General features: G+C 43.8%; 1 protein-coding gene across 1 annotated transcript; it reads left to right on the forward strand.

The window, feature by feature from the left end:
* The first annotated feature begins 4,046 nt into the window (after positions 1-4,046).
* On the forward strand, positions 4,047-44,454 carry LOC138789195 (receptor-type tyrosine-protein phosphatase eta-like). Its single transcript, XM_069967802.1, has 17 exons — positions 4,047-4,203; positions 5,733-5,891; positions 10,581-10,862; positions 13,345-13,524; positions 14,527-14,664; positions 15,898-16,099; positions 16,476-16,615; positions 20,816-20,894; positions 21,157-21,183; positions 23,813-23,900; positions 32,482-32,572; positions 33,905-33,978; positions 36,237-36,371; positions 37,052-37,171; positions 37,266-37,426; positions 38,355-38,490; positions 43,965-44,454. The coding sequence occupies exons 1-17, from the start codon at positions 4,047-4,049 to the stop codon at positions 44,175-44,177; spliced, it is 2,382 nt and encodes a 793-aa protein (XP_069823903.1). The 3' UTR covers positions 44,178-44,454.
* Positions 44,455-71,780: the final 27,326 nt, after the last annotated feature.

The following is a 71,780-nucleotide window of genomic DNA, read 5'->3' on the forward strand; positions in this document are numbered from 1 at the left end:
CCCTGGATGGGCACGCATCACTGCCTCTCCATACCAGACGGGCCACGTTCCTACGGCCAACCTCCTGCCCGGGTGTCGGAAGGGACCAGACCACTTCCCCATTATGCTCTCGGAATGCCCCAAGCCCATGTCTTTCTACATAGAAGGACAGGTCGACCTCCCGGCCCTCTACTTTGAGCGTTCTGTCTCCTCTCCTCAATGCCTCCAGGAGGCGCCGTTGCAAGTTACCTTCTCCTGGATTAAGAGATGAGGATCCCCTAGTTCCCCCAGCAGTGACGTTGGCATAGCTCCTTACTGGAGCGGCCACCACTGGGGGGGCAGCCGGACCATCCCCACTCCCCCCAGCAACCACAGAAGAAACAATAACATCAGCATTAAGTATACCCTGCCTAGCTGGGCTGGACTGGCCTACCTGTAGTCTGGCTGGCTTTATTACATTACTACTGGATATATTAGTAGTAGCTCTGGCATTAGCAGTGGCATCCTTGGCATCCCTGGGCACATTTGACTGGGCAACCGTCTTCCCCTTAACATGGGGAGATACAGCATTGCCACCTGCCCGGCCCTCAGCCTCAGCCAGCACCTCTGCCTCAATCTCCTGCACCGCCTGAAGCATGGCTTCATTAATGTTATGTCCATTGGTGTGTACCTGCGGCACCAGACAGGCACCTGACTTAGTGACAGTCTCTTTACTGCTTGCTCTGTCCCCGGCAGTACGATTATCACTGGCACTTGTGCCTTCTCCTGAAGCTTGGACACTCCTCCCTTTGCCTGCAGAGGAGCATCCTGCAGCTCCAGATATAGCCGAACGATCGCCCACAATTTTAATGCCCGACCGCCCGGGCAATGTGCCAGCCGCTGGCACTGGGACACTCCTCCCTTTACCTGCAGAGGAGCGCCCTGCACACGTCACCTCAGCCACCAAACTGTCCGGCCCCCCGGCCGCTCCTACACCATTACCGACCTCACTACCCTGACCAGCGAGGCCGGCGCTCTCCGCCATCTTGGTTGTACTCTTACTGGCTTTCTGGCCCCGCTCCACAGTAGCAGAAGTGGGGACAGTCAGATTACCAGTATCTGCACCCTGAGACGACTTTCCAGCCGCCCCAGACTGCACAAAGGGAACATACACGAGGTTCACCTGCTCTGCTGGCTTCTTCCTCTTTTTTCTGCCTTTTTTCTTCTTTTTAATTAACCTCTCCTTCCCCAGGTCATCTCCAAAGTTAAAGTTCTCCATGTGCACTGGGGATTCAATTTGTTTTATCTGTGCAAGCAGAGCTCCTCCAGAGTCGTTGTCGTCATCATCATCATCATCACCACCATCATCATCCTCTGTAGAGCCTTCTCCTGAAGATGTTGGTAAGGCAACTTGTCCTGCAGGTAGACTTAGCTGGGACTCATCCACCCCTTGTGCACTGGAAGACTTTGTAGCCAAGTCCTCCAGACTCGCTGTCACAGTGGTCTCTCCAGCTTCCATATCCTCTTCCTCACTACTGCTCTCACCATCTGCAGAACAATCACCCCCATCATCCTCCTCCTCCTTCTTTGGGGATTTCATGCTGGCAAATCTGTCCGCATTGAGGAGCTTCTCTCTGAAGATATCACTGCCCTCCAGGATAACTATTCTCTGCAGCTCCAGGTCTTTAATCTCCTGCTGCAGAGACTTCACCTTAGCTGTAAACCCAGGTTTCTGCTTTTTTGGGGCTGAGCTGGCTCTGTGCTTAGCAAAGCTCAGGTCTTCTCTTAGACCTTTCAGTCTCTTTCCCAGCTGCTCATACTCAGTAAGCTTTGCAGCTATCCTGGTGCCATAGGTGGCTGCAGACTCCCTGGGCCCCCTGAGACCCCACTGCTCCACCACCTGACTCTCCTGGGAGCCCCTCCGTGCAGCTGCACCTGCACCCCTTCTTGCGCTCACCTTGCTTGTAGGCTCTGTATCAGCAACCTTGCGGCTTCCACCCGTCGCTGGAAGGGCTGGGTCCACATTGCTGCGAACCCTACTAGATCTTCTTACCCCTCCAGCCGGAGCGCTGGCCGGTAGCTTACTCTCTACACCCCCCCGCCGGCCTTGACCGGGAGGTAGAGGTCAGGGGATCCATGCTGAAAACTCTCCCAGGAAGCTGCCACCTTCCTGGGGAAGCAGGTGGTGAATCAGCCTCTCTCCTCCTGGAAGTCTGGATGTGTGGAGCTCAGGAGCAAACGCAGGCACACCCAGTAACCACACCCTCCAGAGCTGCACTCACTATTCTGCTGGTGGGGTCACTGTGTACATACATTACATTACTGATCCTAGTTACAGCCTGTATTACACAAGTTCTTTGTAGACACCAAACAAGCATGTAATGATGGGAGATATAAAATGCAGAATTATGAGTGCAGCTCTGACATTAGAACAGGTTGGTAACATTGAGGTTGGTTAATGGATTTGTTGAGGGTGATATAGTTGGGGTTCAAGCATAGTCATAGTCCCAGCTAGTCCTTATACAGCAGTAGGCAGTGGAACAGCATTCTCTGCACAACTGCAACTGTCAGTATACCTCCTTGTGCAAGTTATGCTGGCAATTATAGTGCACAACAAGGTATGCTGGGAGTTGCAGTTGTGCAGAAGCAGCTTTCCAATATAACAACTCCCAGCATGCCTTCTTGTGCACAAGGGGGTATGCTGGGAGTTCTAGTGCACAAGAAGGTATGATGGGAGCTGCAGATGTGCAGCAGCAGCTTTCCGATATAACAACTCCCAGCATACATTTTTGTGTACAAGGAGGTAAGCTAAGAGTTGTAGTGCCAAAAAGGTATGCTGGGAGTTGTAATGCACAAGGAGGTATGCTAGGAGTTGTAGTTCTGTCGCAGTAGCCTCCCAACACAACTCCCAGTATACCTCCTTGTGTACTACAACTCCTAACATACCTTCTTTTACACAACTCCCAGCATAACTTCTCTTTTGCACTGCAACTCCCAGCATACCTCCTTGTGCACTACAACTCCCAGAATACCTCATTTTGCACTACAACTCCCATCATACCTCCTTGTGTACTACAACTTTTAACATACCTTCTTTTGGACTACAACTCCCAGCATACCTTCTCTTTTGCACTACAACTCCCAGCATACCTCCTTGTGCACTACAACTCCCAGCATACCTCGTTGTGCACTACAACTCCCAGCATACCTCCTTGTGCACTACAACCCCCCAGAATACCTCATTGTGCACTACAACTCCCAGCATACCTACTTGTGTAGTACATCTCCTAACATACCTTCTTTTGCACTACAACTCCCAGCATACCTCCTTGTGTAGGGAGTTGTAGTGCACAAGGAGGTATGCTGGGAGTTGTGCAAAAGAGAAGGCATGATGGAAGTTGTAGTACACAAGGAAGGATGTTAGGAGTTGTAGTACACAAGGAAGGATGTTAGGAGTTGCAGTACACAAGGAGGTATGATGGGAGTTGGATTTCTACAGCAGCAACCTCCCAACACAACTCCCTTCATACCCCCTTGGTCATAACAACTCCCAGCCTCATAGCCGCAGTCTGGGCAGGGGACATCATATTTATATTTTTGAGCATTTTTATCAAACTTTAAAAGGTATCAAATTGGTATCGAGTATTGAAATAAAAAAGCTGGTATTGCTATCGAACTCAAAATTCTGGTATCGTGACATCACTATAAGGGACAGCACGTTTGACAAGAAGAGGATGGTCTCTTTCATATCTCAGTAGCACATTGGTCGCTGTGGGTTTACGGAAGCCACTCAACTGTAGTTCATCCCCTTTCCCCTTTCTTTCCAGAGGGGTTTAAGCTTGGTGCAAAACCACATGTGCAGTTGTGTGGCTACTTGATCACAACCTTTCCAGCAGAGGGGTGAGTAGTTAGGAGACATGTTATAGACGGGCCAGTGTTTTATGTGTTGTGTCTATTTTCTGATTCCCATAGATCCAACACCACCATACAGACTAAGCATCGATTCAATACAAGCTCAAAGCCTGACATTATATTGGTGGGAGCCAGTAAATATGTATGGTGTAATGAAGTCTTATGAAATAACGATCATGAATTCTTCAGGCACTCCTTTAGGGACTCTAACAAGTAACACAACAGACATCACCCTCCAGAACCTGACATCTGGGACCTACCACTTAATATCTGTGGTCACAGTTGGAGTCCGGGGGTATCGAAGCTCATGGGCCGCCACATCTGTCTATACAAGTAGGTTTATAACAACACAGTAGGGAAATTATACATTGTATTACCACCAGGAGAAAGCAAACTATGTATATAGACTAGTTATAGACATACTGAAGAGAAAGCCCTACAAAGTTGGGGGATATTTTGCACTCTCTTATTCTCTCTCAGATTAATAAATACCACTATACAAAGACCAATGTTGTCTCCCTACAATGCCCATATAGCAGAAGGTACCAGCTGTACAAAAGCTCTTTAGACTATATAAGTGATTACAGTACTGCCACATCCAGTGAATACAGGTGACTTTCTACAATCTAAAGTAGAGCTCCTCCTGTCAAGATGAAGCCACATCCCTAGATTGTTAGACTTTGGGCAGTAGTTAAAGGGAATCCGTCAGCTCCCGAGCACTACCTAAGGTGCTGACAGTGTGCTGTAGCTGGCGGTCCCCCAGTGAGCATGGTGCCTTTTTGGTAATTTTCCGTGCAGCGGATTATGCACAATCCTATGTCTCCTACTGTCACAGAGCTGTTGTTCGTGCCACACTTTGCATGCATCCTGCTCCCTCTTCATGAATAATTAATGCTGCCCGGCCTTCTGCTCTCTCAGCTGTCAGATTGCAGATCAGTCCTCTGTAGGCAGTTTATCTCTGAAAGAATCTCTCCTCCCTAATGTGATAGAGCTGTGGTCTAGGGGTAACTCATCTGTCTAGAGACCAGCCAGCAGTTCATTCTCTGGTTCAAATCCCTTGATGGAAATTAGGTAGATGTCTGCTTTTTTTCTCATTATTGTATCATTTTTAAGGCTATGTTCACACACAGTATTTTTGCTCAGTATTTTGCAACCAAAACCAGGAGTGGATTGAGAACACAGAAAGGCTATGTTCTCACACTGTTGAAATTGAGCAGATGGCTGTCATTTAATGGCAAATATCAGACGTTGTTTTAAAAAAACAGTAATAATGTGCCATTAAATGACAGCCATCCACTCAATTTCAACAGTGTGTGAACATAGCCTTTCAGTGTTTTCAATCCACTTCTGGTTTTGGTTGCAAAATACTGACCAAAATAACCTTAAAAATTATACAATAATGAGGAAAAAAAAGACATGTTATTTAATTTCCATCAGGGTATTCAAACCAGAGAATGAACTGCTGGCTAGTCTCTAGACAGGTGAGTTACCCCTAGACCACAGCTCCAGCACATTAGGGAGGAGAGATTCTTTCAGAGATAAACTGCCTACAGAGGACTGATCTGCAATCTGACAGCTGAGCGAGCAGGAGACCGGGCAGCATTGATTATTCATGAAGAGGGAGGAGGATGCATGCAAAGTGTGGCCCGAACAACTGCTCTGTGACAGTAGGAGACATAAGATTGTACATAATCCGCTGCACGGAAAATTACCAAAAAGGCACGCATGCTACAGCACACTGTCAGCACCTTAGGTAGAGACCAGGAGCTGACAGATTCCCTTTAAATAATTATTAGATTAGATAATACAGCACTGCACCCCTATTCTCTGCTGAATCTGTATTTGTATTTATTCTATTTCAGAACCAATGCCTATAAAATCCCTCAATTACACTAATGTGACCCCATCTTCTGTGTCTCTGACGTGGAGTAAACCTGATGAGTATCAGACGTCTTACAGCTACAGAGTCCAGACCACTAACCCCTCATCATCCTCACTGATCAATAATACAATAGTGACAAGTGAATCAGCGACAATAATGAATCTGAGGGGAGGAGAGACATATACATTCATGGTATATACAAGAGCTGCCGATGGCCTCACTGAGTCAGACCCAGTGTCACTATCTACCTGTACAGTCAAAGGTTCTGTCTATCTTTTTATTCCGATATATATGAAAGTTACAGAGTTTTTCAATGCGGATGTCACACTTACCTATCTTTTTTAAAGATTTTAAAAACTTGCATCATTTTGTTATAATAACCAGAGTGGTGAAAAGGTGATTTACTCCATTTTAGAGGACAAAACCTGGACTGTTTGTAAGCAGTCCATAAATCGCAATGGAGTCACGTCAACTGAAATAGCATACTTTTTTAGAAATAGACAGACAAGATAGGACAAACCAAGACAGAATGAAGGAGAAAGGGAGACACAGACATGAGAACAAAAGGGAAGGGAACCTAAAGCTCTCAGCCATTACCAGCACCTGGATCACAGTAGGAGTCCCACGGAGACCATACAGACTCGGACAGGTCCATTTTATTATTTAGGGAGGCTGTCAACCTCTGCAAGGCCCTTATTTCTTTCAGTCGGCCCTTCAAGCAATTTTGCTTCCGACTCCTGGCTATCAAGTTGTTAGCCACTGTTAACGCCGCTAGCAGCCACTTCCCAGGTTTCTTTCTGCAATTCCTTGTAAGTACTGCATATCTAAGAAGAGACTGCCCTATCCCAAACTATCGCCCACCATTCTGGTGATATCTGCGTGCCCAATATTGCAGCCATATAGCGTGTCGCATCTGGCTTCCCTCTGATGGGGAATTATAACTGATATCAGCAGGACCATATTAACAACTGCTGCTGCCCTAGGCACTAAACCTGATGACGCCCCATCTTGGAGAGCATAGGGGAGAGTGGCTTCGGCCACATGCATTTCTCTACATGTAGAAACATTGGCTGAATCACGTTTTTAATGGTTTTTAACTGCTTAAAACATACACAAATTTATCATCACATTTAACACCGCCACACCAAACCTGAATACCTCCATACTGTAACTGGATAACACTGCCATACCAGACCTGACCAAATGCTTTTTCAGCATCTAGACTCAATATCAGGGCAGAGTCCGACTGTTGGTTTAGAGTCTGCTGCTGCATTGATTCTAATGTATTCTAATTTGCTTTAATGTAATATTAATCACCTGTCATTTTATTCTCTTATAGCTAATGGAATAATCTCACCCATCTCAGTGTACAAGTACTATTCACCTTATTCACTTGGCATTGAATGGAAAACCACTGAATTAACAGTGGATTATTACACAGTCATTATATCAGCAGACAAAGGTGTGCTAACAAGGCTTAAGTCTTATATTGTATACATGACTGTCCAAGGATTACTACCAGGCAGAGAATTTAACTTCACTTTAGAGACACACAGTGGGAACTGCAGCCAGATATATGCTCCAGTGACAGAGGCCACATGTGAGTATCAATAACTCTCTTGAAGTGTCTGGGAAGCTTCAAGAAATCTAGAAGGATGGGGTACACAAACTATTTCCATATTACCTGTGGGGTGCCATTTTATATTTTTCTTCTTAGTTGTAATGAGTGTAAATTTCTGAAAAATGTCTGTGCCACTTTGTCACTAAAGTGCTGTGGAGATTCAGAGTTATCCGGCTCCAGACATGATATTGATAGGGAAATATTCCATGACAGAGCTTCCCCGTCCGTAGGGCCTGTAATTTACGGAACGTGTGAATGTAGCCTTAGGCTATGTTCTCACAGTGTCACGGGTCACGGAACGGCCGGTGTCAGAGAAGATCAAACATGACAGCTGTATTGAAGTGCTTTATACACAATCTCCCTGGTGTCCAGTGGGTCGGATCTCGCCCCCGCGATGCGATTGCGGAGGGGAGATCCGTTCTTCTGCCTGTCGCAATGACGCTGATCCCTTCTCGGCAATAGATTGTTATGGCCTGCAGCAGGCCATAGCAATCTATCACCGATGTGACTGATCTTTGCTGTGTATATACACAGCATTGATCTCTATGAGAGATTAGTGCTGTGTATATACAAGTCCCCCAGGGGGACTTCTAGTTAATGTGAAAAAAAGTGTTTTTAATAATAAAAAATCCCCTCCTTTATTAAAATCACCCCCCTTTTCCCATTTTATAAATAAATAAACAAAAAAACAAACATATTTGGTATCGCCGCGTGCATAATCACCCAAACTATTAATTTATCACATTCCTAAACTCGCACGGTAAACGGCATAAGCGGAAACAAATTCCAAAGTGCAAAATAGCGCATTTTTGGTCGCATCAAATCCAGAAAAAATGTAATAAACATCGATCAAAAAGTCGTATATGCGCAATCAAGATACCGATAGAAAGTACAGATCATGCCGCAAAAAATAACACCTCACACAGCCCCATAGACCAAAGGATAAAAGCGCTATAAGCCTGGGAAAGAAGCGATTTTAAGGAACATATATTTGTTAACAATGGTTTGAATTTTTTACAGGCCATCAGATCATATAAAAGTTATACATGTTACATATCGTTGTAATCATAACGACTTGAGGAACATGTATAACAAGTCAGTTTTACCCCCGGGGCGAACGGCGTAAACACGAAACTCCCTAAAATTAAAACAAATTCCTTTTATTTTCAATTTGACAGCGCAAATGATTTTTCTCCGGTTTCGCAGCATATTTTATAGGAAAATAAAGTCTGTCATTGCAAAGTTCAATTGGTGTCGCAAAAAATAAGGGCTCATGTGGGTCTCTTGGTGAAAAAATGCAAGCGCTATGGACTTTTAAACATAAAGTGGAAAAAGCAAAAGTGCAAAAACGAAAATTGGCTTTGACCTTAAAGGGTTAAATAATAATGACAACCAAAAACATCCAAATGACCCTGATGAAAAGTTTACATACCCCAGTTCTTAATACTGTGTATTACCCCATCTAACATTAATGACAGCTTAAAGTCTTTTGTGGTAGTTGAGGATGAAGCTCAGTTCCTGTAAATTCCTGGGCTGTGTTGCATGAACTGCACACTTGAGATCTCCCCAGAGTGGCTCGATGATAATGAGATCAGAAGACTCAGATGGCCACTACAGAACCTTCACTTTGTTCTGCTGTAGCCAATGACAGTTCAATCATGACAACCAAAAACATCCAAATGGCCCTGATCAAAAGTTCACATACCCTGGTGATTTGGGCCTGATAACATACACAGAAGTTGACACAAATTGATAAAAATTTTGTCCAAAACTGCCAGGAAAATTGTGTGAGCTAAAAAGGCACAGGAAACTTGGTCAAAGTTGAAGAAAAGATGAATTCAGCACGTTATCAGCAAATACTGGAGGCAAACTTGCACTCATCGGCCCGAAGGCTGTTGGTTGTTTCAACATGACAATCTATAACACAAGGCAAATCAACCTGTCATTGGCTACAGCAGAACAAAGTGAAGGTTCTGGAGTGGCAGAGTCTCCTAACCTCAATATCATTGAGCCACTCTGGGGAGATCCCAAGAACGCAGTTCATGCAACACAGCTCAGGAATTTACAGGAAAAGGAAGCTTTTTGCCAAGAAGAATGGGCAGATTTATCATCTGAGAAAATCAGGGGCCTCATCCACAACTACCACAAAAGACTTCAAGCTGTCATTGATGTCAAAGGGGGCAATGCACAATATTAAGAATTGGGGTGTGTAACTTTTTGATCAGGGTCATTTGGAAGTTTTTGGTTGTCCTTATGATTTAAAAAGAGAAAACACAGTAGTTTGACAATAAATGGCTTCACCGAGCAAAAAAAGCTTTTGTGTTATTTATATTTTCTGAAAAAAGGACAAAAAATCCTACCAGGGTATGTAAACTTTTGTGTACAACTGTACTTCTTGCTAACAGCATTTGTAAACCGGAATATTGTGCAGTTACCAGTAAGTGTTTCATCCCCTATACTACTCTACCTATGATTGTGGTGCCCAAACCCACAAAGTACATAGTCTATCGTACTGCATGTGTGCTACTGATTGCGATTGCGAATCTGCTGGAAGTTATCTGCACGAATTCCGTAGTGTGCACATACCCAAAGTCAGGATGCCAATTACTGTACATGAATTGTTTTAAACTGAAGTCAACATTGAGCCGCTTTAGACATATGTCACAATACCATTTCACAGTCTCCGCTTCACCTATCCTACAGGATAGTCTCATAAAAAAAAAAAAAATTACATAAATTTTTATTTTGTTTTCAATAAACTTTTACAAACACGCTCCTGAGGACATAACAATTGAACAATCAATTCCTAATAACAATTAAGGTAATCATTTAGTTAAGTCAACAGCTTAAGTGATAAAGACCACAAGAAATGGTCAGAATTCACCCAACGAATAGTTCAGAAATAGAAAGGGGAGTAGGTAGTTTCCACGACTGCACTAAGGAGGTTCTAGCAGCAAAATAGGAGGTGTTGGAGGAAATATCCAAAACAGCTAGTGTAGAGTCGGGGAGAATAGGCTTTTGAGAAATTTCTGATAATAATTGAAAGATTTCTTTCCAGAAAGGGTTGAGTTTGGTGCAAGACCACCACATGTGCAGTTGTGTGGCTATTGACAACAACCTTTAAAAAAAAGGGGTGAGTAGGTAGGAGACATATGTTTTAGATGGGCCAGTGTTTTATGTGTTGTGTCTATTTTCTGATTCCCACAGGTCCAACACCACCAGAAGGACTAATCTTCAATGTAATACAAGCACAAAACCTGACGTTATCTTGGATGGAGCCAGTGAATATGACCGGTGTAAATAAGTCATATAATATAAACTACTGGATATTCTCCTCATCTTATGAAACTGTGATAACAAAGACAAGTACCACAAAAAATTACATTACCCTCAAGAACCTTAATTCTGGGACTAACTACTCCATATCTGTGGTCACAGTCGGAGTTCGGGGATATCAGAGCTCACCGCTCACCACATCTGTCTATACAAGTAGGTTCATATCCCCCCTGCATGCAGCATTATCAGAATCAGTGCTCCACACACAGTTTAATGCCCTGAAAGTTCCCCCACAGAGTATCAAGAGCCGGAACACATACATGCTGTATTTCTTTTAAAAAAAAAAAAAAAAAAAGGGTCTAATATTATTTTTGTCTCCAAAAAAGGGGCAAGGGAAGGTCTTATGAGTAAATTTTTCTTTTTAAACTATTGTTTTAATCTGTTGTTTGTGGGTAAAAATGTACCATTACCTATACAATACACTAGTTAGAGATGAACAAATCTATATGCATTAGGCCCTTAAGCCTGAATCTCTTGACGTGGGACTTTGGAGCGGGACTCGAAAGCAGGTGAGCAAATTTTTCCTGCCATGGGGGGAGGTAGTGGGGCATTTTTGCAGGGCTATTGGGAGCTACAGAATGCCCTTTCTCCTTTACATCGGTGACGTCACGTGACATAACTTTGCGCTGGAGATGCTAAGTTAACCTACTCCAAAAACCTTACAAAATGAAGCTAGGGCTTATTTTCAGGGTAGGGTTTATTTTTGAAGAGACATGGTAGTTATAACACTGTTGCCACCATACAGTGATTACAAATTGCCTCCAAACTGCTCTGAACAAAACAAAAATATATTACCAATGATACTACTACATAATACCTAAATAATACAGCCACACCATGACCACTATCACTACAATTGCCCTATAACAGAGTGCAGTTACATCCAGTTACTTACAGAGGACATCTTCTCTGATCAGAGTCTTTCACTTTTCTTTTTTCTCTCCATCCAGCCCAGGCCATCTTGAAGTCTTCTCCTGGCCATGAATCTTCTCTCCAGAATCTGCCAGAGAGATAGTTTAGGCTCCAGCACATATAGTAGTTAGGTCCTCTGTACCCCTATATAGTAGTTATGTCCCTCTCTGCATCCATATAGTTTTCTATGCCCCCACATAATAATTGGGTATACTCTGTGCCACAATATAATAGTAAGGTCCCTAAATAATATAGGCCTCTATTTGCAGTCCCCATATAAAATAAGGCCCCTCTGTGGAGTCTCCATATAGCATCAGGGCCTTGTGTGCAACCCCAATGTAGTAAGGACTACTGTGTGCTTCCCCAGTAGTATAGACCGTTGTGTGCTTCCCTAATTGTACAGATCCCTTGTGTGCTGCCCCAGTAGTATAGACCCCTTGTGTGCTGCCCCAGCAGCATACACCCCTTGTGTGTTGACCCCCCTTCCCAGCCCCTTATTTTCTTGGTAGGCATCCTCAGTAATAAAAGGAGCTGTCGTTGGCCATCGCACTCAGCTCCTGACACTAATGCTGGAGGAGCTAGCAGTCGGCCTGAGCGACGTGACAACGGCATTCCCGGCCAGTTGCTAGGGGTGCGCCTGCAGTGTCCATAGTTACTATTACCGCAAGTGAGACTTCTCGGCCTAGAGAGTATTGTGTTTGTTTGTCCTGTTCTCGTTTTTTGTGTTTCACCAACTCAGGTCAGGATCTGTTGCCCAGTTACCCGTCCTGACCCGTCCAGAGTCCCGTCCTGACACCCAGCTTGTCTCCTCTTCTCTGCAAGCAGCACTCAAGTGATGTCACTCGAGAGCTGGAACAGCAAGGAGAGAGCGGTCTCTTGTGACCACAGGCAACACACTGCCTGCAGCCTTTAATTCGAATTTTACACACAAAAAAAAGAACACAAAACAACCCCACAAACGGACTGTGACCAGAATCCAAACTACATAAATACACAGAGAGTCCATGAGTCAAAGACTACAGCTACTACAAGCAAAATGAGAATCAAATTCTCACCAGATCCTAATGTTCTTGTTGTAGTCATAGATAGACAGTTACAATGATCTTGCAGAGGTAGATATACTGTTAGTCCAAGGTGCGGGACTACTGACCCTGAGCCCTAGCTTGTGATGAGTAAGTTCAGACTACCCCTGCTCGCACAGGGTGGATCGGGGCTCTCCCCCTAAGAAGTTCAACCCTTACCCTGGTCTACCCCTTTGTGAGTTACCCTAAAGAATCCCTATACAAGGGTCCCTTACCCTCCAGCGCTTTTCTTCCGGACTGCCAGGGTTCTCAGGGAGGCAGGGTTAACAGAGGGAAAAAATTTGGGCTTCACAAAAAGAACAAAGATGCAGAAACTTTGGACAATGGTAATGTAGCCATGTCCTCCGGGGTATAATAGGTAATATTGCAGAGGCAAAAAGCGCCTCTGCCGATGAATAGCTGAGTGGGCTGGAAACGTCACATCTCAAGCCGCGCCACAGACCAGGAAACGCTTATGTTTTTCAGCACTGTGGAGAGGTATACACAGGCGGTAATAAACTTAGGTTGCATAGTGGGCCCTAACTCTTTACTATATACCATGGCTAACAGAATAATATAAGAAACATTATCAATGAATGGACCTATTGTTAACCCCTTGCAAACCACTTTTCTCACACTTTCATGTTTTTACTATATTACAGAGCCAATGTCGGTGAAATCTCTGCAGATCAGTAATGTGACTCCATCTTCTGTGTCCCTGATGTGGAGTAAACCTGATGAGTATCAGACGTCTTACAGCTACAGAGTCCAGACCAATGTCTCCTCATCATCCTCACTGATCAATGATACAATAGTGACAGATAATTCAACTACAATATCGGGTCTAACCCCAGGAGACACATATACATTCATGGTATATACAAGAGCTGCCGATGGCCTCACTGAGTCAGACCCCGTGTCACTATCTACCTGCACACGTAAGGACGGGGTCAATTATTTTCTCTCTTTATCAATCCGGATGCAGTGCTCTCAGCAAGAAGGCATATAGTGACTCTCTACTTTCCAGATTACTTACATATTAAATACAATCTCACTTAAATCATCCCAGCAGACGACCCTCCAATCTTTGATGTCAGGGAAAACAAGAGCGCAGCACTAACCATGTACAATGTATCAGTCTGGAGTCCAGGCTGTAGAGCTCACAGAGCATTGTCTACACTGAATACAGCTGAGAGCAGGACAAGCCATGTACAATGTATCAGTCTGGAGCTCACAGAGCATTGTGTACACTGGATACAGCTAAGAGCAGGACAAGCCATGTACAATGTATCAGTCTGTAGATCAGGCTGTTGAGCTCACAGAGCATTGTCTACACTGGATACACTTGTATTACTTCTCAGCTGAGAGCTGAGCACCTCAGAGAGCTAAGCGCCTCGGCTCAAAGAATTGACATGTCAATTCTTTGGGGCGAGGTGGGGGATAGGCGATGTATATTTTTTGCGTTTTCACTTTCTCCTACTCGCCTTCTATTTTTGCAACACAATCTATAGTTTTTATTGGTACTATATTCATGCAGATGGGACGTTCTGATCGCTCTTTATTATTTTTTCTTTCTGATATAATGTTACGAAAAAATCTTCAATTCTGGCGCTTTTTTCATTTACAACATTCACCATACAGTAACATTATTGTTATCTTTTATTAGATCGGACAGTTGCAGTCAGTCCCCTTGCTCTATGAAGCAAGTTCAGCTCCTGAGCTTGCTTTCTAGAGCCTCCAGACCTACTGGCATACCGGTACATCATGGGTCCTTAAGGGGTTAAATATGAAAGATAAGTGATTCTCAGATCAGTGAGCTTGTTACATCTATTATCTTTCCGCAGGTCTGCCAGATCAACCTAATGACATTCAGCCCAGGATATCTGTATCCAAAGGTTCAGTGGACATCACTTTCTCAAAATTTAATAGTTCAGATGTACCCATGAAGGCTTACGCTGTCGTAATAACAAGAGAGATAAATGGTACGAGTTATATTCTCTATTTTAAGGGTTCACTTTGAGCTTCTCTGTTACTAAACTCAAGGACAACTCCGGCGATTAAAAAAAAAAAATCCACTCACAAACATACTTTTTATACTTACCATCCCTTCTAATGCTGTCTCTGTTTGAATTCCCGGCTGTTCGCGGGTTCCCGGAGCTCCCATTGGCAACAGATGACGGAATCCGCCCTTGCATAGAATTAAGTCTATGGCACAGGCGCATATGCACGGGAACTTCTCTGTGCGGATTCCTCAGTCTGAATATTCTTAGAGACCAAGCTGATTTTGACCTCACTGCCCAAGGCCCATATTTCAAATCTCACCTGTCTCACTTTATGTGCGAACAATGTTGTAAGGGTTTAATCGGTCCAAGTGATTCTGAAAACACCAACATTTTCCAAAAAGTTGGACAAAATGTAATTTTTAGAATTTTGACATTGTCGGTTTTTCAGAAAGATAGTGATGGCACATAAATTAGATAATAATTCACATTTACAATATGTCTGTTAGCTCGGTAAGTGACAACCAGTGGTAAAGACAAGGAAACGGACAGTGAGCCCTGCTCTGTTACCGCCCACTGTCCCTGCCTACTTGACACTGACAGCTCTAGGCAACTGTTGACAACCACGAGGATTGTCCCTGCACTGATTTGGTGTTACACGAAACAAAGACAGACAAACACACACAATAATTCTTATTGGACAATCCAGGTCAGCAACAGCGGGCAACAAAAATACAAAATCGGAGGCAGTCAATAGGTCAGGCAGAAAGGTCTAGGCAGGCGGCAGACAGGGAAGAACAAAGCCAAAGCTCAAAGATTCACAGACAGATGGCAGAGGTACTGTACGAGCATGAATATCTTTACTAGCTACCCAAGTACACTCTTCTGGACCGAACCCCTTCCAATGGGTAAGGTATTGTATGGAATTCTGCACACGGCGAGAATTCAAAACCCTCTCCAGGGGAGCAGATGGCAAAACACGAGTAACATATTTTTTCAATAAAGCCTCATGAAAAACATTGTGAATGCGCAAAGTTTTAGCTAATTGTAACTTGAAAGAAACTGGGTTAATGACATCAGAAATGAATAAATAACGTCTTTAAGGTTGGCAAGGTCTTTATGTAGACATGTACGATAAGTGTATGCTACTTTACATGTCTTCCCCTTATGTGTAATTCTCTTATCTCTTAAAAATCTCTGAATGTTTCTTTGTAGGTGACCATCCACCTTGGGGGATATTATCTAAAACACACAACGACTTTAAGAACAGGCTGACTAACACTTGTGTCACCTATATTATCGAGTCAAGTGCGGCAATGAGATCAGAGCCTGCCAGTGGTATAAATGTCCATGTGGGTAATGGAAAAAAGACTCATTCTTATATCAATGGAGCGCTGGACCCCGAGTATCAGTACAGGTAACCTAAATGCAGGACCATATTAACAGCTGCTGCTGCCCTAGGCACAAGGCCTTGGGGGGCGTGGGGGTGAGTGGTTTCGGCCACATGCATTTCTCTACATGTAGAAACATTGTCTGAATTGAGTTTTTCATGTTTTTTAACTGCTTAAAACAAATAAATTTCCATATTGAGTAAATGATTACCTACCTGTCTCTAGCTGCACCTTGCCCGCCACCGCTAGCAAGCCAAGTCCATTCTGCCTTGCAGAGGGGACTGGTGAAGACCAGTGGCCCCTTATTCTCCGCTCCTTGATAGTACCGTGGATCCACGGCTTCTGTTGTGACAATGACTCTTTTTCTTTTTGAGAATAACACCATAACCTTCTTATTTTCAGGGTTGGCATTGCTGGCTTTATTAGTATCAAATATGACACAAAGACCGACACCATCATTGAAGAACAGTCTCTAGTATCCTACACAAGCTACAGCGGACCATTCAGACCAGTCCCCGATGAGACACTAGGACCTAATATAGGTATAACATAAATGTACACAACTTATATTGCTTTTAAAGTGACTCTGTACCCACAATCTGCCCCCCCCCCCCCCCCCCCAAACCGCTTTTACCTTCGGATAGCTGCTTTTAATCCAAGATCTGTCCTGGGGTCCGTTCGGCAGGTGACGCAGTTATTGTCCTAAAAAGACAACTTTTAAACTTGCAGCCATGTGTCAAATTGGCGTTGCCCAGAGTACCCATGCCTTAGGATTGTGACACCCCTTCATCCCACCTCCCCGCCCTCCTCATCATTATGAATGCCCCTGGGTAGGATTTTTCCTATTCCTCACCTGTCAGAACACAGATGCCTCAACAATCCAGCTCATGTGCAGTGTTCACACAGGTGAAGAACCTGCCGCTTTAAGGCCCGAATAGGCTTGGTCACTAAGGGGTTAAAGTGTCACTGTCATTATAACTTTCAAAGTCTAAAACAGTAAATGTGAAATGAAGCAAGTTTGCAATATACATTCATTATTTTTTTGGGTATTATCATGCTGTAAAACAAAACTGAACTTACCAGAAATCCCGGTCCAGTTTCCAGAAAAAAAACAGACAAAACAAAGGAATTCCAGCCAGTACAAAGTCATGGCTCACTGTGTCCATATCAAATCTACTGTTGATTTAGATTTTGAAAGTTATAACGACAGTGACACTAGTTACTTTCCGGATCAATGGTGAGATTCTCTACTAATCCAGAAGGGCAGGTATCCATGGATATGGAGTCTCTCTCAGACAGAAATGCATTATTGTCTGACTGCATCTCCATATCCATGGAGACCCGACCTTCCGGAGCAGCAGAGGTCCTGCCGCTGATCTGGAAGGTCTTATTGCAACGGGTACAAGGAGGTTTATACTGACCATCAACCATCAAATATCTTCTTGCTTTACCAGACCCCGCACACTGAGCTTGATGTGTGCCGGGCTCTGGCTCCTGAAATGTCTAGAGCACTTTCATCAGTGTCCTGCCTCAGCCTTTGGTTTGGCTGAGCAGACATTTCAGGGGACAAAGCCCGGCACAAGCTCAGTGTGCCAGGTCTGGTGAAGCAAGAAGACATCTTATGGTGAGTATGAAACCCTTCCTTATTGGCACAGGTGCAGCGCGAAATCAGTCTGGCCACCAGGGGGTTAAGTAGGCATACAATGCATCCTCACTTAACCCCATGGGTGCCAGACTAATCAGCTGTACAGATGCTGCACAGTGTAAGGTGCAGAACACCTGTCTTGTGTGACTTTCCTTTTTGTTTTTCAGATATTGATACCCTGGGGATAACATCGGATTCCGTGGATGATATCTATGACCAGCAGATTTTTTTGGTTAATAAAATGGTCAATAAATGGGGTGGGGGTGTTTTCATCTGTGTTTTCTTTGTTGTTGTTTACTTTACAGACTTAATAGTGGGAGCTGTCTTATAGATGCCATCCATTACTAAGTCGGGGCTAACACTAACCCCCCAGCACTGGGAAGAGCTGGTTGCCAATAGCCCTGAAGCAGCATCAAAAAATAACACTCTTGGGTTGGGCGGTGGCAGGATGGTATTGTTAGGCTGAGGAAGGCCAAAATAAATGGTACCCTGGTACTACTAGGCTGCTGCTGTTTTTTTTTTTATCTGGCTGGTTATAGAAATGGGGGGAAACCTGCACACTTTTTTTTAATTATTTATTTATTATAACGTTCCCCCCATTTCCATAACCAGACGAAATAAAAAACAAAAACAAACAGCAGTAGTCTAGTAATACCAGGGTGGGAAAAACCATTTAGTTTGCCCATCCCCAGCCTAATAATACCAGCCTGCCACCGTTCAGTCCAGGAGTGTCATTTTTGATGCTCCAGGACTACAGGTACCCAGCTTTTCCAGTGTGGCGGTGGGTACTGGGGTAATAATTGGGGGTGGGGGTTTAGTGTTACACATTTAACTGGCTTCCACTAGTAAACCTGTTATGAAAAAACAAGACCCCCCCCCCTTGTTGACCATTTTAATATAAAAAAAAAATAAAAATCAGCTGGCCTTCGACGTAGTCCAAGGAATCCAACATTATCCTCAGAAAACCAATATCTGAAAGACAAAAAGGAGAGACACACAAAAAAAGGCAGGAGCAGACCACCTCCTTGCAGTATGCAGTATCTGGGTTAAAATCCCACCAAGGGCAACTTCATATGTATGTTCTCTCTAAAACCGGAGTACCCAGAGGAAACCCACACAAACACAGATAGGTGAATTTACATTGCGAGCCCTAAAGGGCAAATCTATGTAAAATCAGTTGGCACTAAATTAAAGGGATTATATGTAAACAATCTTGCCTTGTTGATCTAATCCTGCTTTGGCATATTCATATACAGTATGCAATAGTGATGATCTAACCAGTTGCACAGTTACAGTACCTGCGTAAGGTTTGGTTTGAGGAGGGAAATGCCCCCAGTGCACCAAATGGGCTATTTACTTTACCCCAAACTGGAACCAGATCAGAAGATCATCATGGAATCTTCATGTATTTCCCTACATGTACATATTAGCAGGTTTGTATGTACAAAACTGCTGATAGTTTACCTTTAAAGCGACTCTGTACCCACAATCTGTCCCCCCCAAACTGCTTGTACCTTCGGATAGCTGATTTTAATCCAAAATCTGTCCTGGAGTCCATTCGGCAGGTGATGCAGTTATTGTTAGAAAAAACCCCCAACTTTTAAACATGTAGCCCTGTGTCAAATTGGCGTGGCCTAGAGTGTCTGTGCCCTAGGCCTGCACCACCTCTCCGTCCCTTCTCCCCGCACTCTTCAAAATTAGGAATGCCCCTGGGCAGTATTTCTCCTAATCATCACCTATCTGAACATGGCACATGGGCTGGATCGTTAAAGGACAACTCCCACAAAAATTTTTTTTTGCTCATTTAACACACATTACAAAGTTATATAACTTTGTAATGTGGTTAAATACCCGGTCTGGCCCCCTTCCCCCACTTTCGGACCCCCGACCCCCCACCCCGGAAGTTAAAGAATGTATACATTACCTATTACGATCGTCACGGTCCTCTTCTCCGGGGCGGCATCTGGTGACGACGACGTCAGAGCCGAGGGGCGGTCCGGGTCTTCTTCCTCCTCGGCGTCTTCATGCAAAGTGAATGGGGATGAAAAGGCTGCTGGTGCACATGCGCACCAGCAGCCTTTTCATTGGCTGGAGCGCATCACATGGCTTCCAGCTTGCTCAGCCCTGATTGGCTGAGCTTGCTGGAAGCCATGTGATGCGCTCCAGCCAATGAAAAGGCTGCCGGTGCGCAAGCGCACTGGCAGCCTTTTCCATCCCCTGGACCCGGAAGTCGGAGACATCGCTGGATGGCGTACGGTGGCGACGGAGAGGCGGACGGCGGGCGAATCGAGTGGCGATCGTCACCGGAGAGATGGTGAGTATGGTGTCTGTGTGTGTCTGTGTTTTTTTTTTTTGGGGGGGTCCCGCGGGAGTTGTCCTTTAAGTAAATAAATGTTTGCTGTTCTGAATGTGAGCAAGGTTAAGAAATTAAAAACACAAATTATATAAGAATGTTGTATAACAAGACTAACTGTGCTGTTTCCCTTACTGTTCTTTTCAACAAAATGACAGGAATCACGATGGAACATGATTAGTGGTAACAATCATGCAATGGGTCTTTCCCACAGAAGAAGAAACCTTGACTTATGTGTAAAGAAAAGCCTAAATCATGAAATATAGTATACATATGACAACTTTTGCCACAAGCTTCATGCATATACACTTAAGGGGTACTCCGGAGAAAAATAATTATTATTAAATCAACTGGTGTTAGAAAGTTATTCAGATTTAGAACTTACTTCTATATAAAAATCTCCAGTCTTCCAGTACTTATCAGCTGCTGTATGTGCTGCAGGAAGTGGAGTATTTTCTCCAGTCTGACACAGTGCTCTCTGCTGCCACCTCTGTCCATGTCAGGAACTGTCCAGAGCAGGAGAGGTTTTCTATGGGGATTTGCTGCTGCTCTGGACAGTTCCTGACATGGACAGAGGTGGCAGCAGAGAGCATTGTGTCAGACTGGAAAGAATGCACCACTTCCTGTAGGACATGCAGAAGCTGATAAGTACTGGATGGCTGGAGATTTTTAAATAGAATCAATTTACAAATCTGCATATTTTTCTGACACCAGTTGATTCATTGCTATATATTTTTCTTTCAGGTGCCATAGTAGGAGGTGTCATTGGAAGCGTTTTTCTTGCTATTCTCATTGGTGCTGTATTTTTATTGAGGAGAAAAAGGTAAAAAAAAAAAAATTACAAATTATGAATGATTACAAATTGTGCAGAGTGGAGCACCTGTTCTTGCATACAAAGTCATATAGTAGATCCCTATGGACCTCTCACATTTCATATAGAAAAGCGAGGCAATATCATTCTACCGAGGTGACCAGTCAGATATTTAAAAAAAAACACTCAAAAATATTAAAAAGTTTTTTTTTGTTTTTTGTTTTTAAATCTATTTGATAATCTATTGATATGATATCTTTTATTTTAATTCCAGGCAGAAAGAAGGTGTTTTGGCAAGTGGGTATGTATATCTACTTATGATAAAATGGTAGATGGTCATAGAGTGGTGTTCCAGCAATGGAAAGAGTTTTACAATGATCAGGAGTGCTTACAAAATGAAAAAAAACAACAAAAAAAACAAATGTACCAGCCCTGACCTTCACAGCTGCTATTTTGATGGTTTCGCTCACACATCATGATAGGGACTTAAACCAGCCCCCTCTGGTCACATTATTGATCCAGTGATTATTCATTCATCCCTGCACTGACAATAACTGAGCTCTGTAAAGGATCCTTTTCACCACTGCTGCAGTCATTCTCTATGGGCGTCGGACTCATCTCTGGTGAGCGCGCAAACGGCTTCCGACAGGGAAATCTCGGCGGCGGGACCGGGACTTCGAGGAAGGGGTAAGTATAAGGGGCTCCACCAGAGGTCGGGCGGGATTTGAATATGTATAGTTTGGAGGAAAGAAGGGAAGGGGCATGATCAAAACATTTAAATGAAACCTTTAAAAGGACTAACTAAGGCTCAAGAGGGGCTGTGACAAAGCATAGGCAGGGGTTAGCGATGGCCAAGGCCGCCATGTGGTGGTCCAGGACAATTTCCATAGGAAAATACTTCTGTGCTACTCAGACTGTGAACTTGAGCATGGGACAGAGTAACAATATGGTCACTACAACCATGTGTTCACGCACAGCACGCCCCCACACCATTGCCTAGGAGAACCATGGCAAAGATGCGGTCAGCCAGTGGGATGCGTCAACGTCATCTGCTGCTTCTCCCAGTATTCTCCACACCATGAGCGGCTGCCAGGGCTTCACAGTGTCTGGTAATGGAAACATCTGCTCCTACCTATCCTTTTCTGTGTCCGCCATTGGTTCTGATGCTCCGATTCCTCTGCTGTTAAGGTAGCAGTCATCTAACAGCTCGGAAGCTGACACCTGGCTGCACCTGGCTAAGTGGCTAGTCCTTCAGTTCCTCCCTTTCCATTTAGTGGACTCAGCACTTTTTAAGGACTCGATGGCTTGTGTCCAGCCAAGGTAACGTGTCCCAAGCAGGCATTACTTTGCCAAAATAGCAGTTTCTGCCCTGCACACCTACGTGCAGCAGAAGTTGGGCCAGTCATTAGGTCGCTTGGTCTGTGCTAACATGCGTGGAGCTCTAATTGCAGCAACTTGGCACGGCAATGTCACCTCCACAGGGCTATAGTGGGCTTTTCAGCTACACTCCTCCAGCTCCTTCTCAGCCTCATATACATCCACATTTCCGATTTCATACCATTGTGACATGGTTCTGCACCTGGTCAGCCTGGGAGAATGCAGCAACACCTGAGAAGAACTGCTGGGCTCCTGGCTGTCCCCTCGCCAACTCGAAATGGAAACCATAGTCACTGACAACAGGAGGAACATGTTAGGAGGGCATCAGGGAGGGCTGACCCATGTGTGCCAAGCATGGTGCATGTGTATAACCTAGTTGTCAACAGGTTACTGAACTACTTTAATGGACCAAAGAAACTGCAAACTTTGCACGCACTTCAGTCACTTCTATCGTGCAATAGAAAAAAGCGTTTTCTGGAACATCGATTGATAAGCAATGTTCAGATCTGGTGGAATTTATCGCTGCATACGTTGGCCAAATGGCCAGCTTTGATGCTCGCTGCAACTTTTAACATCTGTCACTGGCAGATGCTGTGGGACGTCTGCCACTTGCCACGTCTAAAGTACCAACTCTGCTCGTCAACATGAAGACTACAAGATTAACAATGTCATTCTTATGCTTCACGTGCTAGAGGGTGTTTTAAAAGGAGCAGCAGCAGTCAAAGTAGGCATTTAAGCCTGTTGTCTAAGTCTGATGAGTACTTTTTTTTATCTGAGGTTAAGGGTCCCTTTACACCCACAGATTATCTTTGCAGGAACAGACTATAAACAGAGAACATGTCATAAAGGAAAGACTGAGATTTCTCCTGTTTTCAAATCCATTCCTGGTTTTGGCTGCAAAAATCTGCCAGATATCTTGTTTACAGCAGCTGTCTCAGAAGGGAGGGGGAGGAGGAGGAGACAGAGAGAAAAGCTCACACACAGATTTTTGTGTCTTCAGCAGAAAGCAGTAGCTGGGAACTGGGGGAAGGAGACTGAATAGTTAATAACAAGTATGAAATTATTTGTTAGTCTCACAATGGGCAGCAACATATCAAAAGTTATGTTTGAGTGGAATACTCCTTTAATGCTCATATGCTTCCTGCGGCTAGAAGGATGGCTGGCAAGGCAAGGAGCCTATGGCTTCTCGCTCTGTCATTTAGAGAGCTGCATAATTTTACTGAGAGTGCTCATTACGAGCACTCAATGTTTAAGTGACAGACACAACAGGCAGCACTATGTGTCCACTTGGGGACCAGCCTGGGGGGAATGTGTCTACCCTCTGTGCCAGCCCCCCCCTTGTTAGTGGGCCCCAAGCCTGTGAGCCCCCCTTCCTTGTTTTCCCAATAGCTATGCTACTAGCAGTGGAGTTGTAGTCCCAACAGCAGCACAAGACTTCTTCTCTATTCTTTAAATAATCTGTATATGTAGGTAGTAGAGTTTAGGAACTATGGGAAAACACATTTACAGTACATAATAAACTGAATATGTTTCTGTTTTCAATTTTTTTCTAGAAAATACGGTACTAAGGTTGAGAACTATGAGACTTTCTTTGAAAAATTACAAGCAGATAACAGCAAAGGCTTCAAACACGAGTTTGATGTAAGTATTGAAACAATTGGACAATACTCATCTGGTGTAGTAAGCTGAACTTACATTTACATAGTTACATAGTTACATAGTTAATACGGTTGAAAAAAGACACATGTCCATCAAGTTCAACCAAGGAGGGGATGGATACAGGGAAGGGGGAGGGGTGATAGGTTCTATACATATGCATTTATATTATTTTGCTCTAAGAACTTGTCTAGGCCGGTTTTGAAGCCCTCTACTGTTTTTGCTGTGACCAGATCCTGTGGTAGACTGTTCCACAGATTCACAGTTCTCATGGTAAAGAAGACTTGTCGCCTCCGGAGATTGAACCTTTTTTTCTCCAGGCGGAGGCAGTGGCCTCTTGTCCTTTGAGGGGGTTTTACCTGGAACATCTTTTCCCCATATCTCTTGTAGGGGCCATTTATATATTTAAATAAGTTAATCATATCTCCCCTTAAACGTCTCTTCTCCAGACTAAACAAATGTAATTCTTTTAATCTCTCCTCATAACTAAGATGCTCCATTCCCCTTATTAGTTTAGTTGCCCGTCTTTGTACCCTCTCCAGCTCTAGAACATCCTTTTTATGAATCGGGTTCCAAAACTGGACGGCATACTCCAGATGAGGCCGCACCAAAGCTTTATAAAGCGGTAATATTATTTCCCTGTCCCGAGAGTCCATGCCTGTTTTAATGCATGACAATATCCTGCTGGCCTTAGAAGCAGCTGACTGACATTGTGTGCTGTTCTGTAGTCTATTATCTACAAGTACACCCAGATCCTTCTCCATCAGTGACTCTCCCAGAATAACTCCCCCCAGGACATATGATGCATGTGGGTTATTAGTACCCAGGTGCATAACTTTACATTTATCCACATTGAACCTCATTTGCCAAGTGGACGCCCAAACACTCAGTGTGTCTAAGTCATCCTGTAACATCTGCACATCCTCCATAGACTGTACTGTACTACAAAGCTTGGTGTCATCTGCAAAGATAGAAACATTGCTGTTAATTCCATTCTCAATATCATTAATAAACAAGTTAAACAGAAGAGGGCCCAGTACTGACCCTTGGGGTACACCACTTATTACCGGGGACCATTCGGAGTAGGAATCATTGACCACCACTCTCTGGGTACGATTATTAAGCCAGTTTTCAATCCAGTTACACATTAAATTTTCCAAACCAATAGACTTTAACTTACCCATCAGACGTCCATGAGGAACTGTGTCAAACGCTTTTGCAAAATCCAGGTACACTATATCCACAGCCGCGCCGCCATCCAGGCTTCTACTTACCTCTTCATAGAAACATATTAGGTTGGTTTGACAGCTTCTGTCCTTAGTAAAACCATGCTGGTTATCACTTATAATACTATTAGCCACCACATATTCCTGGATGTAGTCCCTTATAAGCCCCTCAAATAGTTTCCCCACAATGGACGTTAAGCTTACGGGTCTATAGTTACCTGGGGAAGTTCGAGAGCCCTTTTTGAAGATCGGCACTACATTTGCCTTACGCCAGTCCCTCGGCACAATACCAGTAAGCAAAGAATCACGGAATATTTCATACAAGGGAAGTGAAATTACAGAACTGAGTTCCCTAAGAACTCTGGGGTGCAATCCATCAGGCCCTGGAGCTTTGGTTACATTGAGTTTGTTTAATTTATCTTGGACCATATCTATAGTAAACCAGTTCAGTACATTACATGTGTTAGCAGCACTGGCCCCACCCACCTCAGTACTGGCCCCACCCACCACAGCTCCATCCTCTTTTGTATATACAGAACTGAAGAACCCATTAAGTAACTCAGCTTTCTCCTGATCCCCAGTTATTAATTCCCCGTCGCCATTATTTAGGGGTCCTACATGCTCTGACCTTGGTTTTTTTGCATTAATATATTTGAAGAATTTTTTGGGGTTTCTTTTGCTATCTATAGCTACCTGCCTTTCATTGTGAATTTTTGCTGCTTTTATTACATTTTTACAGGTTTTGTTGACTTCTTTGTAATGTTTAAATGCTACAGCTGACCCCTCTGATTTATATTTTTTGAATGCCCCTTTTTTCTCATTTATAGCCCTTCTAACCTCGGTTGTAAGCCATGTGGGATTGGATTTTAACCGTTTATATTTGTTACCCATAGGAATATATTTGGCAGTACAGTTATTTAATGTGGATTTGAAGATTTCCCATTTATTAGCTGTATCCGTATGTGACAGCAGCCGCTCCCAGTCTATGCCCTGAAGTTCTGCCCTTAACCCAGGAAAATTGGCCCTTTTAAAATTAAGAGTTTTTGCCCTCCCAACATGCTTTTCTTTTCTACACTTTAAGCTAAAAGTCACTATATTGTGGTCACTATTACCCAGGTGTTCATGGACAGTGACATCCCCAACCAGCTGTCACGGCCGCGGCGGCGTCCCGCGTTCCGGGCCGCCGCCGCGACCGCTTCCTGCCCCATGCAGCAGCCGGTGTCCATAGTCGGGGACCCGGCGCTGCTATCACCTCGGCCCCGGGGGGCGCCTCACCTCTCCCCGCTCCTGTCTCCCGCTGTGCCGGCCGGCGCGCGCGTCCCCGCCTCCTCGGGCGCGCGCGCGCCGGCTGTCTCAGATTTAAAGGGGCAGTGCGCTCCTAATTGGTAGTTGCACCTAATCACTCCCCTATAAATCCCAGCATGCCCTGTCCCCTGTGTTGGAGCCTCTACATGCTTCCCATAGCGTTTGGCCCAGCTCCCTGTTGTTCCTGTGTCCTGTCCGTTACCTGGTCCCTAGTCCCTGTTCCTGAGTCCTGTCCGTTACCTGGTCCCTAGTCCCTGTTCCTGGTTCCTGTTCCCCTGTCACTCCACCTGTTCCTGTGTCCAGCTTGTCACGTGCTCTCTCATCTGCAGACTATTGCCTGTGCCATCTCCAGCCACGCCTCGCCTGCCGACACCAGCAACCAAGCCAGGGGTAGCGACCTGGGGGTCGCCTGCCGCAGCAAGTCCATCCCGCCTTGCGGCGGGCTCTGGTGAAAACCAGCGGCCCCTTAGACTCCGCTCCCTGGTGAGGTTTGTGCCATCGCTGGTGCCGGTCCAGTGGATCCACTACTCCGGGCGTTACAGTAGGCTCCAACCATGGATCCCGGCGAGGTGCCTGATCTCCGTGATGTCGCCAGAGTGGTCACTCAGCAGGCGCAACAAATCCAGAAGCAGTCACAGCAGATCCAGCAACTCACTGTCGCCTTACAGCAGCAGACTACTGCCCAGCGCACACCACCTCCTGACGCTTCTTCTTCACTCCGACTGGCCCTCCCAAGCAAGTACTCTGGGGACTCTAAGTTGTGCAGAGGATTCTTGACTCAGTGCACCATGCACATTGAACTTTTGAGTAGTCAGTTTTCCACCGAGCGCTCTAAAGTGGCTTTCATCATCAGCCTATTAGAAGGTAGAGCCCTGGCCTGGGCCACGCCACTGTGGGACCGTGATGATCCAGTTGCTGCCAATCTCCGGGCCTTCCTATTCGAGTTTCGCTCCGTCTTTGAGGAACCTGCCCGTGCTTCTTCAGCCGAGACTGCTCTCCTCAACCTCTCTCAAGGCAGCTCCTCTGTTGGTGACTACGCCATCCAGTTCCGCACCCTGGCAGCCGAATTGGACTGGAACGAGGCCGCCCTATTGGCCACCTTCAAGAAGGGCCTGTCTAGTCGTGTGAGAGACGTGCTCGCTGCCCGAGACCTGCCTACCTCCCTGAACGAACTCATTCTACTGGCCACCCGAGTTGATACTCGTTTTTCGGAGAGGGAGGAGGAGGTTCGGCATGAACATTTTCTAACCCGTTCCCGTCGCCATCCCCAGCTGGCGCCGGTTTTCCAGAATCCTGACCTTTCGATGTCCCAACCCTCTCCTGAGATTCCTATGCAGGTGGAACGGGCTCACCTGACGCCTGATGAAAGAATCCGGCGCCTGGAGCAGAATCTCTGTCTCTATTGCGGTGGTTCCGATCACTTCCGGCTGGGATGTCCCCTACGTCCCCAAACATCCGGAAAATGCTCGCACCTAGGTCCGGTGGGACAGGTGTCCCTAGGTGTGAATGCCACCATTCCAAGTCTGTCTATGCCAGTTTCCATCCGGACTCTCTCAGGACGAAATCATCAGACTACTGCCTTCCTCGATTCTGGGTCAGCAGGCAGTTTTATTGCGGCAACATTGGTCCAAAGATGGCGGCTACCCGTGACCCGACTAGCCAGGCCCCTGTCTATCTCCTCGGTCACAGGCGAAATTCTTACCGACCGTGTGTACTACCAGACCGCACCTTTAGTCCTCCAGGTGGGTCCTTTACATCAAGAAGAGATATCCTTCTACGTCCTGCCCCATTCTTCCCCCGCGGTCCTCCTGGGACTCCCGTGGCTGCAAGAACATGCCCCTCAACTGGACTGGAGAACCGGGGAGATTCTCAGTTGGGGTCAGGACTGTTCCAACCAGTGTCTCAGGTCACCTCAGACCAAGTGTACTATGTCGTTTCCTGTCCCAGCCAAGCCTCTACCCGACCTACCGGCAGAAGACCAAGACTCGGCGGATGCCTTCTCTGCCGAGGTGTACCCTCTCTCCGTATCCAAGACTAAGGTCGTGTCCTCTCACCACCGGGAGAACTTACAGAAGGTCCTCGTCCACAGACCCACAGTCCCTTGCCATGTTTTACCGCCTGATCGCCTAGCACCAGTCGTCACCTCCTCGCTTCAGAGAGTACCCCCCGGTAAGACTCATGTTCACCCTGCGCTTCGAAGAGGTATTTTGAAGTGGGGTCATTCCTCGTTGGAGGCCGGGCACCCTGGAGTCCGTAAGACCGGCCAACGGATCTCTCGCCACTACTGGTGGCCTAGTCTGTTTCAAGATGTCAAAGACTTTGTGGCTTCCTGTGCCATCTGCAGGCAAGAAAGAGGGGGAGGCCAAAGGGGGGGGGTACTGTCACGGCCGCGGCGGCGTCCCGCGTTCCGGGCCGCCGCCGCGACCGCTTCCTGCCCCATGCAGCAGCCGGTGTCCATAGTCGGGGACCCGGCGCTGCTATCACCTCGGCCCCGGGGGGCGCCTCACCTCTCCACGCTCCTGTCTCCCGCTGTGCCGGCCGGCGCGCGCGTCCCCGCCTCCTAGGGCGCGCGCGCGCCGGCTGTCTCAGATTTAAAGGGGCAGTGCGCTCCTAATTGGTAGTTGCACCTAATCACTCCCCTATAAATCCCAGCATGCCCTGTCCCCTGTGTTGGAGCCTCTACATGCTTCCCATAGCGTTTGGCCCAGCTCCCTGTTGTTCCTGTGTCCTGTCCGTTACCTGGTCCCTAGTCCCTGTTCCTGAGTCCTGTCCGTTACCTGGTCCCTAGTCCCTGTTCCTGGTTCCTGTTCCCCTGTCACTCCACCTGTTCCTGTGTCCAGCTTGTCACGTGCTCTCTCATCTGCAGACTATTGCCTGTGCCATCTCCAGCCACGCCTCGCCTGCCGACACCAGCAACCAAGCCAGGGGTAGCGACCTGGGGGTCGCCTGCCGCAGCAAGTCCATCCCGCCTTGCGGCGGGCTCTGGTGAAAACCAGCGGCCCCTTAGACTCCGCTCCCTGGTGAGGTTTGTGCCATCGCTGGTGCCGGTCCAGTGGATCCACTACTCCGGGCGTTACACCAGCTCAGCGTTGTTAGAAATAACCAGATCCAACAAGGCATCACTTCTAGTTGGCTCCTCCACAAACTGGCCCAGAAAATTATCCTGCAGGAGGTTAAGAAATTCCCTCCCCTTTGTGGTTTTAGCTGAACCGTGACCCCAATCTATATCTGGGTAGTTGAGGTCCCCCATTATCACTACTGTTCCCTCCCGGGCAGCCCGCTCTATTTGTCTATTCAACTGGCCATCTACCTCCTCAGTAATGTTGGGGGGTCTATAGATTACACCAAGAATAATTTTTTCCCTCTTTTCCTCCTTCTGTAGTTCTACCCACAATGCTTCCACATCATCACAGTCATCTCCCACTATTGCATCTATTACACTCACTTTAATATCATTTCTGACATACAGACATACTCCTCCTCCCCTTCTGCCCACCCGGTCCCTTCTGAACAACGTAAATCCCTGAATATTGACAGCCCAGTCATGTGAGGAGTCCAGCCATGTCTCAGTCACACCAACCACATCAATGGACTCCTCCAGAACCAAGGCCTCTAGCTCCCCCATCTTGCTGGCTAGACTTCTGGCATTAGTAACCATACACTTTATATTACCATCGAGTTTAACCGCTTCATTATAAGAAATGGGATTTATTACTGTGCTGTGGCTACAATCATCCTCACTGTTCATCCGCAACATATGGATCTCCCTATCCACTGCTCTTATCCTCCCCCCACAGGACCCTTCTCCTCCCTCCTCATTGTTCTGTCCCCTCTTTAACCTATCTGCCACTACATTACATACTACATTGTCCTCCCTCCACATCCCTAGTTTAAAAACCCCTCCACCCCTTCTAGGATTCTCTCCCCCAGCACAGCGGACCCCCTTCCATTAAGGTGCAAATTATCTGCGGAAAACAGATTGTACCCCAATGAAAAGTCAGCCCAGTGCTCTAAAAACCCAAACCCTTCTCCTCTACACCATGACTTGAGCCATGCATTTAACTCCCTAAGCTCCCGCTGTCTTTCCTGCGATGCGCATGGCACAGGCAGTATTCCAGAGAATACCACCTTGGAGGTCCTTCCCTTCAACTTAGCACCTAGTTCTCTAAAATTATTTTTAATAGACCTCCACCTACCTTGTATCCTGTCATTGGTTCCCACATGGACCACGACAGCTGGGTCATCCCCAGCCCCCCCAAGTAATTTATCCACCCTTTCCACCACATGCCGAACCCTGGCACCAGGGAGACAGCAAACCATTCGGTTGAGGCGGTCTTGGCGACAAATTATTCTATCCGTCTTCCTGATTATAGAATCCCCTACAACCACTAGCTGTCTAGGCCTACCTACAATACCATCCCGCCCACTACTAGTTGGACTGTTCCCCCGGCTGTTAGGGAGAACAGGTTCCACTAGAGCTGCCATTTCTGACACGGATGCCCTTGCATCATCACCTAACTTGGCAATTTTGCTTGGGCATATAGTAGGAGAAGTGGCCTTCCTTTTCTTGGATCCCTTACTGGTCCCTCTAACTACATTAACCCAGCTACTTACTTGGGCCTCCTGATCTATATCACCACCCTCCATCTCTAACCCACTAACTTCCTGCTCAGTGAGCCGAAGTTCCCTCTCAAGGTGGCCAAGTTCCCTCAGTGTTGCAATATGCTTCTCCAGATCTCTAACTCGAGCTTCTAGATGGGCAACATGCTCACATCTGTCACAGCGGTCATCACCCTGGAACACCTGCTCCAGTTGTGCGTACATGCAGCAGACTGCGCACTGAATGAATCCTTCCATCCTGCTAGCCATCATCCTCAGTGCAACAAAAACAGTGAAAAAGAAAGAGATTTAGCACTTACCAGAACTTGTAACTCCTTCTTTCAACTCCTTTTTTAAACTCCACTTATTTTCAACCACTTGTCAGCAAGCACAGTGAGCAAGCACACACAGTGAGTGCTGAGCCTTGATTTAAGCACCTGAGATCAATTAACCCCACCCCCAGGTGCAGAGCAGACCAGAGAAAAAAAAAACTGTTTGGACCTGTTTAACTAAGCAACTATGGCACTAGCTATCTATGCACTGCAGCAATGCACACCACACAATTGCACAAAAACAACAATATATCAGTCACTCCAAACCCACAGAATCACCAACAACTCCTTTTTTAAACTCCACTTTTTTTTTACACGTTTTTTTTTCTGTGATCTTCATTTGGCAACATTTTACCATAGACATGTGACTGCTGAGGTCATAGTCAAGATGGATGGGTTTTCTAGCACTAGCATTTCCTAGTACTATTACTTGTGACTAATGTTTGAGCCCTGCAGCGTTGTACCATAACCTGCGCAAAAGATACACTGCATAGAAGTCAGACGGAATCCCAGACGGAGTGTATACACATAGTATACGCTCCAGCTGGGATCCCTAACGGCCGCAGTAAAAAGTGACATGTCAGTTTTGTGTAGCCGCTATTCATTGAACACCACTGACTGTTCACACAATGGAAAGTGCATCTGCGGCCGCACTCTCCATTGTGTGCTATGGTGAATTGGGATGCAGGCGCACACTGACTGCTATCCGGATCATCTTCACAGACACCAGCCGTTCTTTGACACGGCCAGGTCAAAGAACGCCAGTGTCTTACATAGTGTGAACCCGGCCTTAAAGAGTATCTGTCCTTTAACATGTTGTGTCTACATTTTTGATTGGCCGAGGTGGCAGTGTTCAGTCCCCTGCTGATAGATAGAACAGGAGAGGAAAATCACTCAGCTAAACACTTCTCTCCATCTCGCTGCTCATTGAAGGAGAGGGACTCTATGGAAAGTCTATGAAGCTGTCCTGAAGCGAGATGGGGAAAGAAGGGTTTTAATATCCAGACCCCAATGATCAAAACTTGACATATTATTGGTATAAATTTATATGTTTTATTAAAAGATATAATTTTTGGCTTGTTATGTTTTTTATTTATTATTTAGAGTCTGCAGTCTGTAGGTGCTTTAGAGTCAAGGTCTGTGGCACTTCAAGCTGCTAATGCGGAGAAGAACCGCCAAGATGGAACTTTTCCATGTAAGTTACCACTATCATATTGACACATATAAGCTATGGCTAAATTATCTAATGTATCCATTCTGTACACATAGGTTCAATTTGTTCATATTACAGTCCCATACACACTACATGGTTTTTTTGAATGATGCATCCACAAAGCACTTCTTTAACCTCTTAAAGAGGTACTCCACTAAAGAAACATTTAACCCAGTTTAATTCCCACTTATAATCTAAATCGGTGTGAAATAGGTTATTACATGAATTGGGCCGTGACTTACACCCTGAAGCTGCTGAAAATCCTCACTTCCTGTTCCATTTTGTCTCCACTCCTCTGTAGTTCCCCTCCCTTCTGAAACCAAAGTTACATGATCTCTGTCTTTTCTGTTGCCTGGCAAGCTGTAACACCTAATCTGTAATCCCGCCCACCACTGATATTACACCAATCAGTGAGCACCTGGCCAAGGGGTGGGGAAACAACAAAACAGTGACAGCCTCCTGAGCACTATAGGGGAAAGAAGAATCAGTTGTTTCATCTCTCATTCTGTTTCTAATCAATTTATGCAAATAGATAGATAGATAGATAGATAGACAGACAGATATTTTGTTTACAGTGTAAAGCAGATGCATACTGAGCCAGTGATGGGCAGATACTACAAGATGAGGCAGATGCTTGGCAGCTAGCTCTGAGGTGCAAAGCCTGCTGGGAAATGTAGTTTCCTGGCCGGCAACATCTTGCATATAGACCAGCTTTTAGAAACACTTTTAACTCAGGAATGGCAGCAGCCAGAGAGATGGTTGACAGCTCAAAATACTCAGGGGGGCTTGGTGAGTATGATTAACTAGGTTTAGGAGCATTTCATGTTTTAGCTCTTGGGTGGAATACCCCTTTAAGTACCAAGTGAACTTGAAATAAATAAACATTTTTTCGCACGTGGCGATACTAAATGTGTACTTTTTTATTTTTATTTTGTTTCAAAATGTATTATTGTATTGGGGGCCGATGGGGAATGAAGGGACGATTCTCCCTTCTTGTAGCATTGTAGGTGCTGCGATCGCAATGATCACAGCACCTATAGGGTTAACTGACGTCATCCGGGCTCGGCCCGGATCTGGGCAGTTGCGGCGGGTGCCCAGCTATCACTGACATCTGGGCCCTGAGCATCCTGCGCCCGTGTCATCCCTGCCACGTCCATCTGCCAGAAAGGTGTGCAGAAATGGACGGGCCAATACGTGATTATGTAGGAAGGGGCTAATGTTGTTGTTGTTATTATTATCTGTATTGTAAATAACATTATTACTATTATCGTGTCCAACTGTATTTTTTCATTTGTCAATTTTTTTTTATTATAGATGATAAATCTCGAGTTAAGTTGTCAACCCTGGAAAACTCCTCCAATGGTTATATTAATGCCAATTATATTCCTGTAAGTCACATTTTTGAGAATGGGTATTTGGGAAAAAAATTAAAAATAATATTTGAAAAGGGTTAACCAAGGTTAACCCTTTCCTAATTCCCTTACCTGTCCTTAGTTGGCTGTCCTGATCCTCTGGGCTGCCAGTCTTCTTGCTTCCTATGACATCCAGGTCCTCTCTTCTTCCGGTCCGTTGACGTTGGCTGAAGGGATTCGGGCGCATGCGCAGTGAGAGTCTGGTAATTCTCCGTATTCATACTGCGCCCGACTCCCCTCCTTCTCATTGGCAGCACAGCACTGAACCCTGACTGGCTGGCTAGTGAGTACCAGCCAATGAGGGTTTAATGCTCTGCTCAACACCCTACAAAAACCCAGCCCGTAAGGGCCTATGTTTTTATAGCAATGGTGTTGGCTCAACATCCCCACCTCGCCCCTTTGTTGACCGTGAAAACATCACTGCTATGTTTTCTGGGGAAAGTAGTTTACTGTGAGCAGTGCCGTTTACTTTACTCACAATAAGACGCTGTTTTAAACTACAACTCCCAACATTCCCGGCCCCCAATCCCCGCTCCAGAGGAGCGACGTTCATGTAAACACCCAGAGTGAGGGTCCCTGGGGCCTAAAGTAAATTACCACGGGGTTGAAGGGGGACATGTCAATTCTTTGTGCGAAGAGCGACGGAAGTGGAGACGCGTGAGGCCTCCCATAGAGACACTCTGGTACACTGAGGCAGGTAGGATTTAGCGGCGGAGAGCACATACACTAAGGAAACAAGCACAACAGAATGTAAACAAAGCTGTATTATGACAGGAGAAGCTGAAGAAAATAAAATATATGGGGAGGTTTGTCTGGGCTTTGGCAATAAAGTTGGATGTTTTTTAGACTAGGTTAATAATCTTGGAAAACCTCTTCAACACCTCCATTTTCACAATACGCTAACATCGAATTGTTTGTCTAACTGGGCAGGCCATTCTAAGACTAGAGCGCGCGGGACCCGGGGAGGAAGACAGAGCGGAGGCGAAGCCCGGACAGGTAATGTATGGTGCAAGGGCTGCAAGGACATTGGTAACGATGTCCCTACAGCCGTCGCTCAACGATCATTGTGCTGTGGAATAGGCCCAGTAAACGAGCGGCTGATACTTGTTCAGTGTAATAGCACATGTTAAAAGATCAGTGACTGTCTGCAGAGCATCGCTCCTTATAATGGGGACAAGGGCAGCAGACCAGTGCTGACTTCAATGGGCCAGCCGAACGATCTAAGGATAATTCGGTCAGCCTCTCCAGCTGCTCCCCGCAGTGATGTCTCGTCTCGCAAATGGTGGGCTGAGCAGCCTATCACTTAAGAGACTGGGCCAGAAGAAAGCGGGAAAAGGCTGCAGGACACTAGGAGAGAATATGTAAGCATGAACTTTGTTATTTTTTATAAAAAAAAAAAGCAAGGGCTGCAGTTTATGGGTTCGGCATGCAAGTGACAATCTAGCAGATCAGCGCTTGCTAACTTGGAAATGTCGACCATAAGGATTAGGGCTACACAAAGACTTAAGTTGCACAACATGAAGATCACAGTGTCGCACTGTGACATATCATTTAATGACTAGACTATTAATGTGGTTACAACTTGCAATGTAGTAAGACTATAATGCAACAGTTGCCCAAACTCTTAATTTAATGGATTTTTGGCCACAGCTTGTAAGTCACATGTAAATTTTCTAGTAGTAACCTCAGTTACCATGTAACCCACTTTTGCCTTCATTTCTTTTTACTGGTATTTCACAATGGTAGAAGACTGCAAAATAATCACAGAAATATATTGGTTAAATAATTTAGATGCAATCTGCTGTCATGTGACGCAGACACTGTGTGGCCCTAGTCAGCAACATAATTTAACCCATTGCAACTTCTGCCACAGCCTCCATCTCTAGACTCATTTACATGTGGTATAGGGACCATTGGCCTGCCTTAAGTATTAGTGCCCAGGTGCAACTTCTGTCTCTGCATCTCCTATAGCAGAGATGGGGAACCTTTAACCCTGCAGCAAAACTACAATTACCATCATGCCTGGACAGAGAAAGTTTGGGCTCTTGCTGTCCAGGCATGATGGGAATTGTAGATTTGCAGTAACTGGAGGACCGCAGTTTCCTCTTCCTGCCTTTAAGCATCAATTGTAAACCTAAATGACTCCATAGTGTTATAAAACCACAACTTTCCACTTCTTTTTTTTTATCATTTTCCTACATATTTAACATTTATTTTCCCTTTACCATCTCCAGGGATGCAAATCAGAGAGAGAATATATTGCCGCTCAGCATCCATTACCGGGGACCATCAGAGACTTCTGGCACATGATTTGGGAGGAGCGCATCAACACTATTGTAATGCTGTCACATCACCTAGAGAATTACAGGGTACAGTCATACATCTGCATTCTGACATTCTAATATTTTAGGTCAGGAAATTTTTACTTAGCATTATAATCCCTAAAAAAACAAATAGAACACAAGTGTAATATAAATCTGCATGGAAATTAAAGTAACTTTGATAACCTTATTGCAACTTTTTTATATTGCTTCAATGCATGTACAATGATAAGGAGAAAAATGTTCAACTATTTAGTGTCATCTCCCATGTAGACCTAGGTGTGCCCATGCTAATAAAAACAAACACAGTCTATGCAGTCTGAGGCTGGGTTCACACTACGTATATTTTAGTCAGTATTGCAACCAAAACCAGGAGTGGATTAAAAACACAGAAAGGATCTGTTCACACAATGTTGAAATTGAGTGGATGGCCGCCATATAACAGTAAATAACGGCCATTATTTCAATATAACAGCCGTTGTTCTAAAAGAACAGCAAATATTTGCCATTATATGGCGGCCATCCACTCAATTTCATCATCCTTTGTGTTTTTAATCCACTCCTGGTTTTGGTTGCAATATGAGGACCACAATACTGACTGAAATCTACATATACTGACTGAAATATACGTAGTGTGAACCCAGCCTGATCCTGTAGCCATACTTTAGTACTTCCTGCTAATATACCAAATGTTAGTTGAGAATAAACTAAACTTGGATGTATTTTAGGAGCAAGAGGAGGAATACTGGCCAAAAACAAAAGCTAAAACATTTGGCAACATCGTAGCACTTTTTATGTCTGAACAAATCCACAATGACTGGACTATCAGAGACATTATGGTGACAAATGTAAGTGGCCAATATACTGATAAAACTGTAGTATCACATAGTGTAGTGTACAAATAGTGTAATATAAAATACATCATGTGTTTTTCCTTCTCAGGTTAAGAACAAAGAAAGTCTTCAGATCCGGCAGTTCCATTTCACAGAATGGCACGAGAGCTGTGATATGGCTGGACGAGTCGCGCTAATACAGTTTGTCCATTCGGTTCGGAAATACAGAACAAAAAATTCTTCAAACAGTCCCACCCTGGTGCATTGCAGGTAGGAGGAATAACTTTATGCAAGAGGTTCAATCCACACAAGTCTTTCTCTTCCAAGGCTCCATTGAAGAGGAGGAATATTGAATCCACTTTAAATCTTAAGGGCCCTATTCCACGGAACGATAATCGGCCCGATTTGGCCGATTATCGCTCCGTGGAATAGAGACAACGATCAGCCGATGATTATCTGATCATTGATATAGGTTAGGACCTATATTTGTCTGGCGCCAGCCGCGCACCGCTACGTGGAATAGCAGTGCACGGCCAGCAACTGACGATATACATTACCTATGCAGGGGCAGGGCTCCTCTTCTTCTGCTTCTCCCCGGGTCCCGGGTCCATCGCGCTCCAGCGTCAGGGCGGCCTGTCTCAGCTGACAGGCCGCTCAGAAAATAACTGGCCGTGGCGGCCCCGACCAGTGATTGGCCAAGTGGCCTGTCAGCCGACACAGGCCGCCCCGACGCTGGAGGAGCACGCGGGACCCGGGAGAAGCAGGAGAAGAGGAGCCCTGCACCATAAATAGGTAATGTATACTAGTTAAGCTAGGGCTGCAAGGACATCAGTAACGATGTCCCTGCAGCCCTTGTTTAACGATAATCGGGCCGTGGAATAGGCCCAGTAAACGAGCGCCGATCTAGCAGATTGGCGCTGGTTTATCGAGCCCCATCGGCCCGTGGAATACCACCCTAAGAGAAGGAACTACAGAGGGAGGAGGTAGTAGGAACAAGCGGGTGCATGTGTTCCTATTAAGCCTTAGTGATCGCATGTTAAAATTATAGCTTTACTACTGCTAAAAATTTCCAAGGCCTAGCCATCGTCTGGCACATAATTATCAGCTGTAGGAAGTACAGAAAAGAGGGATAAGAAAGATTTCCAAAAGTGTATTTTACGTCCCCCTTTTGTAATACGGAACATGACTTCTTCTCTAGGACCGGCACTGGAAGAACCGGAATCTTCATAGCTCTTAATTGTCTTATTGATCAGCTGGAACGTGATGACAAGGTGGATGTTTATGGCACTGTCCATAAAATGCATTTACACCGACCCCTGATGCTGCAAACGCAGGTGAGTGTCAGGGACCTTTTATATGGAACGATTAAATGTGACATTAGCAGCCACACAAAAGATCCAATCAGCCGGCAGATAATGTGCTTGTTTGTTGGCTGATCCCGGGCACTTTTACACTGGTCAATTATCAGTTTAAAGGAGTGTTTCTAGGATTGTTTGTTAGCAATAATCGGCCCCTGTAAAAGGACCTTTAGTGATATTTCTACAATTAAGAAGGTTCTAGATCGAGATCTGATCACTTAAAGGGGTTGTCTGAATATTAGCACTTATTCTCTATCCACAAGTGTATGATCTCAGAGAGGGAAACTGCTTACAGGGGACCCCGAGTCTTCAGTTGGAGTGAAGTGGTAGTCGGGAGTGTGCACAGCTGCTTCATACATTGTCTGTGGAGCTACCAGAGATAGCTGGGGTTTGTACTATGATATCCTGGCAGTTTTGATAGACAATACACATATGACCACTATTCCGATTCAGCGCAAGACTTGAGGCTATGTTTTTATATTCACAGGGTGTTCCAGCAGTTGCATACACCCCATAATCATATTGCCCATGGTTGCATTCAACCATTTTTAAATCATTTAGTGTCAGAAAGTTATATGCAATTTCAACTTACTTTTATTTAAAAAATCTCAAGTTTTCCAGTACTTATCAGCTGCTGCATGCATTAGGGATTGGTGTTTTTGTTTTCAAATAGACAAAGGGGGAGATTTATCATACTGGTGTAAAGTAGAATTGTCTCAGTTGCCCATAGCAACCAATCAGATTCCACCTTTCATTTTTCAAAGAATCTGTGAGGAAAGATTAGTGGAATCTGATTGGTTGGTAGGGGCAACTAAGACAATTCTACTTTACACCAGTTTGATAAATCTCCCCCAAAGTCTTTGGCCAGTTCGTCCACAGCTGGTACCTTGGAGGACGTAGACACAGGCACCAGAGGATGAGGAAGTCATGCATAGACAATAAGAAATGGAGATGCACCTGCAGAGCCCCAATCCAGATGGTTGTAGGAGAATTCTGCCCATGGAAGCAGACTTGACCAGTTGTCCTGACAGGCAGAAACAAAATGGCGGAGATCATTTCCAAGGATATGATTGACTCTCTTGACTTGCCTGTTGATCTGCGGATAGTAATCCGATGAAAAGTCTAGCTTCACCTGAAGTTGGGAACCAAGTGCATTCCAAAACTTGGAGAGCAATTGATATCCCTGGTCGGGAACAATATGCTGTGGCAGTTCAGCAAAAACGGAAGATGTGCTGTAGGAAATCACTGGCAAGGCGGGAAGAAGGCAAACCGGGAAGGGATACAAAATGGGACATTTTTGAAAAATTTTTTGTGACTACCTGACTGTGTTGTCTGCTGAAGGAGGAAGGTCGGTGACGAAGTCCAATGGGTAGAGGCTGGAGCCACATAGCCCTTGACATTCTTGAAAAGACATTTTTTCTGGATTCCGGAAGGCCTGGTGAACAAAGAAGCATGACCCCAATTCAGATTTCTCCTCCTAAGTGATGGGCGCACATAGGTCTTCCTAGAAGGAACATTCTGTAGAACCGAGGTGGCCATAGAAACTAAGTGTTCCAGAGGAATGATATGGAGAGGGGTGTCCTCTTGATCAAGAACATCAGAGACCCGTGAGAGAGAGCGCATCAGCCTTCAAGTAGTTTTCCGCCAGTTGAGAAATCTGCAAAAAGAAGAGAGAACATCTGGTTTGCCTGGGATTAAGGTGTTGAGCTGTCCGAAGATAAAGAAGGTTTTTATGGTCCATATAGGTGTAAATGGGATTATTTGCCCCTTCCAAGAGATGGTGCCAAACTTCCAGAGCCAAATTGATTGCCAGTAGTTTTTTCAGCATGAGAGAATGCCTTGGACAACAAACCACACGTTCTAATCTTCCCTGCAGGATCCTTTTGGGTGAGAAATGGTGTATTTCTGCTGACAATCTTCTATGTTTCTAACTAAATATTCAAACGCAAACAAAAACTAGCAACAATGCCAGATACCCGTGATATAGAGGTCAGACACAGGCACAGATTTATAAGCTTTTTATCACGACTTAAAGGGGTTGTCCAGCAAAAATCTTTATCTTTCAAATCTCCTACATTGCCTAGGTGTGAAAGTTTCCCAGACTCTGTCGATGCTGAGGGCAATTTATGCGGTCAGGGCTGGCACAATAAAGACATAAAGTTCTCTTTTCCACCTTTGTTAGGTGAACTCTCTCCACTTGCATGGGCTCCTCGGGATATGGCTGGGGCTATGGAGAGGGCGGCTTTTGAAATGCTGGTGCCAACCAGAATGTACAGCAAGGAAAGACCAATTTACATTCCTAATGGACCTTCTCCTCTTTCTTGGAAAACATCAATCCAAGTAGCCAGATGGCAGCGTATAGGAAGTATAAGGAGACTGGGAATGAAGCTGACAGAGAGACGTATAAAAGTATACAGAAGGAGGCAAAGCAGATTATAAATGCTGCTAAAGCCTCAAAAGAAAAAGAAATGGCAAAATCTGTTACTGCGGGGAATAAAACCTTCTTAAGATATATAAGTGACAGGAAGAAGAAGAATGGCTGCAGCATTACAAAAATAAGTAATGGGGAGAATACGTTTATTGATGGAGATAAGGCGGTCGCTGACTATTTGAATAGTTACTTCTGTTCAGTGTTTTCAGAAGGTGGCCGTCACAATCACAGGATGTTTGGACACAGCATTGCCTCCAGCTATATGGGTTCGGCTCCAGTATTTTCAGAGGCTAAAGTTGCAGAGCAACTTGCCCCTTTAAAGCTGAATAAGGCGATGGGTCCAGATGGGATCCATCCCAGGGTTCTTAAAGAACTCAGATCTGTGATTGCTGCCCCCCTGACAGATCTGTATAACCAATCCCTGCTAACAGGAGATGTCCCCAATGATTGGAGAACAGCCAATGTTATACCAATCCACAAGAAGGGGAATAGAGAAAAGCCCAGTAACTACAGGCCAGTGAGCCTGACATCTGTAGTAGTGAAAATGATGGAAACTCTTCTAAAAAAGAAGATAATGGATTACCTAAGCATCAACAATTTGATGGATCCAAACCAGCATGGCTTTACTGAGGGCCGATCATGTCAGACTAATCTTATTGATTTCTTTGATTATGCCACAAAAGTGCTGGATGAAGGTGGTGCTGTGGATATCGCCTATCTGGACTTCAGCAAAGCCTCTGATACAGTTCCCCATAAAGAGCTGATAGAGAAGTTGGAGAAAATTGGACTAAATCCCTGGATAGTTCAGTGGATTTGTGGTTGGCTGAAGGACGGATATCAGAGGGATGATGGTAATGGTGTATATTCCGAGCAGAGACTGGTTACAAGTGGTGGCCACAAGGGTCTGTTCTGGGTCCTATTCTTTTTAATATGTTTGTAAGTGACATAGGAGAAGGGTTGGTAGGTAAAGTTTGTCTGTTTTCTGACGACACAAAAGTGTGCAATAGGGTGGATATTCCTGGAGGTGTCAGTAATATGGAAAATGATTTAGCTTTGCTAGATAAGTGGTCCAAACAGTGGAAATTGAAGTTCAATGTTTCCAAATGTAAAATAATGCACTTGGGGAGGAGGAATCCTCTATCCGAGTATCACATCGGCAGTGCTGTGTTGGAAAAGACTTCAGAAGAGAAGGATTTAGGGGTAATGATTTCTGACAGCCTTAAAATGAGTCACCAGTGCAACCAGGCGGTGGGGAAAGCAAATCGTATGCTGGGGTGTATAGCTAGAGGTATAACCAGTAGGAAGAGGGAGATTGTGATCCCGCTGTATAGAGCTCTGGTGAGGCCACATCTGGAATACTGTGTCCAGTTCTGGAGACCTCACCTAAAAAAGGACATTGATACAATAGAACGGGTCCAAAGACGGGCTACAAAAATGGTGGAGGGTGTGAGGCATAAACCATATCAGGAAAGACTTAAAGATTTGAATCTGTATAGTCTGGAGGAAAGACGGGAAAGGGGGGACATGATTGAAACCTTTAAGTATGTTAAGGGACTAAATAAGGTTCAAGAGGGAAGTGTTTTTAGTAAAAAAAACTGAGCTCAAGAACAAGAGGACACAGTGAGAGGTTAGTTGGGGGAAAGATCAGAAGCAATGTAAGGGTACAAACCCACTTGACGTATTTGCTGCGTGAATCAGTCTTAAAAATAAGCAGGCAAAACGCAGGTTGGCTTTATACAATTGTTCTGCGTTAAAATACGCAATTGCGTATTTTTGAAGCGTGAAGCTACATGCGTTTTTCGCACAGGTTGTTAACAACATATGCTTTGCTAACAACAAGCTTCACGCTTCAAAAATACGCAATTGCGTATTTTAACGCAGAACAATCGTATAAAGCCAACCTGCGTTTTGCCTGCTTATTTTTAAGACTGATTCACGCAGTAAATACGTCAAGTGGGTTTGTACCCTAAGAAAATATTATTTTACTGAAAGAGTAGTAGATACCTGGAACAAACTTCCAGCAGAGGTGGTTGGTAAATCTACAATAACAGAATTTAAACACGCCTGGGATAGACATATATCTATCCTAAGATAATAAGAAAGAAAATACTAAAAGGGCGGACTAGATGGACCCAGTGGTCTTTTTCTGCCGACAATCTTCTATGTTTCTATGATCAAGTCGTTCAAGGAGGATGGAAAATCCTGGCTGAAAGGCACATCCTTCACTCGACTGGAGAGAACCTTTTTGAAGAAGGTGACTAGAGAAGTATTATTCCCCTTGCTACAGGTTGAGGAGGGTAGTCTCTGCAGAAGATGCTCATAAAAGATCCTCAAACATGCATTGTAACTCTGACAGGAAGGCTTGGAGATTGGCAGTCACTGTATTATTTCGGTCCCACAGAGGTGTAGCCCAGGCCAAAGCTTCCCCTGAAAGGAGGCTGATGACAAATGACACCTTGGAACGTTCTGTGATGAAATGATTGACCATGAGCTCTATATGCATGGTGCACTGCAAAACAAAGCAGGCGTAAATTTGGTCCTAGGGGGGATGCTGTGGCAATGGAGGTGAGGGAGGTGCAGCTGGGACCTGTTGAGCTGTGAGGAGTTGCTGCAACATGACAGACAACTGCTGCAGTTGCTGTGACTGCTCGGTAGTCTGATGACTCTGCTGGGCAACCACTGTGGAGATCTTGCAGACATCAAGCACCTTGCCGGGATCCATGGTTGGAGCCTAGTGTAACGACTGGACCACTGGACTGCTGCTAGAAATGGCGTGAGCAGCACAAGGGAGCGGAGTCTAAGGGGCCACTGGTCTTCGCCAAAGCCCGACACAGAAGTAGAGGAGCCCGGAGGGCCTGTGGTACGGCAGCGTCTGGGACAAGGGGTAGCAGAAATTACAAATCTGCATAACTTTCTGACACCAGTTGATTTAAAAATATTAAACATTTTCCTCCTTAATACTCCTTTAGGTTTTGATTTAATGTGCACCAATTAAATATGTGCCCCCCTGCCATTCTAGGTCCAGTACATGTTTCTGCACCGCTGCACTCTGGACATAGTCAAAAGACAAAAACGTCTGCTCTCCAGTCATTACTACCAGAACGCCAATGCAGAAGTGTTATATGAAGATATTCACGCCACAGATTTTTCCATATCACAAGTCTTGGAGGCTGAGGAGTCCTATGCACAAAGAATTTCTGCCTCTGAGAGTGATGACATTATATTTATATAATAAAAGGTTTGTTATATGATAGAAACATCCAAGATTGTTGGCAGAAAAAGACCACCTGGTCCATCTAATCTGCCCAATTAGTAATTTCTTTCTTTTTATTTTAGGATTTCACATATATCATCTACTAGTCTTTCAGTAAAGTAATATTTTCTTGTGTTGTTTCTAACCTTTCCCCCAACTAACCTCAGACTGTGGCCCATTGATCTTGTAAAGCTAAATCATTAAAGGGGTTATCCAGCGTGGGGGCACTTTTTTGGGGGGACCTGGTAATGTTTGGTAATGGGGAGGAGGTGGCTGAAATAAAAGACGTCCACTCACCTCCCCGGTTCCAGCGGCGGCTCACTCATCGCGGGGCTCCAGTCCCCGGTTCCCGGCCGCTTCTGGGTGTCTGACGCCGCCCGAGACGCTACGTCTCAGGGCTGCTCAGCCACTTAGTGAAGGAGGCGGGGGACCGAGCGGACTTCACACGGATCTCGCCTCCTTCACTGAGTGGCTGAGCGGCCCTGAGACGTAGCGTCAGACACCCGGCAGAGGCCGGGAACCGGGGACCGGAGCGCCGCTGGATAACCCCTTTAAGCATATTCAAAACACACTATTGTGTCATTAGAAAACAGACAAACCTTACCTACTGATACAAATGCTATAGAGACAGCACTTCAAGTGAAAGCAAACATGTTTTTAAATTCACATCCTACTACACGACGTTTCGTCTGATCCTCCTCTTATGTCACTATCCCTACCTACCAAACCTTTTCATATATCACTATCCCTACCTACCAACCCTTCTCCTATGTCACTATCCTTACCTACCAAACCTTCTCCTATGTCACTATCCTTACCTACCAACCCTTCTCCTATATCACTATCCTTACCTACCAAACCTTCTCCTATGTCACTATCCTTACCTACCAAACCTTCTCCTATGTCACTATCCTTACCTACCAAACCTTCTCCTATGTCACTATCCTTACCTACCAACCCTTCTCCTATGTCACTATCCTTACCTACCAACCCTTCTCCTATATCACTATCCTTACCTACCAATCCTTCTCCTATGTCACTATCCTTACCTACCAACCCTTCTCCTATATCACTATCCTTACCTACCAATCCTTCTCCTATGTCACTATCCTTACCTACCAACCCTTCTCCTATGTCACTATCCTTACCTACCAAACCTTCTCCTGTGTCACTATCCTTACCTACCAAACCTTCTCCTATGTCACTGTCCTTACCTACCAAACCTTCTCCTATGTCACTAACCTTACCTACCAAACCTTCTCCTATATCACTAACCTTACCTACCAAACCTTCTCCTATGTCACTAACCTTACCTACTGGGCTCTTCTCTACTCTTCTCTACTATATGATGCATTATATAAAGGTTTTGTATACATTTTAGGTATGTGTCATAGAGTGTACAATAAAATTCTTGTGAACTTCTGTGTATTATTCTTTGTGTTACAATGCTCATTCCTATTATAGTGGTCTCTCAAATGTTATAGGCAGAGAGACATGAGGTGAGCACTGTGATAGGCTCAAAAGAGGGTGGTGACCAAACTGATTATCTCTCAGGCACATAAAGTGTGGCTAAGTAAATAGGCAAAAACATTTTTAACCCTCCATAGACATACCTTCAGGCTGCATTCACACGTTCAGTGATTTTCCCGGTCCGTGATTGTGGTCCGGCAGCAACCTCCGTGATCCGTGCAAAACAGTCAGTTTTGCATCCGTTTTGTATCCGTGTCTGTTTTTTTCACAGATCTGTCTTACAGCATTTTAAATGACATTGATTACATCACATCCGTGTTTTTCACGGATGAACACGGATGTCACATCCGTGTACATCCGTGAAAAACACGGATCTCATTGATTTCTATGGGGAATCCTTTCCGTGCATCCGTTCCGAGTAATGACTTGTCCTATTTTTCAACGGATCGGATCACGGATCCGTGAAATCACGGAGCATCTGAATAGCCCCATAGAAAGCAATGGGCTGTAAAATTGTCCGAGCGCACAGATCCGTGAGCACGGACAACTTCCCGGAACGTGTGAATGCAGCCTTAGTGTATACTTGTAAAATGTGCCTTATTGCTAAGCCTGGTTTTAATGGGAGACAAATAGGACAATTACCCAATGCCCACACTTCACTGGGGCTCCCTAGCGGACCCCTAGCAGAAAGAGTGGTGGAGCACATAAACCTTCTAAGCCGAGGATAATCTTACCTGTAAATGTGTTGTCATAAAAAAATAGTAGATGAGGGATGGGGAATCTACAGCTCTCCATCCACTGCAAAACTACAATTCCCATCATGCCCAGACAGCTTTGTTCAATGCACCAAATGTTTGCATGATTCAGTCATGCAAAATAACAGTATATGGCCACAGCCACACAACGTCTTTTTTGGCCGTTTGATGTCTGTTTTTTTTAATTGCCTTCGTTTTCCTGCGAACTAACGGCGTTATTTTAAAACAACGGTCATTATTTATGAAATAATAGCCTTTGTTTTCTAATTATGGACGTTAGTTGGCAGCAAAATGAGGGCCGTCCAAAAAAACCTATACACGGTAATGGCCAAACATAGTTATGAGTAGATTATGTTCCGCCCATTAAACTGAATGGACAAAGTTTGGGACCATTGTGGTATATGTTGGAATCATGTTCTGCCGTGTACCCTGAACATACAGTAGGCTGCTCTTCAGATATAAACATAACTTATAGCCATGGTTTTGGAATGGGAAGTAAAATAAGATTACATAGTCAGCGATCCACATACATTTGAGCATGCAGTATATATATATATATTTATTACTTAGGCCCCGAATTTTAGTGTTGTGTGGGCACTGTACTGTAGTATAACCATTGTGTGTAAGCTGCTCATATATCAGTATTTTATATACATATTGACATTACCTGATGTACATGTTGCCCTAGGCCCCCTAGTCTATCAGTCTGACTCTGCCTGTTGCCCATAGCAGCTTTTATTTCCTCAACTGCTGTGGTAAAATGAAAGATACGCTGTGATTGCTCATATAATAGCCATCATATAATAGTCTAGTACAGATATCTCTATCATGTATGGGATCAGTATTACCTCAGCCATCATATAATAGTCTAGTACAGATATCTCTATCATGTATGGGATCAGTATTACCTCAGCCATTATATAATAATGTAGTATCAGCTTCTCTATCATGTATGGGATCATTATTACCTCAGCCAGTATATATAATAGTGTAGTATCAGCTTCTCTATCATGTATGGGATCAGTATTACCTCAGCCAGTATATAATAGTGTAGTATCAGCTTCTCTATCATGTATGGGATCAGTATTACCTCAGCCAGTATACATAATAGTGTAGTATCAGCTTCTCTATCATGTATGGGATCAGTATTACCTCAGCCAGTATATAATAGTGTAGTATCAGCTTCTCTATCATGTATGGGATCAGTATTACCTCAGCCAGTATACATAATAGTGTAGTATCAGCTTCTCTATCATGTATGGGATCAGTATTACCTCAGCCAGTATACATAATAGTGTAGTATCAGCTTCTCTATCATGTATGGGATCAGTATTACCTCAGCCAGTATATAATAGTGTAGTATCAGCTTCTCTATCATGTATGGGATCAGTATTACCTCAGCCAGTATACATAATAGTGTAGTATCAGCTTCTATATCATGTATGGGATCAGTATTACCTCAGCCATTATATAATAGTATAGTATCAGCTTCACTATCATGTATGGGATCAGTATTACCTCAGCCATTATATATAATAGTATAGTATCAGCTTCTCTATCATGTATGGGATCAGTATTACCTCAGCCAGTATATAATAGTGTAGTATCAGCTTCTATATAATGCATGGGATCAGTATTACCTCAGCCATTATATATACTAGTGTAGTATCAGCTTCTATATAATGCATGGGATCAGTATTACCTCAGCCATTATATATAATAGTGTAGTATCAGCTTCTATATCATGTGTGGGATCAGTATTACCTCAGCCAGTATATATAATAGTGTAGTATCAGCTTCTCTATCATGTATGGGGTCAGTATTACCTCAGCCATTATATAATAGTATAGTATCAGCTTCTCTATCATGTATGGGGTCAGTATTACCTCAGCCATTATATAATAGTGTAGTATCAGCTTCTCTATCATGTATGGGATCAGTATTACCTCAGCCATTATATATAATAGTGTAGTATCAGCTTCTATATCATGCATGGGATCAGTATTACCTCAGCCATTATATAATAGTATAGTATCAGCTTCTCTATCATGTATGGGATCAGTATTGGATCCCTGCAGTCACCATGTCTCCTCATGGCTCTGCTCCCACTTACCTCACACACTGTAGCTGAGGCTGTGTACACTCCCTGCAGGCATGGCTGAGAGATCATAGATTTCACTGCTGTATTCTGAGTGGAGATAGAGAATGAAAAAGCCCCCTGAAACGGATGTGAAGGGGCAGCATGGGCGGCCATAGCCCCCCCTTGCTGCCCCCCCATCTATAGGTACTATGGGTCACTGATCCCTGTGGGAATATGGTTGCTAATAGTAACCCCCCCTAGGTTACCCCTGGCATGTATGTAATGGTTTAGTCCGCCCCCCACCTGTAAGTTGGGGGCGGAATGGTACTAACCTCTCTTGGAGCTTTCCTTTTTAGGCATGTTGCTGGGCAGAATTCCCCCGGAGCAACGACATGATTGGTCCTGTCGGTTTCGGCGGGCTTTGAAAGCAGTATAAATCTGGGTGGTTCTGGCCTCTGCTTCAGTACGCCGGTAGCTGTGGAGAGAAGAAAAGAAGAAAAAAGGGTGAGCTTTGTGGTCAAGCCGTGAAGTCGCCCTCCCTCCCTCCCTAAGGCTCTTGCCTATGAACTGTCGCTGTGTTTATTTGAAGGGCAGTCTCCCTGCTCACTATGGGAGGACAGTTGATTTAGTTTGGGATTTATGATTTCTCTGAGTTTATGTTTTATCTATTTATTAAATAATTTATTCTATTTATTGGTTGAATTATTCACTGTGTAACCTAAATAAACACCGCAGCCTTTTGTTGCCAAATGCTTAGTGTTGATTGTTTTATTTGGGAAAGGGAGTGGGCCATTGAAGCCCATGTCAGGGGCTGTACATTTAACTGCCATTACTATGCTCTATGAGGGAGGTGGGGGAATACATGTAGTGGAGACCCTGAGGAAAGAGGAGGAGCCTGGGCTGGGGGAGGGGAGGACATATAAATAAGGATATTGAAAAAGGGGCCTCCTGCAATGGATATTAATGGGCAACATAGGGTCACATACCCCCTTGTTTCCTCTCCTGTCAGGTTTGTGTGAGGGCTATGTGTGTAGTGAGGGACCCCCGGTTGTTTCCCTCTTCCTGTGTGTTAGTGTGTGTGGTTGCTAGTGATTTCTCCTGGTTGGCACTAACCTCATCTGGAAGTTTCTGAACAGGTCCAGTTGCTGGGCACGATTGCTGTGGAGGAAGCTGCTGATTGGCAGTTTGGAAGATTAAAGGAGAACTCCAGCCAAAACATATATTTAAGTTTGTTATTGCCCAACAAATATTATACAAATTCTCAATATACACCAATTATGGTAAATGCACATACAGGGGGAGATTTATCAAACATGGTGTAAAGTAAAACTGGCCCAGTTGCCCCTAGCAACCAATCAGATTCCACCTTTCATTTCTCACAGATTCTTTGGAAAATGAAAGGTGGAATCTGATTGGTTGCTAGGGGCAACTGAGACAATTCTACTTTACACCATGTTTGATAAATTGCCTCCATAAAGCTTTATTCCTCTATTTACTACAGCTTGAAGTCTTCTATTCCTTGCGTAAATGGTGACATCACAATCCACTGTCTAACATACAGAGGTGCGGGGTAGGCTGGGCAGGAGCATGAAGCAGGGTAACCTCCGGTAAGAGCTGTGGTGCAGGACAGGAGAGGGACCACCAGGATGATGTGGTATGTGAATCTTTATCATCCTGGTGGTCTCTCTCCCATCCCTGCACCGGAGCAGTGATAATCTGTATTGTGTGGGCGGCCAGTAGACCTGGATAGATGACTGCTGGGGGAGCTTTTCACACCAGCTCTCCTCTCCTCTGTCAGATCTGTTAGCCCATGCTCTGTCCCTGCTGCCCATATAACCAACCCACCTTTCAGACCTTCCTTTACTTCTCCCCGAAGCCATTTCACTTCACGCTTGGGGAAAGAGCAGGCTGTGCCCTTCCTTCCCTGGCACAGCCTGCTCTCTTCTCAAGCGCAGAGCGATACGGAAGGTCCGGACAGAAGGTAGGGGGACACTGAGGGACACAGGGCACTGGAGGGACACTGGGCATCCCTCTGCCATCATCCTCTCCAGCAGCCACAACCCACACAGCTCTGGGAGTCGGGGCGTAATCCAGAAAGTGACATCCCCATGTTATTCAGGAAGTGACATCACCATGTTATCCAGGAACTGACATCACCATGTTATCCAGGAACTGACATCACCATGTTATCCAGGAAGTGACATCACCATGTTATCCAGGAAGTGACATCACCATGTTATCCAGGAAGTGACATCACCATGTTATCCAGGAACTGACATCACCATGTTATCCAGGAAGTGACATCACCATGTTATCCAGGAAGTGACATCACCATGTTATCCAGGAACCGACATCACCATGTTATCCAGGAAGTGACATCACCATGTTATCCAGGAACCGACATCACCATGTTATCCAGGAAGTGACATCACCATGTTATCCAGGAACTGACATCACCATGTTATCCAGGAAGTGACATCACCATGTTATCCAGGAAGTGACATCACCATGTTTATCCAGGAACTGACATCACCATGTTATCCAGGAACTGACATCACCATGTTATCCAGGAAGTGACATCACCATGTTATCCAGGAAGTGACATCACCATGTTTATCCAGGAACTGACATCACCATGTTATCCAGGAAGTGACATCACCATGTTATCCAGGAAGTGACATCACCATGTTATCCAGGAAGTGACATCACCATGTTATCCAGGAACTGACATTACCATGTTATCCAGGAAGTGACATCACCATGTTATCCAGGAACTGACATCACCATGTTATCCAGGAAGTGACATCACCATGTTATCCAGGAACTGACATTACCATGTTATCCAGGAAGTGACATCACCATGTTATCCAGGAAGTGAAGCCTTGATGCAGTGGTAAGTGCAGTGAACAAAGCACTTTATAAGCATTTCCCGTAATAATTGTATATTGGGGATTTATATAACTTTTGGGGGGCAATACAATACTTTAATAAAAATTCTTCTTTAACGATCCCCTTCCCACACAACAATCCTAACCCTCGGGGTTAGTGCTAATCAGGAGGGTTAGGGTTGGGGCTGTGGGAAAGGTTAGAACATGGGTGGGACGTAACCCTAATCCGCCCCCCAACCCTAACCCTAAAACTAAAGGTTCGGATTAGGGTCGGGGGTCTGGCAGGGTCTGATTTTGGCTGCTAGGAAGCCCGTATTGGAGCAGCCAATGAAATCCGGCCAGGGCGGTGCTTGCCCTGGAGCTTTGTGCCCACCCCCAGCAAGGTCCCTTTACGGTATGGGATTTAGACACTACCGTATACACAGGAGGAGGTGGAGGGAGCAGACAGCACTGCAGGAGTCAAGAGGGGGCCTGCTGCTTCTCTCTGCATCTTCCTGCCTGGATTATATACTGTGTGGCAGGAGAACCCTGGTGACAAACGGGAGGATGGTGTGTGCCCCTGCTGAGGGTACGTACACACTACGGAATGGCGATGGAAAACATGTTGCGCATTCCCCAGCTCGCACCCACTCGCGGACTGTGGCAGGCGCACGCCTCTCCGCCCGTGTCATAGACTCCATTCTATGCATGGGCAGATTCCGTCGTCCATCCAAAGAATGACGACCCTGCCACGGGTTTTCTGTCGCCATTCCATAGTGTGCACGTACCCTAACAAAGTAAGGGAGGGAAGATTTCCATCAAGTCTGAAGATAATTGAGTGATTTCTTTCACACATTTTATGCACTCCACACAATGGTCCAATGAAAGTTGCCTTTGGACTGTTTGATCTGTAACTGATGTAAGTGAGACCCCGACACTGTACAGTCACTTCTAAGTACAGAAGGAACTATTGATAAATTATTGACCATCTGAATTTAGGGATATGGTTAATAACAATGGCTGTGCAAGGTTCCAGTACCATAAATGTTGTATAATACGCTGGAAATACCTGATAGTTGTCTCTCTCCTTTTTAACACCTTCATGACTGAGGTCATTGGTGCCCATCTTCTAATAGCCATAGCGCTTTTATTTTTCCACCTACAGGGCTGGTTGCGAGTGTCATTTTTTGCGTCATTAGCTCTACTTTTTATAGGTATCATATTGGTGTAAGAGAAAAAATTTTATTTGTTTTTTAAAATTTTTTTTCTAGTATACAATGTTAAAAAAATCAGCAATCCTGTTTTTTTTTTTTTATTTACGCCGTTACACCGTGTGGAGAAAATATTGTTACATTTTAATAGAACAGACAATTCCGCACGCTATGATATGTAATATGTTTATTTTTTTATATATATTTTTATTTGTATAATGGGAAAGGGGGATAATAAATCATTAAATTAGTGTGTTTGTTTTAAATATGTTTTAAAACTTTTTTTTTTTTACGCATTTTGTATGTGTAGGGGTCTTATGATGACTTATGACTATGATTCCTCTGGATCCCCCACTGTCTGCATAGAAGCACAGAAGCCCCCAATACCACTGGAGGACGGGTCCAAGTGGTCCTACAAGGCCACCGCCCCCCCCCACCCCCCATGATGTGGGAGTGCCGCTAATGTAAATGATACCCTTTAAGAATTGTGTGCAGTGTGTTCCCTCTGTGCCCATTCCTTGCATTGTTTATTTGCTTTTCATCTTTGTGCGCTATTTTGGATTTTTTTTTTTTTACATATTTGACATATTTGTTATTTGCAGTAAACAGTGACATGGGGGAGAATGAAAGAAATTTAGCTTCGGCTGCCCAGGCATGATGGGAATTGCAGTTTTGCAACAGCTGGTGGGCTGATGATACCTTTAAGGGTTCTATTAGACAAAGTGATTTTTTGTTTTTTTCCGATTAACAATAAACAATCACAAGCGAGCAAGTTTGTGAACGGCCTGAAATCATTCACCATAATACACGGAACGGTTGTCGTAGAACGTCGAACAAATGATGTGTGAATGCACCCAAAGATTTTATGGTCGGTTGAAAAGATGCGATCAACGACATATCAACGAATTTTCGTTAGTCGGTTGATCGTTGCCTGCATACTTAAATACAAACAATATAGCAATTTTTAGTCGATTTGATGTTTTTTTTTTCTTGAGCCAAAATACGGATAACTACAGCTGTAAACGATTATCATGATCATTATTTACAGCTGTAAATATTCAAATACATCTGTATTTTTGCCTCAAAAAAACATTGTGTGAATATACTCTCAAACTCAACACTAACAGCAGTATACGGGCTATAATAAAGGTCCGCTCAGCTGCCCTGTCCTCTACCTTAGTGCAATCTATCAGCAGGTTAGTATGGTCTAACCCTCTGATAAATTCCTTTTTATGTCTATGTTCACACTATGTAAAAACAACGGCCATTGTTATGAAATACAGCCGTTGTTTTTACATAGTGTGAACATAGGCTAAAAATAAAAAAAAATAACATTGATAGTTGAGGTAAAATGTTAAAATTTTCTTAGTGCTGATGCTTAAAGGGGGTTGTCCAAGATTTTCAATAAACTACCACTGCATTGCTATCTGTGGATGCTGTATATTCTACATACACTTCTATTTTTTATTTAGAGCCCTTATGGTGTTCTCAGGCTCAGTCACATGACCACTCTGCCTGTGTTTTCTTTACTTCCTGTGATGTCACGTTCCCTTTCTGTTTCCTGTTCCTGCCAGTGAGGGAACAGTGAGTCATCAGGTGGGCGTGGTTATGCATCCACGTTTCTTTAGCCACACCCCTAACATCTAACTAACATCTGAGCCCAGTAAAAACTGCAGGAGTAAGGGCAGCATGACATGGAGGAGACTAGGAGCTGATAGCTATATTGGGGGGGGGCACAGAGGTTAGCCATGGGGTCCTGGGATAACAGCTGCATGTATGTTGCCCAGTGTCTGCACGGATTTTATCACATTCTCCATGACATTGTGAACCCCATTGGGGATAGTGACCAACATGTGAAACTACAATCTCTGTACAGCGCTGCAGAATAGGTTGGAGCTATATAAATAAAGGGAACTATGGGGGTGATTTATCAAACCTTATGAAAAGGGACAGGGAAACAGTCGCCCATAGCGACCACTCAGATTCTATAAGTAATTGTCCGACACTGAGCCACCATGCTGCTCAAAGACACTTGTAGTAATACAGACATTTCCTGCCTGTGGGTATAGTGGGTGGAGCTAGATTCAGTGGCGGGGGTGGAGCTATAGGCTTGCAGAGCTGTGATGTCACTGCTGACCCCTGTGACCTGGAAGTTCTTTATGTAAACAAATACAAATCCAAAAAGCAGCAACAGAGGAGGATGCTCGGGGACACAGAGGCGAGAAATGGTTAGAGAAAACCACTAAGGGAAAGGGACAGATTACAAATTATTCACATTTCCAATAAGAAAAAAAATGTTGGACAACCACTTTAAGTTGTTACGATCATTCAATGGTTCCCTGGAAGTAGTTTATTCAATGTTATAATAATGGTGCGCATAGATGGGAAACCCCTTCCTTTTTGCAAAATTAACAAGAAATTAAAATATGCAAACGTAATATGTTTGTGTTACTTTCAGTAACTTATAACAGGTCGTCAGACATAGTAAAAGTTAATGATTACGCTGGGTCTCACTACTGAGGCCCCCTGTGATCCTGAGATACAGCTGGCAGGGACTCCTTTGCTCCTCATTTGGCGTGAGACCCAGCGCAATGAGTAGCATATGACATGTTTGAGAACTGCGTTACTAGAAATTACAGTAATGTTGTAAATTGAACTAGTATCCTCGGATCGAGTTTCTTTATTTTTCACCTGTTTTGCATCTTTTTACATTTTTATAATTTTTGTTACATATTTGGCACATTTGGTTATTTCTTACCCACAGGACACGTGATCTGAAGTATCGGTGGCTTTGGGGGGAGCGGACATATAAGTGTCACTGTAATTAAAAATTTTTTGCAGAAATCAATAGTACAGGCGATTTTAAGAAACTTTGTAATTTCGTTTATTAGCCGAGAAATGCATTTTTATCATGAAAAGCAGTTTGAAGCTCTTCCCCCTGTCTTCATTGTTCTCTATGGAAAGGGGAGGGGTGGAGGGAGATGAGGCACCAAAACAGGACAACAAAGAGTTACTTTACAGCTACATCACCAGACTCACTCCTCTGACATCAGCACTGACCTCTGAATACTGGCTTTCACACAGGTCCTGTTGTTTAATTCTTTGTTCTCTGGTCTCTGCTGCCGACTAATCTCCCTCCTCCCCCCTCCCCTCTCCATAGCACAGACAGGATCCGACTGATGTAAAGCAGTCGAGATTTCCTGATAATGAGCATTGAATGAGAGAGAGGAGGGAGAGAGAGGGACCTGGGGAAAGTATTTTTGAATGCAGATAATGGCATATTTGCCAAAAAAAAAAAACAATTACAAAGTTTCTTAAAATCGCCTGGACTATTGATTTCTGCCATAAAAAATTTAACGACAATGACATTTTAAGTTTCCTGTATAAACATCTAAAATAATAATAATCCTGACACTATAATACCTTTAACAGGCTTTAAAATTCAACAATGCTAAATAACCAAGAGAATGAGCTGCATCTTACAGTCTGTGATAGGAGGCAGACTTAAAGGGGTATTGCAATGATTTTTTTTATAAACATTGCTGCTCGGGTTGTTGTCAAGACTCCCCTGCTGATGTACCTCTGCTACAGTAGAATGTCGGGCGCAGTTTGAGAAGGACCAGTGTCATCTCCAGTCTTCGAATGTGAGGTTTGCAAGGACAGCTGTCATCTGCAGAGGCCTCAGGCCAGGACCAGTACTGATCTGCACCCTGTGATAGGACACTGCAGTTCAAGTACACTTTTATGCAAGACCCTTTAAGAAGTTTGCACGAGATGACCCCCAACATAGCTCTGGCCTCCACTAGATACTGTAATATGTACAATGTAATGTATAATGCTCAGCCACAACCTCGAAGAGGCAGGAACTAAGGCTATCTGCCTGCTAGGGGGTGGGGGTGGACTACCTACCGTCAGGGCCGTATTTACCACTAGGCACCCGTGGTCTGGTGCCTAGGGCAGCTCCTTGCAGGGGGCAGCACCAGGGAGCAGGGGAGAAAAAGATAGCTTTTTTTGTTGGGAGGTCTCCCACCTCCCATTGAGACTTGCCAGTAGATCTGGTGTCTTTTCAAGGGGGGTTATGGTGGTATTGGTCAGGTCTGGTGGTGTTACCAAGTCACAGTATGGTGGTATTGGTCAGGTCTGGTATGGCAGTGTTTCCCAGTCACAGTATGGTGGTATTGGTCAGGTCTGGTGTGGCAGTGTTATCCAGTCACAGTATGGCGGTATTGGTCAGGTCTGGTATAGCGGTGTTATCCAGTCACAGTATGGCGGTATTGGTCAGGTCTGGTATAGCGGTGTTCTATAGTCACAGTATGGTGGTATTGGTCAGGTCTGGTATAGCGGTGTTATCCAGTCTTAGTATGGCGGTATTGGTCAGGTCTGGTATAGCGGTGTTCTATAGTCACAGTATGGTGGTATTGGTCAGGTCTGGTGTGGTGGTGTTATCCAGTCACAGTATGGTGGTATTGGTCCAGTCTGGTATGGCAGGATTATCCAGTCACAGTATGGTGGTATTAGTCCGGTCTGGTGTGGCGGTGTTATCCAGTCACAGTATAGCAGTATTGGTAAGGTCTTGTATGGTAGTGTTAAATGTGCCGCCTGGGTAGAATTGGTAAGTGAAGATGGGGTAACTGCAGGTTTAGTGCCTAGGGCAGCATCTGTTAATATTGCCCTGCCTACCGTGGCACTTATCCACTGAAAGGCAAGCACAGATCTGCCTACTAGGAGCATCTATCAATATCCTGGTGGACACCTACTGTATGTTCAGTACAGTGGGGGCAAATACTTACTGTGGAGCATCTACCTACCTACTGGGACACTTATCTACAATCTGGGGATAACTTCCAACTTAGGGGAACCTATCTACCAAGGTGAGTGAAGAAGTCTGGAGACTAATGTCTCTGTCTGACAGACTGTAGATATGAGTCAGGCATTCTGGGTCATGGTCATCCGGGCCCGATGGAAAAGGAAAGAAAGTGAACATTCTCTTTAGTAACAGCATAGTGGTATAATTTAGTTGTTGTGTAGTGGTAATGGCAGTGCACATGGTATGACTTGAGTCTGTGCCCCTTGTACACTGGTAGTATTGATAATATTGGCCTCGGTATACTGGGTTTGGTTAGTAACAGTATAGCGGTAATATGTGAGGTAATAATATCTGTCCCTTGTATACTGGCGTCATTTGATGAATGTAGGAATATTTCTTAGAGGCATATGATATATATATATATATATATATGTGTGTGTTTTCGGGGGGGAACATTTGTAATTTCTGCTCAGGGCATCAAAATACCTTGTTGCGGCCCTGCTTACCTACGTTACATTATTTGGCCTCCAGCTCTCCAAGCAGTACTAGGAGTCCCAGTTTTAGAACAATTAAAGTTCACTTACTGCTAAAACTTGTTTTTTTTTCCTCTTTTCTGTGTAAGTGCTAGAACAGTGCTACCTTTCTCCACCCATTATTTGTGTGAACGACTCACAAGAAATGCCCGTAAGGGGAGCTGTGCTTTCTCTTACGTACGCAGGCAGATCGCTGACATGGCGTGTCTTGATCACGTCATGGATCACATTTTCAGGGTGTGTTCACATGTTCAGGTTTTTAATTGCAAGAGAGATGAAAAATATAGAATTTCATGGCTTAAAAACATCACTTATAACTCAACATCAAACATATATATATATATATATATATATATATACACACACACACACATATATACGCATATACATATAAACATATACGTTTTACCCTCAAACACAAAACAATGAGACAAAACAAAAAAGGAGACGTCCTTAGAGCCAAAAAATCTGTCGGCTTTCTGCCTGAAGCCCCTATTACACTGGGCGACAAGAGGGAGCCGAAATTCAGTCACCGACTCCAAAGTCTAGCCATCTTAGGCAGGATTCACACTGAGTTTTTGCAATCTGGTTTTTTTATCCGTTTTTTTCAAAAAACGGATGAAAAAAAACATGCATTTGTGTGCATCCGTTTTGATCCGTTTTTCCATTGACCTCCATTGTAAAAAAACGGATCCGTTTTTTTTTACGGACACAAAAACGTAGCTGACACTACTTTTGTGTCCGCTAAAAAAAACGGATCCGTTTTGATCCGTTTTTTTTTTTTTTACAATGGAAGTCAATGGAAAAACGGATCAAAACGGATGAACAGAAATGCATTGGTTTTTTTCATCCGTTTTTTTGCAGAAAACGGATGAAAAAAACAGATTGCAAAAACGCAGTGTGAACCCAGCCTTAAAGTGATCATCGTGCTGAAATGGCTTTATTAAATGTTGGTGGTGATATAGGGGTGGTCCTCTGTGGCTGTCAGGACTCCACTATTGATATAGAGCGCCTTCGACCCCCGATACTTACCTGCTCCTGTCGGTCCCATTACCAGAGTCAGTTCTGCCACAGAGAAATCGCCGCCGGTGGTCTGCGCGCTCAAAATGAGAAGAGATTAGTCCAGTGATTACCCATGAACGTCAGACACATCTCTTTTCATTTACATATTGAGCGCGCAGACCATCCGGGGGTGATTTCTCCATGGCAGGACTGGCTTCGGTAACGGGACTGACAGAGCGGGTAAGTATCGGGCACTTTACCGCGGGGTCAGGCGGGCTCTGACCCTGGTGCCAAGGTGGCAGGTTCCCTTTAATCACTGGATATGTTTTCTTTACCTTCCTATTTAGAAGCTTGGGTTATGTGGGTTAGTAGTTTTTTTTTGTATTCTTTAAAAGGAAATTATCAGCATACGTCCCTATAGCGCCCGGGGCACTGAGGATGGAGGTACGTTTCTTACCTTCATCCTTGGCGACGTTTCTGTGAGTTAGCAGTTTAATCATTATGCTAATTAAACATTTTGGTGCACTGGGGCAGGACTACCACCCCCAGTGCATCAATCTGCCCCTGGTCGGCCCACCTCCTAATAAATTACAGCAGAGTGGGCGGCTGGGGGCGGATCAGTTCACTGGGGGTGGAAGTTTTGCCCTCAGTGCACCAAACAGTTAGCATACGTCTTAAACTGCTAGTATCATAGAAACGTACGTAGTGCAGAGAATGAAGGTAAGAAACACACCTTAAGCCACAGCGCTCTCTGCGCTATAAGGACATATGAGCAGGTTAGATTCTTCTAACCTCCGAAGAGGTTTCCCTTTAAGTTACATACCACTTTTGTATTGTGTACTAAGATTAAATTTTTACTGCTGTGCACCATGGACCGCTGAATCGGGTGCCCAGCCGGATTCACTAAGAAGCGTACGCCTCTTAGTGAATCCTGCCGTGAAAAAGGGGGCAGGGCTTATTATAAGAGAAGTGTACTTGTACACCGGTCTTCATAAATCCCTCCCTAAATATATGAATAGGATTACCAAGAATCCAGTGCTTCCTGGTCGAATACTTATTTAATCCCCATTTTTGCTGCATTGTACTGTGAAATGGTCCTAAAGAACGAGCAACAATTTTGCATTCTGAATTCTCTACACAGGTGTAATGGGTAAACTTAGCAGTTTTCACACCCTATTTTATATCATACACATGTTGCTTGTTCCAGTAAAAAGAGATCTTTTCTTGACTGCAGATTATGCTAAGTGGGCGGGGCTCCACTGCAACAGGGGGTGGGGCCTAGACCTTTAGGCCAGCCTGTTCCAATAGTTGGCAAGGGGCGGGGCCTATGTGTCTATGACGTCACAGAGGGGGTGGGGCCAACAGTGACGTTGTGGGGGGGCTAAGTGGCGCTGTTGCAGTGAAGCCCCGCCCACTTAGCACAACCTGCAGTTGATAAAAGATCACTTTTTACTTGAGCAAGCACCATGATGTATGATATAAAATAAGTTTTATAATAAAATAATTTATAGTAAAATAATAAATTTACACCTGTGCAGAGAAGTCAGAATGCAAAAAGGGGGTGACAGTGTCACTTTAAGTGAACAATATGGCTTCTTACACTGAATCAGGAGCAATAACTCCCAAATCTTGCTCCAGCACTGAGATATAAGCTTTAGAAGTTTATGCAAATTAGGAGTTAAAGTCCATAGAGGGTTTCCTTGGCTGCAAAAGCCCAGCAGACCCCTTCTCTCCCAACTCCCCTGTGCCTGAATGTAAACGCCCACTATTCGAACAATGCTGGGCTTCTGATTTCATTCAGCAAGCTTCCCATGTGTTAGGGGTATTATTTCTCCTTGAGGAAACCACCAGCTGGTAAAGGGAGTCTTATAGGCCAGGCAGTGGTGTAGCTACCATGGAGGCAGACCACACAACTGCTATGGGGCCCATGCGGCAAGCGGGCCTGTGGCCTGCCTCCATGTAGCTATGGTAACTATAATGCCTCCCTTCCCTCCACCACGGCGCCGCTCTCCATGGCAGTCACAAACCACCCCTCTCTCATGAAACAAGAGCAGAAGTAACCCCCTGGCTGGAACGCAACCCCTCTTCCAGTGGGACGGTACTTAAAGACCACCAGAAAGAGTTGCTCTTAGTGCCATCCCGGGGAGGAGGGGTGGTCTGTGAGCGCCATTTGGGGGGCAGTCCATTGAAGGGGGGTGCTGCGCAGAGTATTGCTCCGGGGGGTGGTGTGGGGGTGGGCCATCTCTCACTACACTAACCTCTAGACACTAGGATTCATGGGGCCCTTATTGTTTTTCGCTATGGGGCCCCATGAATCCTAGTTACACCCCTGAGGCCAGGCAATGCTTCCTGGGAAAAATTTATGCAAGTTAACTCTCCTCCTAAAGGGAAGAAATCCATCTCCCTTATTGGAGGTAGCTTCTCTGTAAGTCAATGTACAACCTGTCTAGAAATATGATTATAAATTAGGACATAAATCATATTCACCGACTCAAGAACTGATTAGTTTGGTGCAGATGTTTATTTCAATGAAGGATCAAAGGACTGGGCTTCTTGATATCCAATATGTACAAAGCTTAACATTATAGCTCTTCATTGGGTTCAGATGACTTTTATATAATATATATGGCCGGCTGTAGATCAGACTACACAAGAGTTATTTGTAGTCTGTAACCATGGAGACACACAGTCCTGTGCAGGAGCTGTAAACACAAAACAGAAAGATATCTTTAAATCCAGATTTTCTTAAATTGTTTATAAAGTTTGGAGAGTATACGTGTATGAAGCTGTATGGCGAATCTTTTGTCTTGTAATTATCTTTCTGTGACGAAAGCGTAAAATGTTCCTGTTACCATTGTGAGTAATGAGCTGGGACAGCACGAGTGTTAAATGTGGCTGTAAAATGACACTTAGACATACCTGACAGGATAGGATGAGGAAGTTTCACACAAACATACCAAGTGCAAGTAGTCGGAGTGAAGAACGGTCCGATCTCAATGGATGATATGTATACGATCCATGACAAGACATATTGGACATCCTTACTACACAGTTGATCAGTCACTCAATGAGGGTCTGCATAGGAAGATGCTCTGGATCCGTCTGCTTCTCCTTCTTTCCTTGCTGCTTGTAGAGGTAAGTCCCTGAGGGTCAGTAAGCTCCTCACTGCATAATGAAATAGTGATGGGTAGAATATAGGTCTATGGCCATGATGTGTCCAACTTTTGGACCTCGCCCCCCAACTGTACCCACCGGCATTGTTAGGGACAGTTTTCTATGTGTGGTGAGGCTATGTTCACACAATGTCTTTTTGCACCTGGTTTATGTTTTGGGGACCAAAAAAAACCAACCATGAAACATCCACCAAAAGACGTTGTGTGAACATAGCATGATACTGTACAGTTTTAAAGAATAGTCATATAGTTCCCAAACAATACTTACTCAAGTAACAAAAATTCTAACCATACATATTACCGCCTTTATGTATTACATATAACCGCCTATGCATATCACATATTATTTCCTTTACATATTACATATTACCGCCTTTACATATTACATATTACCACCTTTACAAAAAACATATTACCGCCTTTACATATTACCGCCTATACATATTACATATTACCACCTATACATATTACCGCATATACAGTACATATTACATATTACTGCCTGTACATATTACCGCTCATAAATATTACATATTACCGCCTATACATATTACATATTACCAACTTTACATATTAATTACATATTACCACCTATAAATATTACATATTACCACCTATACATATTACATATTACTGCCTATACATATTACCCCTCATAAATATTACATATTACCACCTATACATATTACATATTACCACCTATACATATTACATATTACCACCTATACATATTACATATTACTGCTTATACATATTACATATTACCACCTATACATATTACATATTACTGCCAATACATATTACATATTACCACCTATACATATTACATATTACCACCTATACATATTACATATTACCACCTATACATATTACATATTACTGCTTATACATATTACATATTACCACCTATACATATTACATATTACTGCCAATACATATTACATATTACCACCTATACATATTACATATTACTGCTTATACATATTACATATTACCACCTATACATATTACATATTACCGCCTATACATATTACATATTACCACCTATACATATTACATATTACTGCCTATACATATTACATATTACTGCCTATACATATTACATATTATAGCCTATACATATTACATATTACTGCTTATACATATTACATATTACCACTTATACATATTACATATTACTGCTGATACGATACATATTACATATTACCACCTATACATATTACATATTACCACCTATACATATTACATATTACCACCTTTACATATTACATATTACTGCCTATACATATTACATATTACCACCTATACATATTACATATTACCACCTATACATATTACATATTACCGCCTATACATATTACCGCCTATACATATTACTGCCTATACATATTACATATTACTGCCTGTACATATTACTGCCTTTACATATTAGATATTACCAGCTATACATATTACATATTTCTGCCTATACATATTACATATTACCGCCTATACATATTACATATTACTGCCTGTACATATTACATATTATCGCCTATACATATTACCGCCTTTACATATTAACGCCTATACATATCACATATTATTGTCTTTACATATTACCGCCTATACATATTACCGCCTATACATATTACATATTACCGCCTATACATATTACTGCCTATACATATTACATATTACTGCCTATACATATTACATATTACCGCCTATACATATTACCGCCTATACATATTACATATTACCGCCTATACATATTACTGCCTATACATATTACATATTACTGCCTATACATATTACATATTATCGCCTATACATATTACCGCCTTTACATATTAACGCCTATACATATCACATATTATTGTCTTTACATATTACCGCCTATACATATTACCGCCTATACATATTACATATTACTGCCTATACATATTACCGCATATACAGTACATATTACATATTACTGCCTATACATATTACATATTACCGCCTATACATATTACCGCCTATACATATTACATCTTACCGCCTATACATATTACTGCCTATACATATTACATATTACTGCCTATACATATTACCGCCTATACATATTACATATTACCGCCTATACATATTACATATTACCACCTGTACATATTACATATTACCGCCTATACATATTACCGCCTATACATATTACATATTACCGCCTATACATATTACATATTACCGCCTATACATATTACATATTACCGCCTGTACAGATTACTGCCTATACGTATTACCGCCTATACATATTACCGCCTATACATATTACATTTTACCGCCTATACATATCACATATTACTATTACTAACTATTGTTAGTGATGAATTCATGTAATAGTAGACACAGCACTATGCAGCAGACTAAGTGAATACAGTCCAGTAATTACAGGTGTTGTCTTCTTGGAGTCATCACTTTCTCTATTTCTAGCCATGACGTCATGGAGCCATGATGTGTCTTTGCCAGACATAGCTCTTTTATAGCCTTTATAGCATTTTATAAGCACTCTCCCCACCTCTATGTATACTACACCAAATATAATGCCCCAAATAGTAATAATGCCCTTTTGGTGCCTCACACAGTAATAAGGCCCACGTTGTGCCCCCACATGGTAGTTAGGCTCCTTTAGTGCTCCCCCCAATTATAGTTAGTCCCCAAATGAATATTGCCCCCCACCCCACCCCATTGTGCCAATGGGAAGGAAAATAACTGAAAGTCACCTTTCTCTGTCCTGCTGTAGGTGGCTGCTCCTAAACACTGCTATCATGGCAGCTCCCAACCCTTTGTAGGCCTACAGATGTCTGCAGCGTACAAGAGTAAGACTCTCTGCTCTTTTATAGTTTCCAACTATATTAATTTAAAGGAGAGCTTGTGACAACAACCGCAAGGCCTCCTTCCTCCTGGGGCCAGATCATCATGCGTTGTCACGGAACGTCCCATAAGATGCTTACACGTCTGCCTGGAGCCAGGAGAAGGTGATGGTGCATTAGTGTAAACAATAAACTAAAGCATGAAATAGCAGCTTCACAGACTGAGGCACCAACATAGGGTTAATAACTCCCTTCTATGCCTCCCAGAACAATCTAGAAAGTCCAGAAAGATAAAGACAGAGGCATAACAGTTAGTAAACAAGCAAGCAAACCAAATTTACCGGTCAATTTAAGACAGAAAAAAAACACATTGTGGGAGGGGCTAGATGCCCTTTAATGTGGCCCCCCCTCCTGCACGGGCCCCATAGCAACTGCCTACCCTGCCTCTATGGTAGGGTAGGCAGCATTTTGAGAGTTAAATTAGGGTTGTTACAGGCAGGTAAAAAGGAAAGACGGGGCCTTCTCTTTTTAAATCCATTCCTGAGCATGGAAACAAACCGCTGATTGTGGTATATGTACATCTATTAGGCCCTGCCTGGCTGTTCTCCCCATGCAAAATCATACTAAGAGACAGATACTAGATGTCTCTCATTTCACCGATTTCCTATTCTACCCCACTTCTGGTTCAATTCCATAAACCAATAATGCTGCTCTAACAGACATGTAGGTCATGGAATCGTGCAGTTTCCATTCTTACCACTAGGCCTAAAAATAAGCTAAAGCTTCCTGTTCTGTCCGTGAGGATAAGGAAGAGACTGCTGAAGAGTGATCTGTGCACAATTAAAGTAAAAGGTGACACCAGAGAAGACAATCGATAAAGCTCCCAGCTCAGCCTTCCCCTCCTTGTGGAATAACCTCTGCAAAGTTCACACCTAGTAACTTTTTCCATTCATGGCAAAGGGACATCTATTGTGGTCTTTGTCTATGGGGCTTGCCGTGAAGCATATCTCTAAATGCAAGATGGCCGCCCTTATAATATTATACAGAGGAGTATATAAATAATACATTGCAAGCAGAAAATAGAAATAGATTGGAAAAAAACAAGTTTCAGCATCTGGTTCTAATCGGTTTTAAAAAATGTATGCAAAACATTATATATATAAAGGTTTATTTCGTTTTTTACTGATATTTGATAAACTATTATATGTCGGTTAGGGAAGTACAGAGGTATACAGTCGAAATTCCCATTGTCAGGACGCCCAGACACGCCACAGCTCCTGCGGACGTTTCGGAGGGTAACACATTTTAGGCCCATTACACATATATAATTTGCACAATTATGGACAGTATATTGGCCAAAGCACACAAGCGTGGAGGCCGCGGTCAGTGAATTTGCCTGGAAGCTGGACCATAAAAAAAAGAAGCTGCCATTATACAATCCAGAAGGTGCTCCAGGCTCCAGAGACTTTACACCCCTTCACGGCCTGTAATTGTTGGTGGCTGTAAGTCATCCATGGACCATCAACAATCGTGGACCGTGCACCATGGAGCCAAACACAGATGTCTGTCAGGGTCTTACACATGGGTGGTACCTGGAGAGAATATGAAATATGAAAATATCAGAGTTTCTACAAAACAATTACAGACATTTACAGGTGACTGTACCTGAATGATTGCATTCCTAGGAGTCTCTGGAGCACGCATTGTGTTTCACTTGTTCAATTAGGCAGAAAATCAATGTGTGCATAAGCAGGGGCGTAACTAGAGATCCATAGGCCCCAGGGCACATTATTTCCCCCATAGTTATGGTAAATAGATATCTGAAAATATGCATTCCCCTCTACAAAATTAGATTACCACCATACAGTGTTTTGCACGCTGATACTCCTTTGTGTGTCAACACAATTGTTAAGCACCACTTTTGCATCCCCATAAAGTAGTTAGGCCCCCTTTGTTTCCCAATACAGTTGTTAAATACCTCTATTGCACCCCCATTTACTAGTTAGGAATCCTTTGTGCCCCTACACAGTTATTAAGCACTACTTTTGCACCCCCATGCAGTAGTTAGGCACCCTTTGTGTCCCAGCACAGTTACGCCCCTCTTTGGCACCTCTATGCAGTAGTTAGGCTGAAATGTAATGTTCTCAGATGTCAATGTTGTCACATTCTCAAATGTGATGTCGTCACAAGATCCCTTGTGACATTGTTCATATGTAGTGGAGCTGGGTTTATAAGTAATGAAGTTGAAGGGGTTGTCAGATCTGAGTTTGCCATTTGTCTCATCGCATCATGAAATCATGGATCAGTTTCTCAGAAGTAAATGAATGCTGCAAGGCTAACTACAGTCTCACAGGGCTGTACATCCTTTGTCTTATATATTGTTTACTGTGATTTTCAGAATTTGATATGATGATGGTGACTATGCTGCTCTTTTAGTTCCATACTTTGTTGCATGGCTGGGTTCACACTGCGTTTATGCAATCCGTTTTTTTCAAAAAACGGATAAAAAAAGGATGAAAAAAACGGATGCATTTGTGTGCATCCGTTTTGATCCGTTTTTCCACTGACTTCCATTGTAAAAATAAAAACGGATCAGTTTTTTTTAACGCACACAAAAGTAGTGTCAGCTATGTTTTTGTGTCCGTCAAAAAAAAACACACAAATGCATCCGTTTTTTTCATCAGTTTTTTGCAAAAAACAGATTGCAAAAACGGATTGCAAAAACGCAATGTGAACCCAGCCTAACAGTAGAACTTTTATATAATCATATCTGATATGTGAGTTACCTGACCCTCTTTCGCTGACTGTCACATGTTCTTTTTATTGCAGGTGGTGTCCTCATGTGATGGTAAGCAGTGGTTTGCTATTATACTTTATACTGCTTGTTTATGTGATAGTGTGCTCTGGCGTCGACTAGGGTGATTTCAGTTTTACTAAAGGTTGTTGCTTCCTTGTTATTGCAAATGCCGCTTTCATGTCATGTGTCTCCAATGCGCAATTACCATTACAACCCCCTTAATGTCCTATGTCCACCCTCAAAACCTTAAATAATAAAAACAGACGACTTCCGATTTCCAAAGACCAAGACTACCTACTCCTCACACTACCCACAGTATAGCGCTAACAAAATTAAACCTTCCCATCTTTGGAGATGATGAATCGCCATCTTTTTGGTTTGTTTTAAAGGTCCCCAATAGGTGGCGCTGCAGCAGTAACCTTTATTTGCTAAAATTGGGACTTTTGCAGATGCAGCTGCTCTTCCCCAACTGCGTGGCCTCCTTGAACACCTGACCTCACCCAGTGTGACTTCTGTTTATTGGGTGTAATAAAGGACCAGGTGTACCCTAACAGCCCGAGATCAGTGTCAGATCTATAGGACGCCATTTTTCTACATGTTGTAGTGATTAAAGCTGGGTTCAGCAATGGAAAACATGGTTTTGTGAATTAAGAGCGTTGTTGAAAACCAAGGGGGACATATCAAACATTTGTAGTTTGATTTTCATAGCCGCAGTGCCACCTAATGGTGACTTTTTGAACAAAAATCTTTTATACAATAAAAGTGAATCAATATATTAGGGGTGTACACCTTTAAAACTCTACTTTTATTCGGTTTTCTAAAATCACAAAAGAACCCTACATAACAGAAAACAAGTCCAATGAAATCCGTATTTACACCAGTCCACAATTCAGCTCAACCTACACAGTCCCAGCCGGGATGTATGAAAATAAAACCGGTTGTATCTCACCAGTCTGTCGTCCCGTAGTCTCGCTGGTATCTCTTCAGTAGACAGTGCCAATAACAGGTTGTGACCAATCAGGAGTTGATTTTAACCCTAATACGCCCTTTTTGTGTAAGCGTGTTGGTCACTACCACTATTCGCACAGGGAACTGTCGGGGCACTCGCCCTAAAAAGGGCGACCCCTGCCCCGATCTAACCCTTTGTTCAGTCCCTGTTATACCCTGTATTTACTCCCAACGTGTCACGTTTCCTCTGGGTAACCAAATTCATCAGGGGAAAACACAAAATCGGGTATCAAACACTAATGTAAATTTAAATCAAAAATACATAAAGAATACAAAACTATATAACAATTAAATAATCTGACAGAAGTACCTATAACTTGCACAGTGGTGCTAAACTGTCTTATTGCCTACATTGCCTGGCCTTACATAAAGTGTTTTAGTACTCTGTGGCTATTTCCATAAAGTGCAAATGCGTCTAACAGCTAGTCAGATAAAAAGTGTCTAATGATCTGCCGCTAATTCAGTAAAAAGTAATCCCATGTGATTCAATAAAAGTGATCCCATCGAGTCCCAGTTGTCTGATTTTAGTCTCATATGAAGCAGATGAATGGCCTCCAAAGCCAATATAGCTGTGGACACTATACGGTCTGAGATTTTGCTTTGGGTAATGATTTATTTGCTTTACAGAAATACCCGAGTGCCAAATAATCAGCGTCCAAACGTCGACCACCCAGATAAATGTCACCGAACTGGCGGAGGGATTGTTAGTGCAGAATATAACCGATATAGATGGGAACGAGATTCTGGCATTTGAGACCTTTGAACCAGGTACACAGTATGTGATCCACTATGGGAACGACTCACTCAGCTGCTGCTACAGCGCCACCACCAGTAAGTATGAAATCCCTGCGCCCGGCTGCATCCGTATCTGCTGCATTAGACTTTGTTCTATTGTTAGTTCATCACTGTTCTTGTTTTCTGAAATGACATCAACCCTCATATAAGTTGGTGTCTTCTGATATAATTCTTTTTATTTCAGAACCAATGTCAGTAGAAGAGACAGTAGAGACAGAGAATACAATAGTGACCACGGAATCACCTACAATAATGAATCCGACCGATGGCGTCACCGAATCAGCCTCAGAGACAGAGAGTACAGTAGTGACACCCGAGTCATCTACAATAACGAATCCAACCGATTACGTCACCGAGTCAGACATGACATCACTAACTACCTGCACAGGTGAGGACGCAGCCACTGACATGTATAGTCGGAAACGTTGGCTCACAGTGACGCTGCGGATTCGCATCGAAATCCGCTGCGGATCCAGTGTTGGTGCTTCCCTATGAGAATACATGCTCGCAGCGGGATTGACATACCGCTGTGTGTATGCAAGTTAACCCCCCGGCAGCTGGAGCATACATCACCTCCTCCCCGCTCTGGCTTGCTTCGGGGGCTTTTTTCCATTAACCCTTTGCCTCCGCAGCCTGTTTTGGCCTTAATGCCCGGGGCCTATTTTTCAAATCTGACCTCTCTCTTTATATAGTGATAACGCTGCGATGCTTTTAATTATCACGGTTATTCTGAGATTGTTTTTTCATGACATATTCCTCTTTATGTTAGTGGTATACTTTGGTTGATACACTCAGTAGTTTTTTTGTAGAAATCACATTTGCGCAAAAACTTGAAAAATTTACGTTTCTTTATATTCAAAATTCACTTGTTCTAAGAAAAATAGTCATGTCACATAAACTAATTATTACTGCAATATCTACAACATGTCTGCTTTATGGTGACGTCATTTGGTGAACGTCCTTTTACTTGTTAGGATGTTAGAGGGCTTCGAAATTTTTCAAATTTTCAGGAAAATTTCAAATTCTGATTTTATTAGGGACCAGTTCAGTTCTGAAGTGGATTTGTGGGGCCTGTATGTTAGTTACCTCCATAAATCCCTCCACTTTAAAAACTGCACCCCTCCAAGTATTCAGAGTAACATTTCATAAGTGTATTAACCCTTTAGGTGTTTCATAGAAATTTAAGTAGGTTGGAGGAGAAATTAAAAATTTTCATTTTTTTGGCAGATATTCCATTTTAATCTATTTTTTCCTCTAACACAGAGAATACTAACAGAGAAATGGGAATCAATATTTATTCCCCTTATTCCAGTGTTTCTAGAAATCCCCCATATGTGGCCGCAGTGCGTCACCTGACTCAACCACAGACAGAGGCCTGGGGAATTTTAGGGCCTTTTTTTATTTCATTTTTTTTATAGCCATTATACCATATCACAGAGGCCTTGCGGTGCCAAAATATTTGTGTAAGACAGGTTGACGTTTCCATCGGTACCAGTCTGGGGGACATGTGACACCCTAATAATTTTTTAATTTTTTATGAGGTGTTACGAATATAGCTGCTGTTAGCTGCTGTTTTTCACCATTTCTTTTGTATGCCGTTTACTATACATCATTATCGTTGTTTGTCAGGTCGGTACGATTACAATGATATCCATTGTGTCTTGTATATTGTAAGAGCAGTAATATTTTTATTTTTTTCACCAAGTTATGTGAGGGCTTTTTATTTGCAGCATAAGCTGATGTTTTTAATGGTACGCCTTTTGGGTATATGTGATGTTTTGATTTTTTTTTTTATGTTTTTTTCTATATTTTTTAGCAGACGGGTTTAACAAAAAAATGTCATTTTGGTTAGTTCGCTCGTGCGGCTTCGGTGGTGGTGGTGGGGGGGTTGTAGGGAGATCTCCCTCCTGATCCCCCACAGACACTGTGGTCCCGTGGACTGCGGCACCTATGGAGTTAACTGCCTGGGGGGGAGAGCGGCAGGAGAAGGCTACCTGCTTTACATTGAATGGGAACGTTATTTTGCAGCAAGGGGTTAACAGACTAGCGCTGATGCGGGGATGCCGGTGCCGTGGTCCTTTTTAATTACCGCACATGGCGCTGGTCTATTCCCGTGCACCGGCTAGGCCACTGCCACCCCGCACTGTACCTGGTTGTACATGTGCTTTAAAGGCTATGATCACACACAGTATTTAGCCCAGTATTTTGGTCAGTATTTTTTCAACCAAAACCAAGAGTGGGTTGAAAACACAG

Source organism: Dendropsophus ebraccatus, chromosome 4 (genome assembly GCF_027789765.1).
Source record: "Dendropsophus ebraccatus isolate aDenEbr1 chromosome 4, aDenEbr1.pat, whole genome shotgun sequence".
Classification (NCBI taxonomy): Eukaryota; Metazoa; Chordata; class Amphibia; order Anura; family Hylidae; genus Dendropsophus; species Dendropsophus ebraccatus.

Bases quoted from the DNA above. Each gene is read 5' to 3' on its own strand.
- LOC138789195 (XM_069967802.1), top strand. From the start codon at position 4,047: ATGAATTCTTCAGGCACTCCTTTAGGGACTCTAACAAGTAACACAACA. The intron at 4,204-5,732 runs GTAGGTTTATAA...ATTCTATTTCAG, and splicing joins CGCCACATCTGTCTATACAA to AACCAATGCCTATAAAATCC. The intron at 16,100-16,475 runs GTAACCTAAATG...TCTTATTTTCAG, and splicing joins GACCCCGAGTATCAGTACAG to GGTTGGCATTGCTGGCTTTA.